The sequence below is a fragment of the Dama dama genome, chromosome 20 (assembly GCF_033118175.1).
Source record: "Dama dama isolate Ldn47 chromosome 20, ASM3311817v1, whole genome shotgun sequence".
NCBI classification, from domain to species: domain Eukaryota; kingdom Metazoa; phylum Chordata; class Mammalia; order Artiodactyla; family Cervidae; genus Dama; species Dama dama.
Window position 1 is genome coordinate 34,320,949 of NC_083700.1, and position 70,371 is coordinate 34,391,319.

Consider the following 70,371-nt stretch of genomic DNA (forward strand, 5'->3'; position numbering starts at 1 on the left):
CAAAGCTGTAACCGCCCCTGGTTGGCACAGGGCCTATGGACCACAACTGATTAAGTGATTTAACAGCCGTTTGCTGCCACCTCCACTATTGCTGTGTTGCTGGGGCAACAGGAACCAGTCTACTAACAGAAGCCCACGTTAGTGCAGGACAAGAGATTCCATCCACAGGGTAGTCAGCAAACAGGGCACTTGTAAGGGACTGGTGATTGTCATCTGGTGCCTAGACCAGTGCTACGCATGGGATTTTCCTGGGAAGATGCAGCCATTCCATTGCAGGTCCTCACCTCCAGGAGATCTCTGTAAGGTAGAAGGATTAGTGCAAAACAGGTGTTATCTGTTAAGAAAGTAACTCCTGATCTCTGCCCATCTCTCTCCTGACCAGGGAGCTGAGCAGTGTGATGCCAGCCCCGCCCACCTCCCCACCTCCCCTCCTCCCCGCCCCCCCCCCGACCTGCTGGACCCCAAAGGAACCCCTCTGCTTGCTGTCTGGCTGGTTACTCTGGCTGCAATGTCCTAACAGTCTACATTTCATCTCACCGGGCAGATTAATGGCAAATTGTGTTCTTCTTTCTCACTTTACAGGTGTGAGAGCCAGGGTCACAGAGGGACAGAGTAAAGTGTCAAAGCCACAGAGCTAGTAAGTCAAGGGCAGACCCATGTCGTCTAGCCCCAAATCCCAGGATCCTCACTGCTTGCCAGACCCCAAGACCCATGATGCTTTGCGCAGGAAACCGCCGAGTGTTGCAACCGTACCCGGAAAGGGGTCAGTGTTTCCACGGGTCAACCCTGGTGACCCTCTGTCACTATGTGCACCCAGGGGAGGGGGCAGAGCCGCCAGCACTCTGACTTCCTCTTTCCCCCCAGGGGGCAGAAGAAGGGGGTCACGAACCAAGCAAATCATTAACATCCCAGCCTCAGAAGTTTATCCTGCCACTCAGTACCTGGGTGACCTCAGGCAAGTTAATCTTCTGCAAAGCTGTTTGCTTTCTTAAAATTAGGAGCTCAGTATATATCCACTTTGCATGGAATTTATGAGGAATGCATGAGATTAAACAGGTAAAGATGGTTAGCAGTATGTGCGGGAAACACTTGATAAATGCTAACAGAAGCAGCATCTGGGGCTATAACAATACCCTCATTTTCACCGCCACCATCATCAACTTCTGCTCGGGACTTGGGGTGCAAGTGGGTAGAAGGATGGCACTAATTAGAGTCCCATTACAGTCCCCAGTAGTGACTGGCCTGTGCTGTGAAGGCCTCTGCTGACAAAGGGAGACATTTCTCAGGGTTCCTGGTGATAGATGCTTCATTTTTCATAAGCTAGACTCAAGGAACAGAGAAGTAGCTTTGTGAGTTTCCAAGGCTGTCTAAACACATGTGCTTCCAATTGCCTCTCTCGGGCTGGAATTCCCCGGTGCCCAGCCCAGGCCAGCTCTCTCCACTGCCCAGTGCCCCCCACCCTGAATCGTGCTGGGCATCTTCCCACGACCAGACCTAGGGGCCTCAATGGCAGATTGCATCCTAATCATCATTTCTCAATTCTATCCCTTGGAGTGGGAAGAGCTGGGGTACCCAACCCCATGTCTTTCTGAAGGTTTTTACTCTGAGAGTCTTAAAATTCCAGCCCAGAAAAGGGCATCTGAAGGCGGGCTGGATGGAGGGTGGAGATGCAGGCTGAAGTGGTGGGATCATGAATTCACCAGCACTGCCACTTGGCACCCACCCCCAACGCAGCGGCTCCAGTTATCCTGTGGGGTCAGGATGCTATTTCTGCTGAGTCATCCTTTCTTGCCCAGAGGGATCCTGGCCCAAAGCCACATTCCTGGTGGGGTCTGAGTGCCACAGAGTACAGAAACTTCCTTTCTCACCAGCCCCTTGGCTCTCCAGCCCCGCACACAGGCTGGTCTCTCAGCAGCCTCTGCCGGCAACAAACACCCTCCGCCAAGTCTGTGTGTGTCCCCCCAGGGCTCCAGCCCACCCTGGACCCTGAGCTCCAGGAGCAAAGACCATCCCACAGGGAGGGAGGCAGCAAGTGTGCCTGTGCAGGAGGGGAGGGAGGAGAGGCAAGGCCCAAGGGAAGGAGCCCAGAGAGGGACTGAGGAGCTACTTAAGCTAAAATTCCTGCCTGTCCCCTTGGTGGGCCCTCCTGTCAATGTGGGTCCAGCAGCCCCATTGAGGAGCCTATGCCCCAGGACAGGCCTGGGCAGGAACAACATTTCAAGCCAAAGAAGCCATGAGACAGTCTAGGCTTCAGCCCTGGACCCATACTGCTCCCCGCCCCCAGCAAGTCCAGCATCCCCTGATCGTGCAAAACTTCAGGGTCCCCAGATAAGCACCTTCTGCGGAGCCCAGGTTTCAGGAACATCTTTGAGTACCCACTGTGTGCCAGGCTCCATACCAAGCGCTGGCCCTACCAGAGAGGACAAGGTAGATGTGGCCCAATCCGTGATGTCCCTCCCATCTTTTCCAGGCCCACGGCCCTTACCTCCACTCATGTTCTCATTGCAGACTGCTTGGATTAAAATCTGGGTTCCCCACTTTCAGCTGTGTGATCTTGAGCAAGTTACTTTACTTCTCTGGGCCTCCATTGCCTTGTCTGTAAAATGGAGGCAAACTAGTACCTACTTTATAGGGATATTACAAGAGATAAATGAGTTTACATATGTAAAATATTTAAGCCAGTGTCTGGCACAAAGAGCTCAGTATGTGTATGTGTGTGTGTGTGCGCGCGCGCGTGTGAGTGTGTCTGCGTTCCTGACCTTGAGCGTTTGCTCAGGCTGTCCACTATCTGGAATGCTTCCTCCCTTTTCTGTGGAAACCTGGGGATTCAGACTTGGCAGAGTTTCCACAAGGGAGGACCATTAGATCCTGAGGTCAGGCCACAGCCAGGTGAGAGCCCTTAAAACTCGCAGGGCATTTTCATGTTTGACAAGGGTTTTACACCCTGTGAGGCAGATGAGGGAAGGGGGCTCAGGGATGTTCACACCTGCCCGAGGTCACAGCCCTAGTCAGCACTGGAGCTGAGGGTGGAGGCTGAGACTGCTGACTGCATGTAATACAGTGCTTGCCCCAACCAGGAAGCTTCAGACACCCTGAGGCCAGCGCCAGGATAGCAAAGCTCCCCCAAGGCTCAGCATCCAGAGGACAGGACCTTCTTGGTCCTTCAGGGACTCTGGCGTCAGTGGGCTTTGTCTCTCAGAGCCAGACAGGGCCACGGAGGGCCGCGGGACAGGGGGCACTTGCTGGCAGAGCCCTGAAGAGGGCCCCGCAGGAAGGGCTCAGCCCAGGAAACTCTGAGCCATGCTGGCAGACCACAGGGCCCCCAGGCTTCCTGCTCCCTGCTCACAGGCTGCCCCGTCAACGTCAACGGGTTTGTGAAACCCTGCCGGGCAGGCAGTGGGAACTCAAGGGGCCCCAGGGTTCACTGGCTGTGGTCGCCCTGTTCCTTCGCGGCCCAGGAGAAGGTGGCTTTCTAAAGATGGCCCTCCACACTGTAATGGGATCCAGCTGCTGTGGGAGACAGCACCTGACTGTGGCCGCATCACGTTAGGTCCCGAGGTCTCCAGATGCCAGGGTTCTTCCCTGCAGGCCCAGATCTCCTGGGCCTCCACACATGCAGGGAACCCTTAGACGCAGATGTAGGGGGGAATCTGTGATTGAAAGACTTTGGAGTGAGAGATAATATGGATTATGAGCCAGCTCATAGCTTTGCTAGCTGTGTGACTTTGGGCAAGTTGATTAACCTCTCTGTGCCTCTGTTTCCTCTTGTGTAAAATGGTGATTAAAAAAAAGCACCTATCTTGTTTTGAGAATTAACTAGAATAATGTATATGGAAGGTTTAGCACAGTATCTGGCATACTGTAAGCTTTTGGATCACAGAAGCTGCTACGTTAGTAACCACTATGTGTGGCAACAGAATGCAAATACTATTGCATTTCTTTGATTTTGGAATTTTACTTAAAACCATCTAGACCCAATCTGCTATAATTGAAGGAAGTCTGTGCCTTCCTCTGGTAGCTTCCTCTCCCTTTGAGTTGTCCAAGAACCCCAAGTCTTATGTGCTCCAAAGGGAGAGGTGGAAGGCCCAGCCCCCCAAAGGGGCCAGGAGCACTGGGATCCTGACCAGTCCGGTACCTGGTGATACTGTTCCCCCATGGTCAGAAGGAGAAGCTCGTCCTGTACCCTCAGGCCACATGGATCTCTCGGGGGGGTGACTCCAGGTACGGCCCCAGGTGCCCCCAGCCCCGCTAGCTGAGGTGCTCCCCACACTCATGCTGCCTACACTTACGTGGTCATTCCGTTCTGCATCTGCAGGGCTTCTGGGAGTTCAGCCCCTTTTCCTTCCCCGGGATCCCTGCTGGGGTTGGCACTGCTTCTCCTTTTCAGACCCTAAAACACAAGCAATCTTGCTACTCCTCTGTGTCTGAGGGTCCCCAAAAGCCGCACACCTCGGCCACCTTCCATGGTCAGCCTCAAAGCTGATGCACCTGCCCACAGACCACCAAGGTAACTCTCACATGGAACAGAAAAAAATTTGCCTCCGTGGGGCATCCTGCCAGATCAATGTTCTCCTCAGTAACTGGGCAGCAGGGAGAAGCCAACCTTGAGGCCAGGGCAGCAGGGGAGCATTTTCTCTTCATGCCCCGGAAGCCCCAGATATGAGCTCCTGGAACCAGGGACGAGAGAGAGCTGCGTTACAGTATCCCTGGCAGCTGGCTCCAGCTCCTAAACTCTTGCCAATGTGTCCATACGGTTCAGTGAATGCTTGTTGACTGACAGACTGACCAATGGAGAGCAAAAAGACCTACCTGAAGGAGGGGGTCAGGCAGAGGTGCTGGCTTCGACAAAAGAGGGTGAAATGGACCAGGGACACCAGGGTAATGGGGGAGCAGATGGGTCTGTGGGGGCAGGGGGTAGGCTTCTTGTGGGGGCCAAGGAAAGAGGGTGCACTCACTTCTAGGGCTGCCTAAGAGCGTGCAGCAGTCAGGGTGGCACTGGGTTTGCTGAGAGACCTAGGAGGCGTCTCTGGAGATCCCAGACTCCTCCAGGCACACAACAGGGGCTGGGGAATGTGGTAGCAGGACCTGGGGAGGCAGCAGCCTCAGAAGGGGAGGTGAGCAGGCCCTGCTCCTGGGCAGGGGGGATTCAGGGGCAACCATCAAATCGTAATTCCTCTCTCAAAGGGACATCTGGGCTCCTGGGGGGGTGGACATTCAGGGGCAACCATCAAATCATAATTCCTCTCTCAGAAGGGATGGCTGGGCATGGTTCAAACCGTGAATCAGGCACACTGCCCTTGACAATGTCCAGAGCTCAGGTTGCTCAAGAGAGGGGCTCCCACTGCCCAGAGGTAGCTCCAGCATTCTCTGGGTCCCTCTCAGCGCCCTGTGCTAGGATCGTCAGGGGCCTCTGGGCCTTGAGCAGCCTGGACCTGAGCTGGGCTCCCTCAGGAGCAGCAGACACAGGGAATGTCTGTGGACAGGAAGAGCCAGGCCCATTGGCCCACTGGAGTCACGGCCTTTAGAACCCAGTACCTGGGCTTCCCTGCTGGCTCAGCTGGTAAGGAATCTGCCTGCAATGCAGGGGACCTGGGTTCAATCCCTGGGTTGGGAAGATCGCCTAGAGAAGGGAAAGGCTACCCACTCCAGTATTCTGGCCTAGAGAATTCCATAGACTGTATAATTCATGGGTCACAAAGAGTCAGGGCAACTTGCACTTCACTTCACTTCACCTGGGTCCAAACCCCGGTTCTGCCACCTACCAGCTATGTGACAAGTACCCTCTGTGAGCCTGCCACACACCCCATGGAGCTGCATGTGAGGATTTAGTGAGGATGTAAAGCATTTAGCCCAGGGCACAGAGAATAATGGTGCCCCCACTGGGCATGACTCTGGGACAGGTATGCCAAGGAAGCGGGTAAGGGTGATAGGGACCTCTCCCAGGCTCGTGCCTTTCTAAGAACCTTCTTGGCATCTCTTCCTCCTCCAGCCAGGGCTCCAGGCCCAATTAGAGGAGGCTGGGCCTTGGCCCAGGAGCACAGGAGGTTTCTCACCGTGGCAGAGAAATTGCCGGGTTGGGGGTGTGGGCAGCCACAGTGACCGTCTCCAGGCAGGACGGATGCGGCTTTGCTGACAGAGAGTCTGCGGCCAGGACATGCCAGCGGTGCAGGTCTGAGGTCAGCAGTGGGGAGCCGGCTTCGCCGCTCCCGCCAGGGCCCCACCAGGGCAAGGCGTCTGCTTTCAGTCAGCTGCCCCTCGGCTCAGCGAGGGGGGTAGGGGCCTGAGACCTCTTCCTCAAGCCCACTTTCTCATCACTTGGAGTGGAGATACTCCGGGCAAAGAAGGCAGGGAGAAGCTCCAGGGACCCAGGACAAGGAGGTGGGGGCTGGAGATAAGGCTGATTGTTATTAGGTCACTTAAACTCCATCACCTGATTCCTCGCAAGGCCATGCCTAATCAGCGGTCAGGCCACCTTCCCCTCCCCCAAGTCCTGTCACAAGCCTCTGGCTTACTCCCCACTCCAGGACTTTGCACTTGTGCCCTGAACCTAGAGGCCCTTACCTGCCCTGTACAAGGCTGGCCACTCCCTTCCCTCAGCTTAAATCTTATTTCCTCAGGAAAAACTCCCTGATCCCACATTTGATCCCGTTAAATAATCTTGTAGGGCACAATTCATTTGGTACTTACGTATTTGTCTGTGCCGCTATTTCATGCCTGTCTCCCCTCTAGATGCTAAGCCCCATGCAGGTAAGAATTTTCTTCTTTGGGACTGTATCCCTAAAATCTAATGTATGGCCTGGCACAGGTTATGTGCTCAATAAATACCTGGAGAATGAATGAATGACTCATGCCATGAAATTTTTCTAGCAGTTTCCTTCTGTAACCTTCAATTTTTTGATCCCTACCAAGTCCCTGCAGGATAGTCAGTGCTTATGCCTATTTTACAGAACTGAAGTCAAGGTCACAGGTGAATTTCTGGCCCCTGGCTCCTAATCCAGTGCTCATCCTTTGTCTAGAAGGAGATGGTAGAGGCATGAGCCATGGACTCAGAGATCAGAGAGAGGGCTGGGTGAGGGCCTGAGGAGGGTGGGGGCGCTGCCAGACCCCTCCAGCAGTCAGGCCTGCCCACAAATAATACATAAGTCAGCTTGAGGTGCTCCCCATTTCCAGAGAAAGTCCAACAGAAGCCACTAGGGATATGCCTTGGCAGCCCCCCAGCTCTCACACCCCCATCCCTGAAATAGCCTCCACCACCACCTCAGGCTGGCCCTCAGCCGACCCCCAAGACTGAGAGGCATGCCTCAACCCCATGAAGGAAGTGGGCTTGGCAGTCAACCCCCCCTGGTCAAAAAAAAAACCAAACAGTTATGCCATGTCAGGCTGGTTATTTATTTCTCAGAGCCTCAGTCTCCTCACCTGTAAAATGGTACAATAACAAGGCTTAATAGGTTGTGGTGAGATTCCATGAGCCCATGAAGATCAAGTGCCTTGCACTAAGAATTGGGTCTCTGCTGTCCCATAGCCCTCACTGGCTTCTGGGGACCATCTTAAAGGCATTAAGTGATTTTTCTGTGGGTGGTGGCCAGGCCTTACTCTCCTCTCCTGGAAGTGACTAGAGGACAGATACTACGTCCCATGTGGACATTCCTAGACTAGCACAGGCCCAGGCTGGCTGAGAGTGTCTGCTCGGGGCCAGAGTAGAAGTTCTGCTATTGTCCTGCTGATGAGAGGACCACGGACTGGGAGGAGGTTCCTCTCCCACCGGGATCTAGCGGCTGGAGGATGTGTGTGGAGGGCAGAGCTATAGCACAAAAAGAGCTTTCAGAGAACCTGCAATTTCCAAAAGAGGCAGCAGTAAACTCCAGAAGGGAAGGGGGGATTACCCACTGGAGTGGGGGCACAATCCAGGAAAGAGGTTGTGATGGAGGTGGTTTCAGTCTGGGACCCAAAGTATAAACCCCAGGGCCCCCAAAGACAGGAGAGGATGCCTGGGAGGGAACAGGAGACAGCCTAGACCTCAGCCAGCAGGTGGGGAAATCCGGCTGAAGGAGGCAGAGGAACCCGGAAAGCAGACATCAGCATGCAAGCTTGAATGCTGGAGCCCCCGCCCGGGTGAGTGCCCATAATATACATACATATATATATACACATATACATACATACATATATATACATATACACATATATATATATTAAAGTGAAAGTAGCTCAGTCGTGTCTGACTCTCTGCAACCCCATGAACTGTACAGCCCATGGAATTCTCCAGGCCAGAATACTGGAGTAGGTAGTCTTTCCCTTCTCCAGGGGATCTTCCCAACCCAGGGATCGAACCCAGGTCCCCTGTATTGCAGGCAGATTCTTTACCAGCTGAGTCACAAGGGAAGCCCATAAATGTGTGTGTGTGTGTGTGTGTGTGTGTGTGTGTATATACACACATACACATACTGGACACGTGTTCCAGGCAGGCACTGTTCTGGGCAGTGCTGCTAAGGGGACACCCATAAAAATATATATTTAACAAAGATGGAGTTCCACCTCTGGGTGTCCCCTTAGCAGCACTGCCCAGAACAGTGTCTGCCTGGAATACGTGCCCAATCAACAGTCAGTAAATGAATGAATAAAGAGGAAGATTTTTTTTTCCTCAGCTTCTCAGTTGGTCTCTTGACCTCCTGCAGCCTGCCCTTCTTACAGCGGTTCCAAGATGTCCCCATGGGGAGCAGACCCTGGCCCCTCACTCCCAGCCTGAACCTCTGGTACCTCCCCTCCCACCCTAGCCTGAGGTCACACTTGTGGCCTCTGAGCCAAATCCAGCTGGCAGACCTTTCCTGTTAGGCCTGCCTGTGTGTTACTGTTTTGCTTATGTGTTAAATTTGGATTAATTACTAACATCTAAAAATAAAAGAAACCACATAAAAATCTCGGTTTCCAGCTTCTCTGAAGACTGAGTTCGGCGACACATCGACTGTGCCTGTTGGCTCACCTTGGGGAAAAGACCTGCCCACCTCAGAGCAACATCTTGCGCAAGCATCTTCACACCCCCACCCCCTATCCAGGCCCTGCAGGCAGCTGAGTGGGTGTCCCCTGTCACGGACTAAAGTCCCAACCCCTCGGCCGGGCCCTGGAAAAACTGAGAAATGACCCTCAAGACAAGCATCTCTGTCTCCAGGGTCTTTGTTCCCAAGGTCTGGCCAGCACGCTTCCTCTAGTTCTCTGACAGCCCAGGCTCTTTCACACCTGTGGTACAAGTGGGATCTCCGGCCATGGTTCCGGTCCCCTTCATGGGGACCTTGCTGATGTCCATCCCCGCTGCAGTGTAGGAGGTGGCGCCTCCTGCTGCCCATCCCAGGCAGGGCAAGCACCCCCTGCACCCTCTGCAGCCTGAGGGAGGCTCCCTCAAAGCGCCTCCCTGCTCTGCACCGAACCGCCGGTCGTGGACTTGGGGCTATGGGAGTTATGTCTTATTCCCCCTCTATCTCTGGGACCCACAGGCCCAGTCTCTGACCTAGACAAGTCAGGGCCTCACTCAATGCATTCCTTGAGGAAATGAATTAAATAGAAGTCCTTAATTTCATGGGTGGCAGAGGCATACAAATTCCCCAAACAACACCAAAGAAATTGAGAAGGCTTTGCTGTGACTTTATCAAGAGCCACAGTGATGACATCTACCCCAACACACACACACACACACACACACACACACACACACACACTGCCCTGGCAGTTCCAGGACAGACTGCCCCAAGCAGGCCTGCTCTAGAAAAACAGGAAAATGGGACAGATGTTATTTTTAAAGATGTACACACACAAAGCCACATAAAAACACACACGCAGATGCATGCACGCACACCACTACACATATGCACACACATGTCCCGTGTCAATGACCCTCAAGTATCTCCTCTCACACCTCCAGCTGGGGGCCCCGTGTCTCCTTCAGGTTCTAGGCCTTTGCTGAAACCCTGAAGGACCCACCTTCTCCCCCCCACAGCAGCTATGTCCTAGGCCTGCTCTTTGAACCCAGACTGCTAAGTTGACAGTAGAGTTGGACAGCCCAGACCCAGATCTAGTGGCAGATTCAGGTATCAGACTGGAGAACTGAAAGGAATTTCAAGACCCACCCATGTTCTGGGTGAGAACAACCAGCCTACAGTCAGACTTCTTCTCCCAGCCCTTCTCAGGTGGGCAGAGCCTGGCTGGGAGAAGCAGGGCCCCTCAGCCCTCTGCTGAGCCTACACACCAGGGTCACTCAGTCCTCACAGGAGCAGGGCATCCCGCCAGGCCCTGTTCACAGATGCAGAACCAACCCACAAAGTCAGCTCCGGTGAGGCAGGCCCTCTCCTCATCTCTCTGGTTCTGGCTCTAGTGCCCTGTTCTTCACCACCATATTCTGAGTGCCACTGTTACCTGAAAACTGGGTTCACCTCTTGGTAGGTGTCAAACCAAAGGATACAACCAAGCCAAAGACTTGGAGAAGGAAGGGTTTATTACTTGCTGTAACCAAGGAGAAGGGGCTGACAGAGGATGAGATGGGTGGATGGCATCTCTGACTCAATAGACATGAATTTGAACAAACTCAGGGAGATAGTGAAGGACAGGGAAGCCTGGCATGCTGCAGTCCACGGGTGAAGGGTCAGACACAACTTAGCTACTGAACAACAACAAGAACACCGGATATCTTTCCCAAAGCAGTGTCTCCCTGAACAGCAAATTGGGGAAGTTTTTTAAGCTAAGGGTACATGCATGCTGACGAAGGGTCTTGAGAAGAGGACAATCCAGTGTAGAATTAGGGCAAAGGTGCACAGAGTCCAAGCTTTAGTTGATTGAAGTCAGGAGAGTCAGCATCCTCACTCTGCCCTCTACATGCGCGGGGGCCTTATTTCCTGCAGAACTCAAAGAAGGGCATCAGACAGTGATGTATATACTTGAGGAAGATCCAGGACTCTGCTTTATAGCTGAACTATTATTTCTTGACTGCTTTCCCTTTGTTCCTGCATTTCCTCACTTCCTTTAAGATCATTAATTACTGAGACCTGTTCAAGGGCAAGCATTGTGGTCAGACTTAGATCAACCAAAATAGCTCAGGACAAAAATGGCTTCTCCTATGTCAAGAAAGCCATGCCTGGTTCTCTTTCTCCAGGGCCCCTACCCTATCTGCTTACATTTTCACTGGCTGTTGATAGGCATGAAAGGGAAACAAGCTGATACACCTACTGACTTTTATTGTACACCAGAGCAGCATTCAAATTTGTCATGGTAGATCTGTATATTTACTCAGTGAATAATCTTCTGCAGGCCAACATAAAGCATGTCAAACAAAGGGTGGCGCTTTCTCACTGTCCCCCCAGAGACTCTGTTTGCGTCCAGGCCTCATCGGTTGAGGGGACTCACGAGATAAGGAGGGTTAAGGAGAGCGGAGCCAGGCACTATCTATAAGCTAGCTACCTCTTGGCCCTGTTTTCAGAGGAAGCTCAGGCTCTGTGGGATGAGTCACATGCCTCAGGCGCTTTCCCAGGATAGAACCCGGGTAGACCTGCCCCTGGCCCTGCCCTGGCTCTGTCCCCTCCCAACCTCGGGTCAGCTCGCCAGGCGGAGAACAGGGCCCAGCCTCGTGCCCTGGAAGAGAAGGGACATCTCTCCTTCTCCAGCCCTAGAAGGAGGCGATGGGATGCTGGGTTCCACCACTACCCTCCGGGGTGCCCACCACAGCGCTGGGAACCTGGGGCTTCAGGGTGTCCACTCAGGTTTTTCTTGGCTGCCTCCTGCTGCTCCTGCTACCATAGCCAGCCTAATTAATCACCTTCGCTCTCGCCAGTCCCCAGGAATGTGGCGGTCTCACAAGAGTCAGCCCTGGGTTAAACAAACAAACCGACCTGGAGGCTTCTAAGTCAGCTGTGAGGCTCTACCAGGCTTCTCCTTCCCTGCTCTGCCTGCCACCCCTGCCCAACCCCAGCCCCTGCTCCCACTGGGATCTCAGAGCCACCTCCAGGCCTAGGAGGGAACAGCACAACCCAGTGAAACCACCTTTAGCCTGAGCAGGGAGGGGCTGCCCAGAAGCCTGAAACCCACCCCCACCCCTGCCCAGGGCCTCCCCCCACCCCCTGCTTCACCCCCACAGTCTCTGCCCCTTACTCCTTCATATTTGGTGTCTAGCAACCCCACTTCCCAATCTCAGGCCCTGCAAACCAGCTCCCTACATCACACCTCAAAGGAATGGAACATGTCCCTGGGAAGGTTCCGCCAAGGACGTGGAGAAGCCAGAGAGGTTGGGACCAGCTGGGAGCCTCTTCCTGCCCCCCTTCCTGCTTTCCACACCCCCTCCCCCACCCCCAGGACTCAGCACCAGTAATGTCCCACTGAGCCTGGCCTGGGAGCAGGCTCAGGGACTCTCTGCTAAGGGGAGAGGGACCCACACCCCTAAGTGCCTGTAAACAAAGAGGAAAATATGCAAACACTCAGCCCACTCGCAAGAACACAAGAATTCACAGCTGGACCGAGGGATGCGCGCAGGTGCAGACCACACTGCTGATCAAATGAGCTGCCCTGACCAGGCCAGAGCTGCGGCTGCAGCTCCCACGCTAGGGCCCCCAGCCCTACGGTGCCTCAAGCCACTTAAAATATTTCAGAAAGCCAACAGACAGCCTACACTTAGCCACAGTGAGGCTTCTGGGATTAACAGTGAGGCTTCTGGGACTCTGGCTTTGCTTTTAGCCAGAGTCACATCAACTCAGTGCAGACCATTTCATGCTGATAAACATTCTGAGGGTCCATGTACCAGAATTAGATAGAGAAAACAGAGAAAGAAGTCATAAATTAGCAATCATTATTTAACAATTTTTTTCCAAACATGGAGTATATAGTAGATAATAAAATGGATCTTACATGCTTAATTCCTTAATATACAAAGAGCTCCTATGAATCAATGAGAAAATGATGCATAGACCTCCCTTGAAATGGTCAAACATCAATAACATGGGATTCACAAAAAGAGAAGAAAGAAATTAAAATAGTCAACAAATATAGGAAAAGCTGCTCAAACTCACTCTAAAAGGTACTTAATTTTTAATGAGATATTATTTTTCACCTATCAAATCAACAAAGACTTAAAGGTTGATAATACTCATATTGGTAAAGAGGCAAGAAAATGGGATTCTCATACACTACTGATGGTACTGTAGGTTGTTACAGTGTTTTGGGAAGTCAATTTGTTAACAAATATCCAAATTTTAATCAGCAGGCAGTTAATCTACAAATATAGCTGTTCATCTCAGCACTATCTATTATAGTAAAAACTCAAAGCATCTTAAATGTCCAGCAAAAAAGGAACTGGTTACTTGAGTCTTTACAATGACTTTGCAGTCAGTACAAAGAATGGGTGGATATACAGACATTGACATAAAAAGGATGCCCAAAATATGACATTACATGAGAAAAAAAGCTGGCCATAAAATAATATAGTTATGATTCAACTGTGTTTAAAAAAAATACAGTGATGTGTATCTATATATGCTTGTTTATAAGGAACATGCCTTAGGGATAAACAAGAAATTCTTAAGAGTGGTTCCCTGGGGAATAGGATGGGAGAAGGAGCAAGGGTGGACAGAATGCTCTTAATTTTTATATGCCTTCCCTTGACCTTATAGTATTTATAACTTTTAATGATTTTTATTGAGTATAATTGACATATGACACAGTTTCAGATGTACAACATAATGATTTAATATATGTATGTAAATTGATTCTTGAGGAATGGCTACCCACTCCAGTATTCTTGCCTAGAGAATTCAACGGACAGAGGAGCCTGGCAGGCTACAGGCCATGGAGTCGCAAAGAATCGGACACAACTGAGTGACTTTCTCTTTCACTTGGCAAGGAAAAGATGTGAGCTCTCAGTTTAGAAGCACTGGGTGATTCCTAAGAAGGGGCCTTCAGAGGACGTGAGGATGGCTGTCCCAAGGTCCAGAGCGGAGGCTTGGAGGGTCCCCTGCAGAGGAGGGGAGCCCCGTAGGAGCAGGCGTGTCTCTCATCTGGAAGAAGATGTCAGTGGAGGGAGCTCTGCGCTCTCAGCGCCTCACCCCACTCAGGCAGGGAGACAAGCCTTGGAGGGCAAGCTGACTTGCCCTGGGGTATGGTCCAGCCCCTTCTCCTCTCCCTCCACCCCAGAGCTCCTCCTTCTCTTTCTGACCCAGGCCTGGACAAAATCTCCAACCCACAAGAATACAGTTAGAACAACTTTTCTAAAAGGAAAAGCAAAAGTGACAAGACCATCAGAAAGATAGCTGTTTGGGAGCAGAGTGTTTGACCAGAAGGCCTCACAGCCTGGCCAGGGATGCTAAGACCAAGGGTGGGGTCCTCTGGAGGAGGAAGACTTTTCTGGTCTTTGTGATACTCCTGCAACCCACTCACCCCCATCTTAACTCCAGTCCCATGGAGGCAGAGTAGGGTCACATGGTTCTTGACTGGCAGGTCAGCTCCTAAGTTTCTTATCAGGGCTGGCATTTCGCTTCCCTGGCCGTCAGTCTCTTCATCCATAAAGTGGGCATCATGGCACCCTGAGGGTTGATGTGAGGATTAGAAACATAAATAAATATTATAGCAGGAGGAGTGCCACATAAAAAGCATACGGTTAACTACCTTTATGTGATAGTAATTTTGCAATAATAATTATTAATTGCATTTGCCACTGTAATCATTTTACGATATATACCTATATCAATTCATTGTGTTGTGCATCTTAAATTTATACAATGTTACATGTCAATTACATCTCAATAAACCTGGGGGTGAGGAGCATATATAACTCTGTTCATCCATGTTCTTTTATCACAGCCTTACCTCTGTGTCTTTGCTCTGCTGGTTCCCCTGTTCCAGATGCCCTTGCTTTTTCTCCGTCTGGTAAAATCTTACTATTTTAAGGCTTACCTCCAGTATCACCCCCTTTGAATCCACCCACCAAGACAGGAGGCGCAGGAGACGCAAGTGTGATCCCTGGGTTGGGAAGATCCCCTGGAGAAGGAAATGGCAACCCACGCCAGTATTTCTTGCCTAGAAAATTCCATCGGCAGAGGAGCCTGGCAGGCTATAGTCCAGGGCAATAGTCGGACACAACAGCGATCGAGCATACACACCAGTATCACCTCCTTTGTCAAAACTTCTGCAGCCCTAGATGAGCAGAAGCATCCTCTCCTCCTCAGGACTTCTGGGCACTGTACTCCTAGCCCCTCAGCCCTCACAAGCTAGGTCGTGGAAGTCACTGACCCCATGCACCGGGAACTGTGGGCCGGGATGCTGCCTTTTGTGTCCTGTCTAACATAGAAGCCACTGGGCAAATCTTGGTCAGACCCACAGAATGACTTCTGCTTGTCTCTTGACAACCCTCCCCCCTCCTTTTTCGGGAGGGGACTGAGCAGTGGAATGGCGTTCCTTTTCCCTAGCTGCTTTCCTGGATTTGGTTTGATTCCAAAGAAGTTGGGGTGGCCTCAGTGGGGGCCCAATTCAGATACTCTTGAGGTTGGGGCTCCCTCATTACAGGGAGGGGCTGGGGATACCAAAAGCAAGGGGCACAGCTGGAGAGCTGGACTCGGATGGGACGTGTGCCCTAGAAGGGTGGATGCCCAACGCAGGGCTGTCCCATTAGGTCACCTGAACTCGGTGGCTTCAGCGGCCACACATTGGCCTTTGGAGGGAAGGAGCCGGCCTGCCCTGACCCCCACCACAACATACACACACACACACACACACACACACACACACACACAGCTGTGCACAGCTGGATTGTTCCCTCTGAACCTGGTGTTCCTCCCCACTCCCAGAAGGGCCACCCCACCCCAGACCTCAGGAAACATCATGGGTCTGTCCTGCCCCCTGCTGGCCTTGGAGAAAATAGCCCTGAGGAAAGTGCAGGAGCTGCCTGGCCCCTCTGCTAGGCATTCGTCCTGAAGACGATGACCACCCCAGCCCCAACCTTCCCACTGTCCTGTGGGTCTCACCACTGGACCTTGGTTACTGTTCAAGTCAAAACTCTTTGGCTGGACAAAGTCCTTCAGGACCTGGTTCCAAAGTCCCTTTCCCATCTGACTTCCCACCACTCTCTCCCCAAACCCTGGCGCCAGCAAAGCATCTGTTTTTTTGCCCCTGGAATACACTCACCAGTGTGTCTTGACTGCTGGCCTTGATGCAAGCTATCCTCTTCCAGCAATGCCCTGGCTCTTTTCTCTCAGCTTCAAGATCCGGTCAAGTCTCACCTCCTGGCTGACCGCCCCAGCTCCAGACATCCTCCAGCACTCGGCCAGAGTTCATCCCTGTCCCCTGTGGCTTGCGCCCACCCTGGTCCCATCTGCAGCTAGACAAAGGATAGTCACATCGAATGTGCACAAACTCAGGGCCCAGCACACAGTTGCCTATATTCAGTGCTGGATGGGATAGGTGATCAGTCCCAGCACCTCATGTTTCCATTTCTCCCACCAACCCCAAGGGCTGCGGGGAGGCTGGCAGGGTCCCTCGGGAGCGGAAGGGTACTCTCAGTTTAAAGTGTAGGTCCCTGATCATCCTCGAGGCCCCTTGCCCTCACAGAACTAGTATCTGGACGACACCAGCTGTCAAGGAGAGGCGGGAAAGGGGAGGCCCCCTACGTGCAGCTGGACCTGGGAGAAATGTGTGTCCAGGGGATGCTGACACCCTCCTCCAGGTCACTGCCTCCTCTCCCAGCCACTTCAGCTCTCCTGACTTCTGGTTCCTGTCTATCTTCATTCACTCACCCACTCAGTGATCCTTTGTTAGGTGGCAGACACTGGTTTGCTTGTGAGTATTACACAGAAAAGAAAGACACAAAACCCTGTCCTCAAGTGTTTCCTTGTCTAGTAGAAGAGAAAATGAAGGTCTTCACCAGTATCTCGTGTTAAGGGTTCTGACAGAGAAGAAGCTGTGTGTCCTCTCAGACCACAGCTGAACCAGCTGAGAGGCGAGGGGAATCCAGGGACCCTTCCAGGATGTGGGCGTGTTGGAGGTGAGATAGGAAGGAAGCACCCAGGCATTAACCAGGCAGGAAAGATGGGGAGGCAGAAAGTGAAGACAGGTCTGGATTTCTGGGCACTTCTTTGCACATGGATCCAGGGTAGGAAGAGGAGATTTGCAGAAAGCAAATCTCAAGTGCCATGGGCAAAGATAAGGACTTTGATTTTTTTTTTTTTTTTTTTTGCTTATAGCAAAGGGAGCAACTGAAGGATTTTTAAGCAGGGAAGTGAGGCGTGTACATCTGAATTTTAGGCATATCTGTCAGGCAGAGGTTGGCAAGCAGCAGAAAGGAGCATCCGTAGGGAGGTCTGGGAGGCTGTGGTGGAATAAAGGGGGTGGGGGTGGGTCTGAATTAAGGCAGTAACAGCAGGGATGGAAGATCATAGCAGATTCTGGAGTTTCAAACAAGAAAAACATATGACTCAGTGCCTAGATGTGGGGAGTGGATGGTGGGACTGAGATGAGGACACCAGAGAAGGAGCAGGCTCAGTTTGGAGCCCAATCTCTGGGGCCTCTGTCCTCTCCAAGGACAGTGTTCTCTGCATGGATGCTGCAACCCACATGACCCCGGCCTTGCCCTTCAAGACCTTCCCTGGAATTGCACCTTGCTGGTGGAAGGACATAGCAGGAACCTCGGCCTCTGCCCCATGTCCTCCCCATCACACAGGATCCTGCCCTTCCTCTTTGCAGCCCCAAAGGAGTGGGGTGGATGGGATTTAAAAAAAAATGGAGGTGAAGGAGCCAGGGAACCCATTAGGACTGAACCGTTCAGCTCCCCCTGCAGGAGAGGTCGGAGGTGGGAGGCTCCCCAGGCCAGGAGCCATGAGGACAAATTCTATCCAATGAGGTGGCAGCCCTGGCTTCAGTTTCCTCAACTGTAAAATGCCCAGCTCAATGGCAGGGCTACAGGCTGTATGGTGGGGCTAATGGCGACCTCCTCCAAGAGGACTTATGCCAACACGCTGTGCCTCCCAAGACTGCTGCTGCCAATGCCCCTGTCCCTACAGCAGGCCACTGCTAACTCACACCTCCACAGGAGACCCTCAAACACTCACAGGCAAGACTCATGGGAAAAGGCCCCGATGCTGGGAAAGACTGAAGGCAGGAGAAGCGGACGACAGAGGCTGAGATGGTTGAATGGCATCACCAACTCAATGGATGAGTTTGAGCAAACTCCGGAAGATGGTGAAGGACAGGGAAGTCCATGGGATCACAAAGAGTCAGACGCGACTTAGTGACTGAACAACAACAAAAATGCTCAGCGGGGTCAGGCCACCTTCGAGGTCCCACCCACCATAACCGCCTGTGATTCCACCGTGTCCTGGCCTTTCCTGTCTGCAATTCACCTACTGGCCAGCAGAGGGGGCCCACACCTCTTCCCAGCCAACCTGGATCCCAGCCAGGGAGGCTGGCGAAGAGACGGGAAACCTGACTAAATCACCACTGTGTTGAGCATGTGACTTGCTTAGCGCAGCACTAGGCCCCGGGCTCGCATTCAATAAGTAGGAGCCATAGTCTACATTTTGCAGATGAGGAAACTGGGGTTCCAAGAGTTACATTTGAACCCAAGGGTTCAGGCACCAGTGACTATTTAGGCAGCTCCAGGAAAGCATGATATACTGTCTCTTAACATGTGAAGAACTTGCCTTAAAAAGAGGGAGCATGCTGGGTGAATGTTCCAGGAATGCAGGCCTGACAGCGGCTTAGGAAAGAATGCTCTAATAGTCAGGGTTGGCTGGCTGGAACAGGGATTGCCTTGACGGTGAGCACGGTCTCTGAGGGAATGTTTTAGGCAGCCAGGAATTAAGGGGTGGTGGGTCTCTCTAAAGCCCCCTCCAGCCCAGAGGACCACATTCTGAGAAGACTGAAGGGCCTAGTGCAGTGGGTTCCTGCCCCGCGTCACGGAAGCCACTGCCCCGCATCACGGAGGCCACTGCCCCTCTGGGGCTCAGCTGTCTCCGGTGCCTTGCAGCTGTCCACACTCTCCCCAGGACACGGTTAGCCTCAGGGCCGGAGAAGCCCAGGACCTTCTCTGCGGGCTCTGGATCCCAGTCACGAGCCCAGTGGCAGGCCCACGCCCACCCCACCCAACCCCCACCCCTGGCTGCCCCACAGCCAGCCCCTCCCTCTGAGGCTTGTTCTGGAATCCAGGGCAGGCCTCTCTGGGCAGGGTCTCTGGTGGCCTGAGTTCTGTGCTCTTTTCACAGGGCTGTGGCCCTGCCCGTCTGCTGGGGCGGACAGCCTGCCACAGTCAGCAGGCTTATCCTGGGAGCCCCGCGAGGCTATGGCTCAGGCCTCTCTTTGGACAAGTACTCTGGGTCCGAGTTGGGGAGGCCAGGGTTCCTGGCCTGAGCCACTGTCCAGCCCTATCCAGCTTCAGAGCAGAGCACAGTGGGTCATTTCTCTGAAAGGATGCTCCCTGTCTGTGGCACAAACACACTCCACGGGGCACACCCAGGGGACTGAGGGGGAGCGGGGAGGCAGACAGGACAGCCTCTCAGGTCCACGCCAGTCAGCAGCAGCCCAGCACGGGCCTCTTCCGGGTAACACACTTAAGGAAGGGCCTCGCCAAGTGGTTCCCATGAGAACCACTGGGGAGACTGTGAAACTGTGGGTTCTGGGACTTGTTCCTGGACTCTCCATGGGTGGAGTCTAGGACTTTGTATGCCCAGGGATTCCCACGGAGCCAGGTATTTGAGACACTGCTCCAGAGAGACCAAGGTGGCAGCCTGCTTGGCGCTGTACCGTGCTTTTCTGGGGTGGCCGAGGGAGCTTGGGAAGGCCTGCCATGGAAGACACACCTTGGAGGTGTGGAGTCTGCTCTGCATGACTCCACAGGGAGAGTTTGGGAGCAACAGGACTTACAGGGAGGCCAGTGTTGGGAGGCAGATTTACAGAGCCCCTTCCCTGCTCCAGACATGTGACCTATGATATCTTGTGTAATCCTTAGTCATCACTACCCCTTCTGACAAACGATGAACCTGAAGCTCAGAGAACTCAGGATCCAAGGCCACACAGCTAAGAGCCAGAACTAGGGTCAAACCGAGTGCTTCTGGCTCTGAGTCCCTTGCTCTGGACTGTGTAGGGGCCCACACGGCCTACATTGCTGGTGAGGTAATGAGGGACTGGTCACTCAGAGGGTCCCAACAGCAGCTGGGTGCTGCAGAAGGGAGCCTTGCTCCCTGTGGAGGAACCACGTGGGGTGGGAATATGTAGTGGGGGTTGGAGGGCTGGGAAACCACAGAGAGGCTTCCAGACTCTCTCACCAGTCCCCCACCCTACCCCCACACATTCAGCCCTCCCCAGGGCTCAGGAAGGACAGCATGGCCTGCCCAGTGCCTCTCAAGGGCAGCCAGGGTGTGGCCTGGACCCAGCCCACGCTCTGGGTGGCCTCCATGAAGGGACCTGAGATTCCTCAGGGGGCACAGCCCAAGGCCTTTGGGACCCTCACGGACCACGTGGCCCAGAGGGGAGGGTTGACCCACCCACTGGCCTTCCCAGGTGATCTCACCCTCCAACAGCCAGCTCTGGACAGGATTGAGTCCCAGGGCTGCAGGAGCAGCACTTTCCTGGGACATTTTTGTCTTATTTTGTTACTTTTAAGACTCCTATTTATTTTGTGTGGGGTGGAGAGGGAAAGGAGAGGCACTGATTACAAAAGTAACATGCTTTTTGGGAAAAAGTTGAAAAATATAGAAAAGCACAGAGAAGAAATCATGTAGAAGCCGCCCCCCCCTGCCTCCCCAAAAACCTGAAAGAGAACTGACATTGTTTCTTTTAGTACCTTTTCTTCAAGCCAAGCTGCAGAGGTTCAAATGGCTGTCCTGCCATCTCTGGGGTGTGACCCGGGATAAATGACCTCTCGCCTCTTTGTACCTCAGTTTCTTCATATCTAACCTGGAGATGAAAATAACAGAACCTACTTCAAAATGTTGTTGTGAGCATAAGCACATAGGTGCCTGTCACAGAATGGATGCCAAGAAAGTGTTTAGATTCAAACGCTGGTGTTTATTTTTATGTTTAGATTTTCATGATTACAATTGTTTATAAAATTGAATATGACCTTTTTATAACAAGCTTTTTTCACCTAATACAACATCATGAACATTTGCTATATTTAAGATTTACACGATTGCAATGCTTTGTTTCGATTTATAAGGTTACGTGTGTTTTTAGATTTTTTTCTATGTTTTTATTTATATGATCTCAATTTATGTATTGTTTATTCCACTAAACTAGTATCTACACAGTACCTACCACTGTGTGGCCTGCCTTTCTATCTTGTGCTGCAGCATGAACTTTCCCCCGCATCACTGAATAGACTTTGAATGGCTGCATTGTGCTTGCTTGGGCAGCGGATTGAAACGCAGACAGGAACAGAAGTGCGTGATGGAGGCGCTGGTTGAGTCCCCTCCCCTGCACACCCGTACCAGGCCCAGGGAGGGTGACTCAGGGCACTGCCCCTCGTGGGACCGTGAGCCAGGCATATATCCGTCCCCTCCCTTAAGATCACTGAGGACAGGCCCTTCTTTGAGGCTCCGCTTCCTAAGCAGCCCTCCCCAGCCTGGCCTGGGGTTCCTCTCCACCCCAGTCTCCCTGGATGCCTGCTCTGAATCACTGTCCAAGGGTCAGGCCTCTAGTGAAGAGGTTTCCAGGTGTCCCTGTTGGCCCTTCTGCCAGGGCTGTCTGGGTGAGAGGAGGCTGGAGGAATCTCATCCCTGGGGACCACGGATCTCCCTGGATGAGGGGTGGGATGCAAAACAGAGGGGTGGGATGAGGAGGTATGTGTGGGAGTCACCCACCCCATCTAAGGCTGGACAAAGGCAGAACCAATTGCCCAGAAGTGGGGGAGGGACACTGAGAATGTCATCTAGAGGGCCATCCTGTTGCCAGGGACAGTTAGGAGAAGGATGGAGAAACAAGGCCCAAAAACTGGCTTGGGGTGTGGGGGCTTAGGAGACCGAGGAACTCAGGGCGAGCAGGGCAGATGAGGGTGGGCCCTGGGATTCCGACCCCAGCCTCCCAGCCCCTGAACAGAGCTGTTTCCAGGAACACCTAAAGCCCAGCCTTCTTTCCTGAAAATTTAATCCTCCAACACCAGCCTGGCTGCACAGTGCTTGCCCCCAAGTCACCCGCTCCCAGCCTCCCCCAGCTGCAGACCCCTTTCCTCCACGTCTGTGCAGCAGGAAGGTGGAGGTGGAGGTGGCGAGCACAGCAGAACTGCTCTTGGGAACCAGGCCAGAGGCCGTGTGTGTGCAGGAATCCTGGGCCAGCTCAGACCCCTCATCTCCCAGTGAGGCCAGCCCCTCCCTCTATACTCTGGACCCCATGCTGAACATGTTTGTTTCTTCTGACCCCCGGAAGGCAAGCTCCAAGTGCAGGGACATCATGGCTCTTGCTGACTCCTCTGTCTGGCTCATGGAAGCAACTCGCCCTGCGTGCCAGTACTGGGGGCAGCAGAGAGAAATGCACTGTTTCTGTGACTGCCTGGCAGCCCCTAGACTATGCATCAGCCCCAGCCAGGACCACCGTGACTCGGGCCCCACCCCTGACCTGATGTGGAGGCCGTGCCTTGTCTGTGCAGGGCGCCAGCCAGACCTCCGGCTGGACTCTGCTTCTGGCATCCATTCCGTGAGCCTGAGACGCTCCTAGCTGGTATCCCACCCCTGGAGCCTTTCAGCCCCCAGATTCCAGAGCCCTGGCCTGTCTCCCTCACTGCCCTTCAGGAAACCAGAGCCCTCGTTCCCTAGAGTCCTCCAGAGTTGCCCCCTATTGACCAGGGTCTGCTCTGGAGTTGTCAAGAAGCCCAGGCCTGCTTCCACGACCAGGCCAAGATAGCCTGGAGGGGCTCCTTGGCCCCTGCAGCCTAAAACCTGTGCAGTTGGGTTCATTTCTTCCTTGATTCCTCAATAGCCTCTCTCTAGGCCCTGAGAACCAGCAAGTGGCAAGGCTCTCCCAGGGGTTGGGGGCATTGGGTAGGGGGGGGATTTGGGCAAGGACCAGCGACATCCTTGTCACATCTTTGTGACCCTCAGTAACTCAAAGCACTCAGTGACTCCACTTACCACCAAGTGATAAAGACACAGATATTCCCTGTCCCCTGCCATCACCATCTTCACACACACACACACACACACACACACACACACACACACACACCACTCCCAATGTTTACCACTCCATCCCACTCATGCATCCAACAGGGCTTTTACCCCCTCCACCTGGCACTCCCTTCCCGCTTCATCTCCGGGCCCGACTCGTATGTGATTTTTAAGCTCTGGCCCCAGCATCCCCTGCTCTGGGAAATTTTCCCTGATGCCCCCAAAATAGTATATGGTCTTTTGTGCCCAGGGTGCCACAGTTCATGTATTTGTCCACAGGTCCTTCTCTCCCCTGAGGTCTCTGATGTGGACTTTCCCTCAACGCGACACATGCAGTAGTGGAGGGACGTGTGAACAAGGGCCTGGTCCCCACCAGTCCCGGGCAGTGGGAAGGCTTCTAGAGAAGGTAGAGCTTACAGGTAGACACAAAGGACAGTGGGCATTTCCCATGGGCAGAGAGAATGGCAGGTAGGCAGGTACCAAGTCATGACGCATCTAGAAATCAATCATGAATCAGTCTCTAAGCTGAGTGTAAAGTACAAGCAGCAGGAAGAGAGGGGAGATAAGGGCCGAACTCAGAGGCTGGAGCCTCAAGTTCACAAAGCTCCCGCTTCATTAAGTAGGAACTATGGCGCTGTTCGCTATATCTGGGTGAGAGAGAATACCAGTCTCTCATCTAGCCACCATTCCATGCGCTGCTGCTGACTAGTTTATCAAAGCAATGGTTCAGAGACAAAAGGATGCCCAAAGTGGTCCAAGTCCCAGTTTAATGAAGAATACAGTATTGAAAGTTTTTAGCAGGAATTCTTTTGAAATCTTTTGAAATCCAATCCCTCAGATTCTAGATTTCCTAAAGATAATAAGAATTTATCCAATAAATTGTTAGATATCTCCAAAGTTTTAATAAATTTATGCACCTTTTTTAAGTGCCGTGATAAGGATTTGGATCTTGTCCTGAGATCAGTGGGGAGTTAGTGATGGTTTTTATACAGAGGAGTGAATGATCAAATTTCTAGCTAAGGAAGATCCCCTGCCTGCAAGGACGAGGGGGACTAATAAGAACAAGATTGGAGGCAGGGGGTATAGGAGACTACAGTGCCCTCACAGGTAGACAATCTGACAATGGGCAGGACTCAGGCGGTGGAGGCGGGATGGGAGGAAGGTGGACCTGTTGTTGTTGTTGTTTTAGTTGCTTAGGAAGTTGCTAAGGAGATGGGACTCACAGGATGGGTGATGGACCAGGTGCAGAGGTTGTGCCCCGCGTGGACACTTGACCAGTGATAACGCCTTTGCTGAGCTGGGAGGAGAGGCTGGGTGGTTTGGAGGGAGATACTGAACTCAAGCTGAGTTCCACGGTGTCCCCTAGCATGTAACACAGTGTCTGGCAGACAGGAAGTCCTCAGTATATAGCTGTAGAGTGAATATATAAGTGAATAAATGAATGAATGAATAAAGTCACAGCCTTGTAATTCAAGGAGATGCCTCTGAGTCCCCAATCCCTTCCCCTCACACCTGCATCCTGGCTCCTGGTGTCCCAGTCAGGATTACTTTGCAAAGAATTTCTTTGACACCTGGAGCTTTCTTTGTGGAAGCATCAGTTATGTCCCCCTGATCCCCAGGGATGAGGGGCTTGGGCTCTCCATCGCTCCAAATGCCCCCTTCCCTGGAGTGGTTCCACAATGCCTGGCACTGAAGAAGCCCCAGACCCAGCCCCACCTAAGCTTACAAGGACTCCTATCTGAGGAGACCTGCCCTGCTCCCAAGGGCACTCCTACAGGGCCCTGAAGGTGCAAGATGCTGAGGATGCAAGAGGAGCTCCTTGTTTCTCCACCTGAAGATTTCACAGGGATCTCTGCAGCAGGCCAGGCCCCTCTCCCAGCCTCCGCTCCCAGGCTCCATGAGAGTACCTGCAGTGCTTGACCCCCAAACTCAGGAAGAGGCCTGTGGGAAGGACAGGGCCCAGCCTGAGCTGGACAGGAACACAGTCTTGGCAGGGCACTCGGAACAGGGCTGGGGCTGGGGCTGGGGGAGGCAATGAAGGGACAGGCTGTCCTGTCCTGAGAGAAGTTAAAGGACCAAGAGGCTCAGACCCAGGAAACAGAGCAGCCGGGGAGGTCAGGAGAGCTGGATCCATGAGGCCACGGCTGGGGCTGGCTCAGCAGCCACGTGACCCCCTGGCTTCTAACGCTGGCTGCCTAATGGTCTCTCTCTGCTGGAAGGCCCGTGGACGAGATCCCATCCCTGGACCCAGGGCTCTGTTGGCTGGGGTGGGGGCAGGGAAATAGGCTGAGATATCCTGGGATGGCCCCAAGGAAGCCAAGGGTGGGGGGGCTGGACCCAGGCTCTGCTCCCAGATCACAGGACTCTCCAGCACAGATCCTAACCCTACAGGGCCGAGTCTCTGACCACAAGACCCACCACCACACAAACATGGGGATTTCCCTCCTTTCTCTCCCCTCCTACTTTTGCATTCCAGTCCCCTATAATGAAGAGGACATCTTTTGGGGGTGTTAGTTCTAGAAGGTCTTGTAGGTCTTCATAGAAACGTTCAATTTCAGCTTCCTCAGCATTACTGGTAGGGGCATAGACTTGGATTATAGTGATATTGAATGGTTTGCCTTGGAAATGAACAGAGATCATTCTGTCGTTTTTGAGATTGCACTCAAGTACTGCATTTTGCACTCTTTTGTTGACTATGATGGCTACTCCATTTCTTCTAAGGGAGTCTTGCCCACAGTAGTAGATATAATGGTCATCTGAGTTAAATTCACCCATTCCAGTCCATTTTATTTCACTGATTTATAAAATGTCAATGTTCACTCTTGCCGTCTCCTGTTTGACCACTTCCAATTTGCCTTGATTCATGGACCTAACATTCCAGGTTCCTATACAATATTGCCCTTTACAGCATCAGACTTTACTTCCATCACCAGTCACATCCACAACTGGGTGTTGTTTTTGCTTTGGCTCCATCTCTTCATTCTTCCTGGAATTATTTCTCCATTCTTCTCCAGTAGCATACTGGGTACCTACTGACCTGGGGAGTTCATCTTTCAGAGGCCTATCTTTTTGCCTTTTCATATGGTTCATGGGGTTCTCAAGGCAAGAATACTGAAGTGGTTTGCTATTCCCTTCTCTAGTGGACCACGTTTTGTCAGAACTCTCCGCCAGGACCCGTCCATCTTAGGTGGCCCTTCATGGCATGGCTCATAGTTTCATTGAGCTAGACAAGGCAGTGGTCCATGTGATCAGTTTGGTTAGTTTTCTGTGATTGTGCTTTTCATTCTGTCTGTCCTCTGGTGGATAAGAGGCTTATAGAAGCTTCCTGATGGTAGAGACTGACTGAGGGGGAAACTGGGTCTTATTCTGATGGGCAGGGCAATTTTCAGTCAATCTTTAATCCAATTTTCTGTTGATGAGCAGGGCTGTGTTCCCTCCCTGTTGCTTGACCTGAGGCCAAACTATGGTGGAGGTAGTGAAGATAATAGTGACCTCCTTCAAAAGGTCCCACGCACACACTGTTGCTCTCGGTGCCCCCGACTCTGCAGCAGGCCACTGCTGACCCATGCTTCTGCTGGAGACTCCTGTACACTCGGGGGCATGTCTGGGTCAGTTTGTGGGGTTACTACTGCTCCTTTCTCCTGGGTCCTGGTGTACACAAGGTTCTGTTTGTGCCCTCCAAGAGTCTGTTTCCCCAGTCCTGTGTAAGTTCTGGTGGCTCTATGGTGGGATTAATAGAGACCTCCTCCAAGAGGGCTTATGCCATACCCAGGTCTGCTGCACCCAGAGCCCCTGCCCCTGCAGCAGGCCTCTGATGACCCGTACCACCACAGGAGACACTCAGACACAGTTATGGCTCAGTCTCTGTGGGTTGGGCATGCTTTTTGTCCCTTTTCAGGTTGCGCAGCTCAGGCGATCGGGTGCTTGGTGAGAGCACTGTCCCAGGTGGGCTGTGTGTCTTAATCACCTCTCTCGTCCCGGTTGCTCAGTTTCCTGGGTGCGCTGCAAGAACACCATCTCAGGTATGCTGTATGTCTCCTCTGGAGAGCTAATCTCAGGCTGTGACCCTCCCGGCGGATGTCAGTCATCCAGGATCTCAGGAAGATGTGGTTAGCAGCTGGGAGCCTGCTCACAGCCTTCTCTGGGGATGAAATTGCAGCAGCCCCTCGCCTTCTGGCTCTGGCTGTCAAGAGCCTGCCTCTCTGCCTCCAGGTGGGGAGGGGCCGGTATGCAGCTAGCTCTCCTTTGGTATTTGCTCAATTCTTTGTTCTCTGAGCGGGCCAGGCTGTGCGTTATGCTGTTAGGTTAGAGCCTTTCCCAGGAAAGTTCTCTTTTCCCCAGTTGCAGTTAGGTGTGTATTCTGTGGGGTTTTTTTGTTTTCCCCCTCCCGGTTATGTTGCCTTCTGAGATTCCAAAACTCCCCACAGAACCCGCTGTGAGACAGTTTCCTACTGTGTGTGGAAACTTCTCCTTCACGCTCCCTCCCCAGAGCCAAACATCCTGGAATGCAAAGTCAAGTGGGCGTTAGGAAGCATCACTACAAACAAAGCTAGCGAGGGTGATGGAATTCCAGTTGAGCTATTTCAAATCCTAAAAGATGATGCTGTGAAAGTGCTGCACTCAATATGCCAGCAAATTTAGAAAACTCAGCAGTGGCTACAGGACTGGAAAAGGTCAGTTTTCATTCCAATCCCAAAGAAAGGCAATGCCAGAGAATGCTCAAACTACCGCACAGTTGCACTCATCTCACATGCCAGCAAAGTAATGCTCAAAATTCTCCAAGTCAGGCTTCAACAATATGTGAACCGTGAACCTCCAGATGTTCAAGCTGGATTTAGGAAAGGTAGAGGAACCAGAGATCAAATTGCCAACATCTGCTGGATCATTGAAAAAGCAAGAGAGTTCCAGAAAAACACCTACTGTTGCTTTATTGACTACGCCAAAGACTTTGACTGTGTGGAACACAACAAACTGTGGAAAATTCTTCAAGAGATGGTAATAAGAGACCACCTGACCTGCTTCCTGAGAAATCTGTATGCAGGTCAAGAAGCAACAGTTAGAACTGGACATGGAACAACAGACTGGTTCCAAATTGGGAAAGGAGTACATCAAGGTTGCATATTGTTGTCCTGCTTATTTAACTTCTTTGCAGAGTACATCATGTGAAATGCCAGGCTGGATGAAGCACAAGCTGGACTCAAGATTGCCAGAAGAAATATCAATAACCTCAGATATGCAAATGACACTACCCTTATGGCAGAAAGCAAAGATGAACAAAGAGCCTCTTGATGAAAGTGAAAGAGGAGAGTGAAAAAAAAGTTGGCTTAAAACTCAACGTTCAGAAAACAAAGATCATGGCATCCTGACCCATCACTTCATGGCAAATACATGGGGAAACAATGAAAACAGTGAGAGACTATTTTCTTGGGCTCCAAAATCACTGCAGATGGTGACTGCAGTCATGAAATTAAAAGACGCTTTCTCCTTGGAAGAAAAGCCATGACCAATCTAGATAGCATATTAAAAAGCAGAGACATTACTTTGCTGACAAAGGTCTGTCCAGTCAAAGCTATGGTTTTTCCAGGAGTCATGTATGGATGTGAGAGTTGGACTATAAAGAAAGCTGAGCACCAAAGAATTGATGCTTTTGAACCATGGTGGGAGAAGACTCTTGAGAGTCCCTTGGACTGCAAGGAGATCCAACCAGTCCATCCTAAGGACATCAGTCCTGAAAATTCACTGGAAGGACTGATGCTGAAGCTCCAAAACTTTGGCCACTTGATGTGAAGAACTGACTCATTGGAAAAGACCCTGATACTGGGAAAGATTGAAGGCAGGAGGAGAAGGAGATGACAGAGGATGAGATGGTTGGATGGCATCACCGACTCAATGGACATGAGTTTGAGTAAGCTCCGGGAGTTGGTGAGGACAGGGAAGCCTGGCGTGCTGCAGTCCATGTGGTCACAAAGAGTCAGATATGACTGAGTGACTGAACTGACTGACTGACTCTCCCCTCCTGCTTCACTTCCTGTTTCTGTCCTACCTCCCTTGTTAGACTGTGAGCCCCCAGAGGGCAGGCAGCCTGGATGCCAAGGAAGGCTTTTAAATATCATGAAGCACGAGGACTGGATCACAACCAGGGACGGAGGGGCGTCTTAGTTTCCCATCTCTGTTGAAGCTGCCCAGGCTCAACCAGAAGTCTGAGGGCATGGGGTCGGGTGGGGAGGAAAGCGTGGAAGAGCAAGAACGATGAGGGAAGGGCTCCCTGCTGGGCCAGAGGGGAAAGAAGAGGCAGGATGAGGTGGGACCTCCTGGGAAGAAATCTCAGTCCTCCACCTAATGCCCATAGGATCCCAGCTCCCAGCCCCCATTGACTCTTATGAGCCCCACATCCTGCTCACAGGCACCACCTGGGCACCCAAGACCACACACCCCCATGGGCAGCACACCCAGGCACACATGCCAGCCCACACAGCCCCCAAGCCTGGGTCCACCTCCGCCACCTGTGCCTGGGGTGCCTGCTCCTGCTCCCTGCCCCAGTGCCTGAGGCTGACCTGGGGCCTCAGGGGAGGCACCCGCAGGCAGGGGGAAGAGGGGGCTGCACGCTAACGGCAGAGGCAAGTCAAGCAGGAAGCCCGGTAACAAGGGGCTCTGTCTAAGCTAGGGACACCTGTCGGCGCAGGCGTGGCCACAGGCCTGGGCTCTGGCACTGGGCAGTTGGTAGCCTTGGAGGCCGCCCCACCCACCAAGAGTCCAAAGAGCACAGGTGTGGCTGCCTCCTGGCCTCCGCACCATAAGACCGGCCTGCTTCAGGGCTCACCTGACCACAGGGCCTCTGCCCGGGACTGCGCCACTAGCAGAGAAGCCACCGTCTTCCCACCGCCAGCACCAGGCCACCAGCTCAGACACCTGCCCCTTCGGGGGCACCAGCCTCCAGGCCTCACTGGAGCCCAGGTAAGGGCCTGGCCCTCTGGAAGATCAGGGCCCAGCCAAGCCTCAGGAGGTCCCGACATAGTGGGGACAGCTCAGTGGCTTCCCAGGCCAGGGTCTCCAGCCCATTCTCGATGTGGCAGCCCTAAGGAGGGCTTGGGACTCGGCTGAAGGCTAGCAGGCCAGGGAGCAGAGAGGGAGGTAGACAGGGCTCCAGCAGCATCTCTGGGCTGCTTCTCTCCAGGGCTCACGATGCAGACATGAACTTCTTCCCTGCTCCATTCCCTAAACTTGGGGGATAAATGGGGAAACTGGGCTGCCACAGATCCACCCCCCTCCCAGAAGGCAAGACAGACCAAAATCAGACCCCATTCCTCCACCCCCTACCTTTCATCCCCATCCCTACTCCACCTCATTGTTGCGATGTGGAGCAGTAGATGTTGCTTGGACCTGCCAAGAGAGATTGTTGCCAAAATCCTGGCTCCCTGTCTACCGATGTCAAATAGAAATAAGGAGACAGAGTTTGGAGGAAGTAGAAAAGAATAGCTTTATTATTTTTGCCAGGCAAAGGGGAAACACAGCAGGCTAGCGTCTCAAGAACTATGCCCCCCTTTCTCGGGAATAGGGAGAGGTTTTATATCCTCTTGAAGGTCTTGCGTTTTCTTTTTCTTTTGCAACATTTCAAAACGGCCACAGTTGTCATCAGGCAACTCAGCAACTGGGTCTTGTGTTCCTGAAGTTATCAGCCTGTGACCTTCTTTCTGAAATGCAGAATGCTACAAGAGAGTGGAAGGGGAGAAGAATGCCAGGTGCTGAGTATAATCTATATGGAGTCAGAGAGTAATCAGCTTTGTGAAGTCCAAGTCCAGCTACAAGTGTTTGTTACTAGTAACAGCTAAAGAATAACCAAGATTGTTTAACTCTTGTAGGGCTGTTTGGCTGGTATGTGCCACAGGCTGTTCTCTCATTTCTGTTTTGCTGCAATAAAACCCACAGGGACCATCCTCTGTGAAGGGGCTGGCAGGTATGGAGGGGTGCTAACAGAAACGAAGTTCATTTTCTCTTCTTTATCTTCTAGATCTAGAAGCAGGAAGTGTTGCAGCCTGTGGGGTGCAGCTGGGGAGAGGGGGAGCAGGCTTTTAGAACCCTTTACCCTTGGAGAGGAAAGGGATCCTCCCAAACGTGGAAAACACAAACCCATACACAATCCCTTGTTTACTAGAAACTCACTTCCCCAACACTGAGTCATCTTATCAGATCTTCTGCTATTTTCATAGCAGTCCTAGTTACAGGGGCGTGGGCTGCTCTCTGATACTTTGCCCAGGATATTCCAGGGTTTCTGTACAACTCAGATGCATCACGGAAATGCAAGGACACCCGCAGAACTGACACCTATCCATGATGCATACGCACATCATTAAACTAACACATACCCTTGACCCACACACTCAGCTAACTCCCGCCACACCCCCACGCATCTCAATTACCTCCATTCCATTTCAATGTATGTGTGTATTCTAGACTCCCTCCATGCTAGGAAGGCACTGGGGGAACAGCAGGGGCAACATAAGTCCACTCTCAGGAGGGCACAGCCCAGTGACAGAGGCACATACATAAACAGTTAAAGCATGGAGCTTGTAGTCAGGCCCAGCTGAGTTCATTCTCTATAAAATATTTACTTGTGATCTCAGACCTGTTATCCTCTTTGAATCACCATATCATCCTCATCTGGTCAACGGGGTAATAACAGTACCCACCCAGCAAGGTTGTTTTGAGGATTAAATGAGTTGTTGGATGTAACATCTGTAGAACAGCACTCAGCACATAGGATCAAGGAAGTATAAGTGATGGTGCTGTGTGGTGCTATACTTAGTTGCTCAGTCACGTCTGACTCTTTGCAACCCCATGGACTGTAGCCAGTCAGGCTCCTCTGTCCATGGGGATTCTCCAGGCAAGAATACTAGAGTGGGTTATGGCCATGCCCTCCTCCAGAAGATCTTCCCAACCCAGGGATCAAACCCAGGTCTCCCACATTGCAGGCAGATTCTTTACCTAAGCCACCAGGGAAACATAAATGATGGTAGCGAAAATTAAATGACATAAAGTTCATAAGGCACTTGACTCTAGGCTCACAGCCCTAACCGGGGTGGTACTGTTGTTAGAGAGGAACTTATAAGACTAGGTGTGGCATTAGGAAGATGGGCAAGGTTGAGTGGGGTGGTCAAGGAGGGCTTCAATGAGGAGGTGATCCTTAAACTGTAATATATTTAAACTTATTTTTTTATTGCATTAACCTTGGTTTATAACACTATATAAATTTCATGTGTACAACATTATATTTCTAATTCTGTACACACTGTAACATGCTCACCATCAAAATTTACTTTATCCGTCATCACACAGTTGATCCCCTTAACCCATTTCACCTTCCCTCCTGCCCCTTCCCCTGTGGTAACCTCTACCCTGTTCTCTGTATCTGTTACCTCTATTTTCATTTGGTTTGGTCTATTCATTTATTTTGTTTTGTTTGTTTCTTATATTCTACCTAAGTGTGGAGTCATACAATATTTGTCTGTCTTCTTCTGTCTTATTTCATTTAGCATAACACCCTCAAGGTCCATGCATGCTATTGCAAATGACAAGATTTCACCTTTTATGGCTGACTAATATTCCTTTGTATGTACTACATCTTCCTTATCCATTTGCGTGTGAATGGGCACATAAGTTGTTTCCATATTTTGGCTTTTGTAAAGGCCAGAATGAACATGCCTGCGAGTGTGCTTGGTCACAACCAGCTCTTTGGGACCCCACAGATTGTAGCCCCCCAGGCTCCTCTGTCCATGGGATTCTCCAGGCAAGAATGCTGGACTGGGTTGCCATTTCCTTCTCCAGGGGATCTTCCCCACCCAGAGATCCACCCTCATCCCTTGGGACTCCTGCACCGACCGGTAGATTCTTTACCAATGCGCCCCCTGGGAAGCCCCCATGATGACTATAGGGGTGTGGATATCTTTTTCAGTGAATGTTTTCATATTCTTTAGATAAATAACCAGAAGTGGGATTGCTAGATCATATGATTATTCTATTCTTAATCCCCTTAGTTTCTTGAGGGGTCTCCATACTATTTTACACAGAGGCTGCACCATTTTATATTACATTTTACTTATCAACAGTGCACAAAGACTCCCTTTTCTTTTTCACCAACATTTTTTATTTCTTGCCTTTTTGATAATAGCCATTCTGACAGGTGTGAGATGATAGCTTCTTGTGATTTTTGACTTGCATTTCTCTAAGAATTAGTGATGTTAAACATCTTTTTATGTGCCTGTTGGGCATCTGTATGTCTTCTTTGGAAAAAAGATCTATTTCCTTGAGCTGGAATTTACAAGGTTGGGTGGGGAGGGGCTCTGGACAGAGGGTTCAGAGCATGGAAAGGCAAAGAGAGCAGTTTTTAGTAAGACATTTAGGGAAGTGCAAGTCACTAACACATCCTACAGAGCTCCATCATAAACGTGTAAACATATGTGTGTGCATACACACACACGTACACCCCTCCTGAGTGGCTCCCCAGCATAAGAGCCAACACAGGCCTCCTCCCAATTTGCAGAGTTGAAACAGGCTTGGACAAGAGGCTTGCTGTGACAGGGAAGGCTGCTGGCCCTCATGCCTCCCGTCCAGAAGCCAGGCACACCCATCCAGCACCTTTCACACTCGGGCCCAGGATGGGATCTGGTCCCAGGTGCCTGTCCACACAGCTTCCCTGGGGCTATCAGGATAAGCATTATTGGTCAAATAATGGGAAGTTGAGAGCCTGCCTGGGGGCCTCCGAGGCCCAGCCAGGATGGAGAGCTCCTTCAGAGGAAACAACTGGAGACAGATCCAGAAAGACTCGTGGTCTGAGCCCCAGACCCAGGTCAGGGATGGACTGCGACAGCGTCTCCCACCCAGCTCTGCCTGCTCATCCCTCTCCCCAGCCCTGATCGCTGCCTCTTCTGCTCAGTTTGGGTTTTAGGGAGTCATCTCAGCAGCGTCAGCATGTCCCGGCCAAGCAGCAGAGCCATTTACTGTAAGTGGTCCCCTTCTCTCCCTCTGGGTTCCCTGAACCCCCTGCCTCCAGTCTCTCCCTCCCCACACTGACCGCCTCCGATAGTTGTACCTGTCTCAACTCCTTCTTCTGCCCTCACCCCCTTGCTTCCTGCCGCGGCAGTGCACCGGAAGGAGTACCTGCAGAATATCGCCTTAGAGCCCACCCACCTGCAGCACAGGGTGGAGGTGAGTAACCCTAGGGCCCCATACAATTTCCTGATTGAAGCCAAGTTCTTCTATGTGCCCCCCACCCTGACAAAAAGCAGATATCTGAGATAAGTCTGCCACAGAAGCCAACGGCCTGACCCAGCCAGAGCAGGTGGGCTCGGGTCCAGCAAGCCTACCTGAGCATTTGCTAAGCGCAGAGGAGGACGGGGCAGCTGGGCGTGGTCAGGGGAAGCTAAGCCAGTGGGCATCCCATCCCCAAGTAGCAAAGGGATGGGCCGGGACTCACCTGCCACCACTCGATCCCACCCCTTCCTGTCTCTCGGCTTATCCCCTGCCCCAAGAAACTGCTCTTTGCCCAGGATCTGGTAGAGCTGGAGGACAGAATGTGTGAGGTCAGCCAGCGGTTCCTTGTGCAGGGACTTGAAAGGGCTACTATCTGAGAGGGGAGCCATCTGGGCTTGAGCTCCCTGTGCGGGGCTTGGAGCCTGGAAATGGAGGCTCAGGCACTGCCTGGGAGAATGACACTGGTACTGCCAGATCTAGTTGCCAGGACAGCTGTTGACACCACGTGACAGCTCAGGCTGGAAGGGCGTGGCAGGGAAGAGCAGACACTGCATCAGGCTGAAGGTCTGGGTAGAAACCACCCCCGGGCAGCAGTAGATTTAGCACTCACCCCGAAAAAAAGGCAGGGAGGGATGCTGGAGCAACCGTCTGGAAGAAGTCAGGCTTCCCCAAGTCAGATGAGTTGGGACTAAGATCCCTGGGCTTCATGGAGTGAATGAGGATTGGGAACTAGCTTTGTTTAGGTCTAGGAGGCAAGAGCAGGGGAGGCGTGCCCAGGGTGCCAGGGCATTTGCTCATGATATCAGGGCTCCTGAGTATGCTGGCCGAGTGAACTTGAAGAAGAGCTGCGAGCTATGCAGAGGACAGGGCAGGGCAGTGGGGTCAAGGGGCAGGAGGCAGATGGCATCCTCCCAGCGAGGACCTGGAGGGGAGCACAAGGGGCAGGACTGTGACTTTTGAACAAGGATGGTAGAAGCGAAGGGTATCCTTGAGGAGGGAGAATAACAGCAAAACCCCGCCTTTGTGATCAGACTAGCAGGGGACAAGGGCCTAAGTGGAGACTGAGGTCAGTGTGGACCTAGAGTGATATTTCTCCCTGGAGAAATAATCAGGGAGAAGGGTGGTGGGCTTGACTTATTCCTGAGAGACTGGGAGGTAATGGATTATCAGAAGTGGAACATGCATTCTGGGCGTGGGGAGCAGCATGAGCAAAGGCACGGAGACAGGAAGGCTAGGTCAGGGAAGAGATGGACCAGGCTGGGTGGGTGATTCTCAAAGAGAGCAAAGAAAAGTAGGGGACAGAATTTGAGCATCCTATATCCTACCTGGAGAAGTTGAGACTTATTTGTTGGATAGCTGAAGCCCACGCCCCCTCCCTATATTTACCACCATCTAGACTGTTACAGATGGAGAAGGAAATGGCAAGTCACTCCAGTGTTCTTGCCTGGAGGATCGCAAGGATGGGGGAGCCTGGTGGGCTGATCAGAGTCGGACACGACTGAAGTGACTTAGCAGCAGCAGACTGTTACAGGCGATGACTGTTCTTCCTCCAGAGTTCTAAACCCCCTCCTACAGCCCATCAGTCCCCACCTTGGGAGCCCCATCCTAGCCTGACTGCCTCCAGCCCTCATATTGTCTCTTGAAGACTGCTTTATGGGGATTGCCTGGGGCCTCGCCAGTGAGGAGGCCAGGGACATGTCTTCCCCCTCTGCTGCCCTTCCCCCACCCCCAGCCCTTTCCATCCCCACCTGTGAGCCCCCTCTCCAAACCTTCTCCCAGCCCATCTCCTCCTGTCCCCTCAGCACCTGATGACATGTAAGCTGGGGACACAGAGAGTCCAAGAGCCCAAGGATGTTCTGCAGAAGCTGCAGGAGATGGACGCTCAGGGCCGGGTGTGGAGCCAGGACTTGCTCCTGCAGGTCAGGGATGGCTGGCTCCAACTGCTGGACATCGAGACTAAGGTCAGCCTCCCACCATTCCCTGCCAGGGGTCATAGCTAACCTGGGCTGTGGGAAAGCAAGCCCCGGGGCATGAACACCATCCACCATGCACCACACGGCAGCCACCCCTCCCCTCCCCCCCAATACATGCCCAGGACTAGGAAGAAACAGGAGATAGAGGCACAGGGGTCAGGGAAAAGGACACCCCATCCCAGGCCATTGGAAGGGTGGAGCAACCCAGGTCAGGAGCTGCTAGGGGCCTGTCGGGCTCTCAGCGACCTCACAGCCAGCCTCTCTGCTCGGCCCAGGAGGAGCTAGAGTCCTACCGCCTGGACAGCATCAAGATCATGGACGTGGCACTCAACACTGGCTCCTACAACTCTGTCCTGTCCATCACCGTGCAGGATTCGGGCCTGCGAGGCACTAGCACTCTGCTTTTCCAGTGCCAGGAAGTGGGGGTGAGATCTAATAACCATCACCACCCCCTACCTTACCCCTCCCCTCCCCCATCCCCCAAGCCTGTCTGACTGCTGGTTCCTCCAGGCAGAGCGACTGAAGACCAGCCTGGAGAAGGCTCTGGAGGAGGAGCTAGAGCAAAGGTAGGCAGCCTCTGCCCCAGCCCACCTGCAGAACCCTGGAGCTCAGGTCTGGGTGGGCTAGACTCTGCCGCACACCTGGGGGAGCTCAGGGGCCTGTGACCCAATAACACAGACATTGACCTGGGGAGTGGTGAGGCTGGAAGCAGGGTGCAAAAGGGCCTGGGGAAGGGACTGGTGCTGGGCCCAGGGGCCACTGGAGACTATCCTCAGAGACTGACGTGGGACCAACTGGTCCCGGAGGGCAGGCCGATGACGCAGGGGAGAGTCAGGGAAGGGTTTGGATGGAGATCAGGGGGCAGCGCTGGTGGGGCTCCTGGAGAGGGGCAGTGGTACCCCTGGGTCCTGGGGCAGAAGTGTGGGCAGAGCCTCTGCCCCAAGAACCCAGTCAAAGCTGTGGCCCTGTCATGCCCTTCACAGGCCCCAGTTTGGAGCCCTTCGCTCAGACCAGGACCGGTGGAGGGGGCCTCCTCTGGAAAGGCCACTCCCTAAGGAGCCGGCACCTCCTCTGGAGTGGGGACCCCCTCCCAAACAGCACTACTTGATGGGCCCACAGCATGGTAAGTTTGGGCGTGGGGGCCAGTGGGAGGAAAGGTCCCCATCAAAGAAGTTCTGGGCCATGGTCCTCTTCCTCTGCAGACACCCCACCACCATCTCCGAGGCCCCTGCCATTCCACACCAGCGGCCAAGAGTCAAGCACCTTCTTGCTGTCTCCTTCAAGGAGGTCCCCATCCCCTGAGGACCCAAAATGGGATAAGGTAACTGCAGACTGTCTTGGGCTTGTTGAGGCTTTTGCTGCCTAGCCAAAGGGAGGACACCAGTTGTCTCTGTCACCTCAAGGAGCCAGGTCCCAGGTCGACCAAGGCAGGGCCTGGCCTGAGAGGGGACACAGAGGCTTGGTCAGGCCCTGGGCTGGGCCTGAGGCTCAGGCTTGTGGTGGAGGGGGGCAGGGTTGGGAGTTCCAGGGCGGGTCTAACTGCCCACTCAGCCAGGGGTTGTTTGGGGTCCAGGAGGTGCTGGACCATGTCCTAAGGGACATCGAGATGTTTGTGGGGAAGCTGGACGAGGCCCAGTCAAAGACTAGTCGTAAGAAGAAGAATCGCAGGAAGAAAAATAAAAAGAATAAGGGAGGTGAGTGCGAAGGGCCAGGGGAGAGGAGTTGGGGTTTGGGGGAGGGGGGGAAGTCTTGGCATGATATATGACTCGCCATCTACCCCCTTCTTGCTATAGAGATAACAGAGGAACATTACATCGACTGCTTCCAGAAGATCAAGTACAGCTTCAACCTCCTGGTACGTGACTCCCCACAAGTTTCCCAGCTCTTCTTGCCCCCTCCCTCCCCTCCCCCACCTCAACAATCCCCCCCTCTCCCTCCCCTCTCCCCCCCCAGCAATCCTGTTCCCTCTGCTCTCCATGGACATCCTATGCTGCTCCAGCTTCTCCTCCTGGAACCGTCCCTCCCCACTCTTGGTTACTTTGGGAGAATGCCAGGCTCCCCACCAAGGCCCAGAACAGTTATGGGGCCCTGGAGTCCTGGTGAAGGTGGGGTGGGAGGAAGGCTGGTGACAGGCTTCACCCTGTGTCCTCAGGGAAGGCTGGCCACCAGGTTGCAGGATACAAGTGCCCCTGAGTTTGTACACATCATCTTCAAAATTCTGGAGTCCGTGAGTCAGGGCAGGGGTGGTGGGGGTAGGGGGGAAGAGGGTGGTGGTACAGAGGGACGTGCTGAAGTTAAGATAAGACTGGTCAGGGTGGGAGGGAGGGGGCAGAGGGAGGTACGGGTCTGCTCCTTGCTCACCCCCAGCACACCCTCTTCCTTGACCCCAAGACACTACCCTACTCTGCCCAGCAAGTACCTCTCAGCAGACTAGGTGTGCTGGGGTTGGAGCCAAGGACACCAGTGAGGGCAGAAAAGAGCAGGCCTGGGGCAAAGTAGGAAGCCAGGGACCCCAAGCCCTTTCCCACTCCTGCCCCCGAAGAAGCCCAGGCTTCCTGACACTTTTCATCCTTCCCCAGATCCAGACCCAGTGCCCTGAATCTGGCCTAGCAGCCCGAGTGATCTCACCCCTCCTCACCACCAAGGCCATCGAGCTGCTGCAGTCCTGTCTAAGCCCATCAGAGAATAGCCTCTGGAAAGGGCTGGGGACAGCCTGGACCACCAGCCAGTAAGTGACAATAAGGCCTGAATGAATCAGAGGCAAGCAACATGGGGGTGTAGGGCAGGAAGTGACAAGCTCTATGTTGTATCTTAAAATGAATTGTATACCCCTTAAAACTATACCCATTCCTCCACTCCCCAGCTCCTGGTAATTATATTTCATAATATCTTAAAACAAATCAGGGAAATCTACCTGGAGTTCCCAACTTTTAATTAGGCTAAACACAATGGAAAAAAAAAAAAAAAACACCAAGACACTTACCATCACCCACCATTGCAGAAAAGCATTATCTCAGAAAATAGAACAATTCTTCCCAAGAAAAGAGCACTGGCAACCTTCTTCTAAAGTTTTTCTCATTTTTGTCAAGGACGAAGTGAAAACTTTGTCTCAGTGCAGCCCAGATTTTAACAATTACTGACGTAAGAGATGCTGCAAATGTAACATCAATAAAATTTGCAACCAACTGGCAGAGGAGCTAAGAGAAGAGATATTTCATGTGGGTGGAACGGTGACACAGGCAGTTGGGCAGCAAGGCCAAGCTGATGGGAGCAGGTGGGATGGGGGTGGGATGTGAAATCTGTTTGGATACCCTGAACTGAGGTGTCTGCAGAGACTGGGTGGGCTGGCCCTGCAAGGAGAAGTCTGACCTGGCTACGAGGGTTTGAGAACAGTCAGTACAGAAGGGATAGTTGGGACCCCCTGGAGGTAAGCACTGCAGTAAAGTGAGCAGAGCTCCCTTTAACAAGCATGGCCTGCTCTCCCCACCAGAGACGGGCCTGGGAAAACTTTGAGATGGCAGAAAGAAACAGGGATAAGGAGCTAAAGGAGGCAAAGAGAAATTCCAGAGAGTTAAACGGAGAAACAAAAAAGCAGAAGCATGAAAACCAAGACAGAACACGGTTTTAGAAAGAGAAATCAACTGGGGGAAAAGCCAATGGTTCTAGGAATCTTTTTGCCTAACGAGCAGTTTTGTTTCGTTTTTCAGTTCAGCCCCATTAAAGGACTTCTGTGTCCATTTCATCTAAAGACATAAAATATAACATAATATAACCTATTTATTTTATTGTGGTAGAATATACATAGGATAAAATTTATTTTAACTATTTTTAAGTGTATAAGTCAATGCCATAAAGTACATTAACAATATTGAGCAACCATCACCCTTATTCATTTCCAGAACTTTTTCAACATCCCAAATGGGAACTCTATACCCATTAAACAACCAAACAAAACTCTTTACCCATTCCTTTCTTTCCCCAGCCCCTGGTAACCTCTATTCTACTTTCTGTTTCTGCTTATCATTTTAAATATAAGATTAAAGTCAGGTGTACCCTGAAATGTTTTCTCTTTTCTTAAAACAACCAAAAATGAATGAATGAATGAAATGAAAGACAGAAACACAGAGAACAGAATTAACAAAAGAGATGTAAAAACCTTCAAAAGAGTTAAATTTCAGGCAATTTTATTCAAACTATTTCTCTTGAAGCAAACTGGCCCAAAACTACAAATGACACTAAATTCTGTGGTAATAGAATAGAAGGATACAGATCACACAGGGCCATTTGGATTTGGCAATCAGAAATAATCAGGGCTTTAGAACTAGTTTCAACAGAGTAATGGCAGAGGTAAAAGTCATGAGGTAAGGAATAAAGAAAGATCCAGAGGTAAGAAAATGTAGGCAGGGCATATGGACACATCCTCAAAAAATTTGATAAAGATGAACTGTGAACTTCCAGATGGTCAAGCTGGTTTTAGAAAATGCAGAGGAACCAGAGAGCAAATTGCCAACATCCGCTGGATCATTGAAAAAGGAAGAGAGTTCCAGAAAAACATCTATTTCTGCTTTATTGACTATGCGAAAGCCTTTGACTGTGTGGATCACAATAAACTGTAGAAAATTCTGAAAGAGATGGGAATACCAGACCACCTGACCTGCCTCTTGAGAAACCTGTATGCAGGTCAGGAAGCAACAGTTAGAACTGGACATGGAACAACAGACTGGTTCCAAATAGGAAAAGGAGTACGTCAAGGCTGTATATTGTCACCCTGCTTATTTAGCTTATATGCAGAGTACATCATGAGAAACGCTGGGCTGAATGAAGCACAAGCTGGAATCAAGATTGCCAGGAGAAATATCAATAACCTCAGATATGCAGACAACACCACCATTATGGCAGAAAGTGAAGAGGAACTAAAAAGCCCCTTGATGAAAGTGAAGGAGGAAAGTGAAAAAGTTGACTTAAAGCTCAACATTTAGAAAACTAAGATCATGGCATCTGGTCCCATCACTTCATGGGAAATAGATGGGGAGTCAGTGGGAACAGTGTCAGGCTTTATTTTTTTGTGCTCCAAAATCACTGCAGATGGTGATTGCAGCCATGAAATTAAAAGATGCTTACTCCTTGGAAGGAAAGTTATGACCAACCTGGATAGCATATTTAAAAGCAGAGACATTACTTTGCCAACAAAGCTCCGTCTAGTCAAGGCTATGGTTTTTCCAGTGGTCATGTATGGATGTGAGAGTTGGACTGTGAAAAAAGCTGAGTGCCAAATAATTGATACTTTTGAACTGTGGTGTTGGAGAAGACTCTTGAGAGTCCCTTGGACTGCAAGAAGATCCAACCAATCCATCCTAAAGGAGATCAGTCCTGGGTGTTCATTGGAAGGACTGATGCTGAAGCTGAAACTCCAATACTTTGGCCACCTCATGCAAAGAGTTGACTCATTGGAAAAGACCCTAATGCTGGGAAGGATTGGGGGCAGGAGGAGAAGGGGATGACAGAGGATGAGACGGCTGGATGGCATCACCGACTTGATGGACATAGGTTTGGGTAGACTCCAGGAGTTGGTGATGGACAGGGAGGCCTGGTGTGCTGCGATTCATGGAGTCGCAAAGAGTCGGACACAACTGAGCGACTGAATTAAACTGAAGGTAATAGGATGGCATCTTAAAAAGCATAGTAACAGAGTCAAGGGAAGACTTGAGCATGTTTTTAAGGCAAAGAAAAGGAGCTAATGGGGACTTCCCTTGCGGTCTAGTGGTTAAGACTTCACCTTCTGATGCACTGAGGAGAGAGTTCTATCCCTGGTCCAGAAGCTAAGATCCCACTTGCCTCCCGGTCAAAAAATCAAAATACAAAACAGAAGCAATATTATAACAAATTCAATAAAGGTTTTTTAAAGGGTCCATTGAAAAAAGGAAAGAAAGAAAGGAAAGGAGCCAATAAAAAAGATTCAAAAGAGGGAATAATTTGTCCCCATTGAATAAATATTTATTAGGGGTTCCCTTTTGGCTCAGCTGGTAAAGAATCCACCTGCAATTTGGGAGACCTGGGTTCAATCCCTGGGTTGGGAAGATCCCCTGGGGAAGGGAAAGGCTACCCACTCCAGTATTCTGGCCTGGAGAATTCCATGGACTACATAGTCAGTCTATAGGGTCTCAAAGAGTTGGGAATGACTGAGCGACTCACTTTACTGCCTCTTCTGTCCCTTGTGCACTATACTCTGGAGACAGCTATCAAGGAGATCAACATAGTAAGAAATACAGATAAGTGAGAATCATGTGCAATTCAGAATGTGTGTGCACAGCGCAAAGAAGCAGCATTCACATCTGTCTCTGGGAGGCAGGGAGAGACTTCCTCCAGGAGGGGACTCCACGTTCCCCAGGCAGGCAAGCAGAGCCAGCCTGGAGGCCACAGGCAGTGCTGCTCCTCTGGCGTCCTAGGCAATGGGTGAGGATGCAGGCTGAGAGGCGGGTACCAGCCCCCACCCTAGAGCCAGCCAGAGCGCTCTGTGGTGATTACAAGGGGGAGGTCCACACATGAACCAGCTAGAAAGAAAGATCTGGTGCTGGGTAACTGAAATAGGTTAGACCCCAAGAATGTCTTCCACCCCTAACACTGCAGTTCTGCCACTTTCATTCAAACCCCCCAACAGTGAGTTAAAGTATTCATCTCTTAGGGTGTCTGCACTTTCACAGGCAGAGGTGAGGCTGACCCACAGATACCCGCACCGTGGGATTTGTACATGCTTAGCTGTTCGCTCCTATGTGGGTGTCCTGGGGCCTTTCATCTGTGCACATGGGCCACTTTCTCTATTACCTAGAAGATCCCCCAGGCCAGGTGCTGTCATCTCCACCTTCTCCACATCCCACAGTCTGGCACAGAGTGGACTCAGCCTTGTTCTTTCCCTAGGGCCAACTGGACAGGCAGCGAGCCCCCGCCCTACCAACCCACATTCTATGATGGTTGGCAGCTTCCAGAAACTTCCTACCAGGTAAGGGGAGCTTAGCACAGAGCCCAAATCAAAGCCCTAGACTCTAGCTAGTTTCCACCATCTCAGTCCAGCCATGGTCACAAGACACCTAAGTGATAGGTGGGTTCTGTGTGGAAAGCAGACAGGTGAGGGGGTATGAGGCAGTTGTGTGCAGATGGGTCTGTGGTCTCGCACCCCTGCTCTCTACCACCATGCAGCTGACGTCCTGTTCTCACTTTGTTCTGCCCCTACAGGCGCTCTCAAGATACCAAGACCCTACTTCCATCCGGTATGCCCTGGGCTTTGTCAGGACCGTGTGGTTCTGGGGAGGGAAGGACTGGGCTGATCCTGTGGATCTGCAGATTCTACACCTCACTGACCTCTAGGCTCTCTTTTAGTCAGACATGTACAAGCACATCTCTCCCCTACTTTGGGTGAAAAAGCAGTTTTTTACCTTCCTAAGTTCCAATCCCTCTTCTTTCAGTACTCCCCACACATAGCTGATTTCTCAGAGATTGAGTATAAAGTGCTCAAAGGAGTGCTCAGATACAGAAGACTCCACTGCCGGAAGAGTCTTGAGAAATCAGCAACATCTAGATCTCTTTTGCCTATAGAAACCCATACCCCAAGCCCATCTAACAGTGACCTGCCCTCAAGCTCTGTGGAAACCCCAAAAGCCATTGCTAGACTCCAAACAGGACAGATCTGGGGATGAGACAGGGGCCGGATCTCTGAGGCCCCACTCTCCAGCCATCCTGACTCTGTCTCTGGGGGGCTAGGGGGGAAAGCCCTAGGTTAAGGAGCACCTCGCAGTTTGCTCAAGAGGAGACACACAACCATGGCCCCAGCCCTGTACCCTCCAGACCAGGATCTGTCAAGCCAGCCCTGAAAATGCAAGTCCTCTATGAGTTTGAAGCTAGGAACCCACAGGAACTGACAGTGGTCCAGGGAGAGGTACTGGAGGTGAGGCATGGACTTGAGCTGAGAAAAGGAGGTGGTGGTTGGTGGTTGATGGGAGCTACTGGGAGCATGGGGGGTGGAGGGATTGGCCTGGAGAAGGTGAAGGAAGGTTGGGCAGGGCCCCGAGAGAGAAAGTCCGGTGGGGGAGGGGAAGGCTGACTGGAGAGAGGCTCGCACTGACCTGGTGACTCCCTGGCAGGTTCTGGACCAGAGCAAGCGGTGGTGGCTGGTGAAGAATGCAACGGGACAGAGTGGCTATATCCCCAGCAACATCCTGGAGCCCCTAGAGTCGGGAGCCAGCAGGAGTCAGAGCGAGTCACCCACTCGGGTACTAGCATGCCTAGACTTCAGAAGCTATAAAGCCTGAATCGGAGGTGGGGGCAGGGAGGATTCTTTGACAAGTGGAGGAGATGGCCCTGGTTCAACTGAATCAGTATTATCACGTGCTTACTGTCTGCCGAGTTTATTGTGGGGCCAGAGCAGAGAACAAGCCTTATGCTTGTTGGACAAGCAAACCATGGCGTGAGACACATGGTTTGATGAAAGCCCAGGGAAGGGACCCTGATGAGAGGGGCTGTGGGTGGCTCTGAGATGAGATGGCTTCTGACTCCCACTTCCCCTGGTTCTAGGCTCCGATGCTTCGACTTAGCTCAAGGCCTGAGGAGGTCACAGCCTGGCTACAGGCAGAGAACTTCTCCACTGTGTGAGTGCCAAGTCCCACAGCTTTACCTCTGTAAAGGGGGCCAATAACTTGTGGACCCCCTCCTCCACAAGTGTCTCTTCCAGGGCACTTGTCCCTTCAACCCCAGGAGTTTATGGAGTTGGTTTAAGCCAGTATGTTTGTCTTACTCCCTGATCTCCAGACACTCTTTCTGTGAATTCTCCTGTCACCCCAGCCCTCCAAGTCCAAACAGCCACTTCTCCACCCAGATACCCAGGGCTGGATCCTTCCACCCCACACTGACGGTTTCTGCTATTTTTGTTTCTAGCACCGTGAAGACCCTTGGGTCCATGACAGGGAGCCAGCTGCTTCACATGAGACCTGGAGAGCTACAGATGCTGTGTCCACAGGACGCCCCCCGGGTCCTGGCACGGCTGGAGGCTGTCAGAAGGATGCTGGGGGTGAGGACACGCAAGGGTCCCAAGCCCTGCTGGAAATATGGGTTGCTCCTTGAGTGAGCATGAGAGTGCCAGGTGGGCAAGCCAGCGCGCCCGACCCTGGGGCGGCACTCACTGTGGCAGGTCTGGTACAGGACGATCCCCCAGGGGCTTGACTTCATGTGACAGGCACACCTTGCAGCTCCTAACTGACTGCTGGCATGAGCTCTGGGGTCCCTTATCTGGCACTGGCCTCACCTCCACCTTTTCTTTCCTCAGATAAGCCCTTAGGCAGCAATTCAGACACCTCCAAGACCAAGACTTTCTCACAAGCAAGATGGCGGATCTGATACTCTTTAGAGCCCTGAGAACTCCTCTTCCAAGCCCCCAGGTTGCAGCAAACCCACACCCCAGCTCACACAGCAAAGAGGATGAACAAGACCAGAGGCTGAGACAAACCGTGCCCCTTCTCGCTGTGTGGAGAGGTCTCCCCAGTTGCCACCTATTTATTGCATCTCTCTCCTGAGCTTAGAGCATTTATGCTTAGATTTGTCAGGACTCTGTTTAAATCCTCTCCTCCCCAATAAAGGTATCCTCAAGCTTGTTGTGTGCCTCTCTTGCAGCTTCCTCTGGCCCTGGTGGAGGCCAAAGGCAGAGAATCAGGAAGAGCTGGGACACAGGGCATGAAACAGCAGCAGCCCTACATCCATCACTGGGCCAGACTATGAGTGGGAATTCACTGGAGCAGAGTCAGAATTCGATGATTATGGCCCAACTGTCCTTAATTTCTAAATAAACTTGAAAATAAGGCTATACTCGACATCTTTATCCATCTGTGTACATTTCTCCTGGTATATTCCAAGACACCCAGTACAGGTGAGGGCAGAACATCAGAGCAAGGAGTACTGAGGCTGACAATTGCAGGTTTTGATCAGCCACACTGGCTGATGATGCAAAGTCACACTAAAAAGCATGTCCAGGCTCTACTTGGCAACTTCCTCTTTTAGTACTTCTGTCACTTCCTGTTGCAGTGAGCTAATTTTGAGCCTCCCTCCCCAGCTTGTCTCTTTAGTGGTGGAACATAGGGAACATTGGACTGGCTATGTGAACTCAGCGCAAGTCATTTCACTCTCTGGCTCTCTTTTTTCTCTCAAATGTTAGGTGAAGAGTCTAAACTATCTGTGGCTTCTAATATTTAGGATACATAGCCTTCTTTAATCTCAGAACAGTCACAAGACTCCCCTCCTTATTTAACAGAGGTTCTACTATCATTCAGTTAGCCTGCAGATAAGGTTTGATATACATACGGATTAAGGGCCCCTTAAGAGTCCTTAAGACGTTCCCTTATTACAATAGCCAGAACATGGAAGCAACCTAGATGTCCATCAACAGGTGAATGGATAAAGAAGTTGTGGTACATAGATACAAAGGACTATAACTCAGTCATAAAAAGGAACAAAACTGAGACAGTTGTAGTGAGGTAGATGCACCTAGAGTCTGTCATACAAAGGAAAACAAATATCATACATTAATGTATATATATATATGGAATCTAGAAAAATGGTACTGATGAGCCTATTTACAGGGCACAGATAGAGACACAGATGTAGAGAATGGACCTGCGGACACAGTGGGGGAGGAGGGGGTAGGACGAACTGAGAGAGTAGCATTGACATATATACACTCTCATGTGTAAAACAGACAGTAGTGGGAAGCTGCTGCGTAACACAGGGAGCTCAGCTCGGTGCTCAGGGATGACCTAGAGGGGTGGGATGGGGGTGGGATGGGAGGGAGGCCCAAGACAGAGGGGATCTATGTACACAGAGTTGACTCACCTTGTTTTACAGCAGAAACTAACACAACATTGTAAAGCAGTTATGCTGCGATAAAAAAAGAAGAAAAGATCTTATAGTCACTCAGTTGAATCTGTCCATGACCCTAACACTGCCAAAATATCCTATTTTTTGACTGCCTATCTCATTCCCTCAACTTCCTGGCCTCAGAAAATCATCTTTCCTAGCTGGTAACACTGAATAAGAAAGCAAATACTTTCCCTCACAAAATAGAACAAAGGTGAGACCCTTAAGGTTTGACTGTCCAGAGCAAAAGTTAACCTGAAAAGTTAATTTGGGGGAATGAGGAGAAGCGATATTGACACATTGTCTTCTGGGGCTTCATGGAGCTGAAGAAGTCCTAGAAACAGGGAAAACTTCCAGAACCAGGTAAAAAAGTATTTTAACCCAGGGCTCCCCAGATTTCCCAGCAAAGACTGAGATGAGGTGAGACTGTTTGGATATCCAAGTGCAGAGGATCTAGCACAAGTCGGGCTATTACACAGACCTAGTTTTGAATTCTAGGCCACCCATGGACACTTGAAATTAGAAAGGAAACTCACCCTACCTCTCCACGCCACGCTAATCTTCTATAAAACTGGTGTAACAGCTACTTCACAAAGTTGTTGGGAAGCTTAAATTGGAATAAATTAGCTAGCATACATGAAATACCTAGGCTATTGACTAGCATATCATAGGTTTTCAATAAGCGTTAGTCTTACATCCCAAGTTAATTTGTGACTGGTCTGTTGTTTTAGGAGGAGAAATCCAAACATTATAAATTCATCTGTCCCAATGCATTTGTACTTTTTTCCTTTCTTCTTTTAGTGAACTGTCTTTTTTAAAAGTTTCATCTTTGCTACACCCAAACTAGGGGGAAATGTGTTTTCCCACGCCTGGCCTAAGGGGTTTAGGGGCTCTGTGTTCTAAGTGTTTGTGCTGCAGAGGCCAGGCCAGGCACCTACCCAGTAGCTCAGAACTCCTCGCCATCCACATTCTATGCACACGCCAAAGAGAGCGATTCCCTGATGGTCAGCCTCTGTCGACTCCTGGTGCCTGGTGCTTGCCCACTTTCCCCCAAACCTCCCATCTCCACTAGATAAATATTTATGGCAACTAGGGTAACAGGGTCCTCATGGCCTGGACTGATAGGGCTCAGCCCCATCCCACTCTAACTGAACTATTAAACAGAGTGCGGCTTTACGCGCGGAAAGAACAGAGACTCAATCACAGGGCCCGGCCGTTCTCCTCACAGGTCTAGCCTCGGGAGTATCCTCCCCCAACGCCAGGAACTGCAGAAGTCGCGCGGGCACGCGGCCAAGCGGGCAGTCGGAGGGTGGGGAGGGGGCGGGGGGAGGGGCGGGGGAGACGGCGGTGGGGGCGGAGTCAGGGCGCGCACGTTGGCACCCCCTACCTACTCGGCTATAAAGCCCCTCCCGGTAGCCATCTACCACCAGTGCGCGAAGGCACAGGGGCGATTTCGACATGGCTTCGTCAAAGTCAATGGTTCTAGGTTACTGGGATATTCGCGGGGTGAGTGCGGTCTCAGCGGCTGAGCCGGTCGGTCTGGGAGACTGACGCGGAGGTAGTGGGGGGGTCCTCTTGGCGGTCTCCGAGGCCAAACTTACGCCTCGCTGCGCAACGGCGTGCGGCCGGCCTCCTGCGAGCTCCGGGGCCGCGGAGACCGGCCCCCTGCCCCGCCGTTGGAGACGCTGGCCTGGGGGAGAGGGGCTGAGGGCAGCAAGCCAGCCTGGGGTAGGTCTCGGGAGCTGCTTAGCCACCCCATCCCGGCGGGACGCGGCGTCTCGGCAGCCCTAGCAGGGACGTTGGCGGGTGAGGGGCTTGGGGGCTGGGAACTGCGCAATTGCTGACCGAAAGCCTTCCCCCACCCCCACCCTTCTCCCCCGACCCATCAGCTGGCGCACGCCATCCGCATGCTCCTGGAGTTCACGGATACATCCTATGAAGAGAAGAGATACACGTGCGGGGAAGGTAATGTTTAAGTAGGTGCCAGTGCGACGCCGCGCTGAGCCGAGCAGGTCTTCCAACTGTTCCTGCCTTCTTGAGCCCAGAGGGTGGCATCACGCCAAGGTCGGGTGGGACTTCTGCCACCAGTCACCTGGGAGCTCTCTGCTGTGTTTAGTGTGGGGAGAGAGCTGGGAATTCTCCTCGTGCCATAGCCCAACTCTGCCTTAACACTGATGGTAATGGCTAAGCTTTTGGGGTCTGGGTATGTGAGGTATTGGGCTTCCCAGGTGGCGCTAAAGAACCCGCCTGACGATGCAGGAGACATGAGATGGGGGTTTGATCCCTGGGTCAGGAAGATCCCCTGGACGAGGGCATGGCAACCCACTCCAGTTCTTGCCTGGAGATTCTTGCCTGGAGAATCCCATGAACAGAGGAGCCTGGCAGGCTAGAGTCCACAGGATCACAAAAAGTCGGCCACACTGAGGCGACTTAGCAGGCTTGTGAGGAATTGGAATTAGGGTGTGTCCCTAAATCTTTCCACGCTCCTCAGGGGGATTTTAAGCTGGTTGGATCCCACTTCATTCTTTCTCTTACAGCTCCTGACTATGATAAGAGCCAGTGGCTGGATGTGAAATTCAAACTAGACCTGGACTTTCCTAACGTAGGTGGTTTTAGGAGAAGAGGGGGCAGAAGGGAAGGCCTTCAGCTATATCCTTGCTCCTTTCCTCTCTACTCTAGTGGTTTGTAAAATAAGGGCTCTTCCTTTCGATAGAATGCAGGGGGTCCTTATACTTGGATGAAGAAAAAATTACATTTGCATTTCTACTAACCACTAGCTGAGAGTTAACAGTTCCTTCTGTTGTGAATGTAGGCAATGTGACTTTGATTATTAGCCAAGCCTGTGACTGGGTATTTTTGTATTACATGTGCTGCAAATATTATAAATAAATATTATTTACACTTACCATACTTTGAAAGTATGATAGAAATTACATCTTGTTATTTAATGCATTCATAGGCACATATTACTCTTACAATTTTGTTCTTTTAATGTTATATAAATTATGTAATATGTGTAATTTCCTTTATGCATTTAAAAGCCTTATTCGGAGAAAAAGTGCATAGCATGCACATGCCCATACACAAAAACACACACAGTAAAGCACCCCTGTCTAGAATCAAGTGTAGACTCAGTTGCTACCTTTTACTTTCTTTCTTCTTTCTCCTAATACAGCATTTTTTCTCTACTGTTCTCTTCCCTGCAAGTCTTCTTTCCCAGGAGAGAGAGGCAGGGAGGCAAGAGAGAGTCAGGTTGCTCATTTGGCCTCTCCTTTTCTTTCCAGCTGCCCTATCTCTTGGATGGTAAGAACAGGCTCACCCAGAGCAATGCCATCTTGCGCTACATCGCCCGCAAGCACAATATGTGTGAGTGGGGTAGGGCTGGTGATGTGAGGGTTGCTCCCCTGGGAATGGATAAGGCCAAGGGTGATTTCCTGTCATCTGGCCTACAGGCGGTGACACTGAAGAGGAAAGGATTCGAGTGGACATCATGGAGAACCAGATAATGGATTTTCGCATGCAGCTGGTACAAATCTGCTACAACCCTGACCACGTGAGTTTCCTGAACAGGAAGGCATCAAGAAAAGGAGCCTTTAGGAACTCAAGGGTTAAATGTGCCCCATTCTCCTGCTGCTGCCTTCCCACCAAGTCTGTCAGAATAAGAAACAGAACTCTTATTTCTGGAGGGGTTATTTGTCATGTAAGTCGTGTTGGCCCTTCTTTCCACATCCCTCCTTTCCATCTACCACCTCACCCTGAAAGCATGGAGAGGAAAGCACCTGGAGAAAGGGCTGCTAAGTGTCCATCACTGGCCCATGCCCTGATCCATGGAGATGATGGCAGCTGTTCTCACTTTTGCTTTTACTTCTCCCCCAGGAAAAGCTGAAGCCTCGGTACTTGGAACAGCTACCTGGACAACTGAAACAGTTCTCCTTGTTCCTGGGGAAATACTCATGGTTTGCGGGGGAAAAGGTAGAAGACAGGAAAGGAAAGGGAGGGGATCCTTTTCTGTCTCTGCAGGTATAATGAGCTCCCCAGACCTGATGATCTTATTGTCCCTGTAGCTCACCTTTGTGGATTTCCTCACCTATGATGTCTTAGATCAGAACCGTATGTTTGAGCCCAAGTGCCTGGATGAATTTCCGAATCTGAAGGCTTTCATGTGCCGTTTTGAGGTAATGCCCCTTGCACCTGTCTCTTAAAAAACACAGGCTGCCCTGGGCCCTCGAGGGACCCCGTTGTTGTATATTCTTGCCTAACAACAACTTTTGCCTAAAGGGATCAGTGGTTGGACACCTCTAAACCTTTAGGTCTTGGGAAGGCCATGACTTCTATACCTTGAAGTCACTGTCTATAAGAAGTGGTGGGGATGAGGGACATGGGGGTGGAGTCAGGCAGCATGCGAGTGCTACTGTTTTGAAATGGGTCTTTTGGCCTAGGTTAGAGTCTTTATAAGATTTGGTGTGCTTTCCCTTCAGGCTTTGGAGAAAATAGCTACCTACATGCAGTCTGACCGTTTCCTTAAGATGCCTATCAACAACAAGATGGCCCAGTGGGGCAACAGGAGAATCTGCTGAGCGGAAGGCAGACTTGTACTGCTTCTTTTGTTCCATTCCATCCCTGGGGTACCTGTACTCCCTCTTCCCTGCTCTTTTCAATAAATAGCATTCAGGCTACTGATGTCCAGCTTGATTTCTGTTGGGAATAAAGGCTGAAGGGGAATAAGGACATGTGAATTCAATCACTGCAAATTGGCATTTGCCTGCCCCACACCTGAGTCCAAGGGCTAGAGGCTCTTGCCCAGACCTTGAGAATACTAGAGGGAAGGCTGAGATTTCACAGCTGTAGATAACAGGTTGTTAAATGAGACTGTACCCCCTGTGAAGTCTTGGTGAAGTCTTCAAGTAAAACTGTGTGGTAGATTTGGAAAGATTTCAAGTAAAATTGTGGGGGATAGTTGTGGAAGATTTCAAGTAAAATTGTGTGGTACTATGGACTCAAAGGAACTGGAGATCAGAAAACAGACCCTTATGTATGTAATAAAGATACTTCAAACTGGTGGACTAACCCTTTTATAGGAATAGGACAGTTACTTAGCAATTAAAAATAATAGACTCCTACCTTATGCCATTCACTAAAATTAATTCGTCTGGAGTTTAAGGCCCAATGTTAAACACAAAGCTCTAGAAGTATTAATGAAAATTTATGAAAATTTGTGATCATAGAGTAGAAAACATTTCTCTAAATACAACATTTTAAAAGCTGTAAAGGGAAAGATTTTACAGATTTACCTTTTTTCCAGATTGTAAACAGATTTTTTATGACAAGGAATAACTAAGAAAAATTAAATGGCAATGAGATAAAAGACCAGTATAGAGACTATTATATAAAGAACTCTAGTCAAGGCTATGGTTTTTCCAGTAGTCATGTATGGATGTGAGAGTTGGACTATAAAGAAAACAGCGCCAAAGAATTGATGCTTTTGAACTGGGTGTTGGAGAAGACTCTTGAGAGTCCCTTGGGCTGCAAGGAGATCCAACTCCATCCTAAAGGAGATCAGTCCTGGGTGTTCATTGGAAGGACTGATGTTGAAGCTGAAACTCCATTATTTTGGCCACCTGATGCGAACAGCTGACTCGTTTGAAAAGACCCTGATTTTAGGAAAGATTGAAGGCAGGAGGAGAAGGGGGCGACAGAGGATAAGATGGTTAGATGGCATCACCGACTCAATGGGCATGAGTTTGGGTAAACTCCAGGAGTTGGTGACAGACAAGGAGGCCTGACGTGCTGCGGTTCATGGGGTTGCCAAGAGTCGGACGCGACTGAGCGACTTGAACTGAAATCATTAAGGCATTCCAGGTATTTTTTTAAATTGAAATAATTCCTTGTGCCATACAGTAGGTCCTTATTATTTATTTTATACATAGTAATGTGTGTCAGAGAAGGCAATGGCACCCCACTCCAGTACTCTTGCCTGGAAAATCCCATGGACGGAGGAGCCTGGTAGGCTGCAGGCCGTGGGGTCGCTAAGAGTCGGACGCGACTGAGCGACTTCACTTTCACTTTTCACTTTCATGCACTAGAGAAGGAAATGGCAACCCACTCCAGTATTCTTGCCTGGAGAATCCCAGGGACGGGGGAGCCTGGTGGGCTGTCTATGGGGTCGCAGAGTCAGACACGACTTAAGTGACTTAGCAGCAGCAGTGTGTGTCAGTTAATCCCAAACTCCTAATCTATTCCCTCACATTGCCCCCCCCCTCTTTCCCTTTGGTAACCATAAATTTATTTTCTATGTTCATTTGTATCAATTTTTTAGGTGTATATACAGCAGCATCAGCAGCATCGCATATAAATGATATCATATGATATTGGTCTTTCTCTGACTTAGTATGATAATCTCTAGGTACATCCATGTTGCTTCAAATAATGTTTTATTCTTTTGTTATGTCTGAGTAATATTCCATTGTGTATATGTACTACATCTTTTTCATCCATTCATCTGTCAGTGGAATTTAGTTTGTGTCCATGTCTTGGCTGTTGTAAATAGTGCTGCTAGGAACATTGCAGTGCGTGCATCATTACAAGTTAGAAATTTCATCTTTTCTGGGTGTGTGCCCAGGAGTGATATTGCTGGATCATATTGCAGCTCTATTTTTGGTTTTTTAAGGAACCTCCATACTGTTCTCTGGGCTTCCCTGGTGGCTCAGGCAGTAAAGAATCTGCGATGCAGGAGATGGAGTTTGATCCCTGTTTTGGGAAGATCCCCTGGAGAAGGGAACGGCTACCCACTCCAGTATTCTTGACTGGAGAATTGCATGGACAGAGGAGTCTGGTGGACTGCAGTCCATGGGGTTACAGAGACTTGGAGACAACTGAACTACTAACACTTTCACTTTCATGCTGTTCTTCATATTGGCTGCACCAATTTATATTCCCACCAATAGTGCAGGATGGTTCCCATTTCTCTACACCCTCTTCAGCATTTATTATATATAGACTTTTAATGATGTGTGTGAGGTGATATCTCATTATGGAGGTAACTCAGTTTTTTAAAAGTGAACAAAAGCTATGGACAAATGATTTATGGAAATAGAAATATTGATGGCCCAAAAGTTAAAAAGATGTTTATAATTCAAGAAATTGAAAATTATACCAGTAAGAGGACCATTTTTCAGATGAACAAATCTAAAGTTTATAAAGTATTGGAAAAGCTTGGGAAATTGACAAGGATTTCTTGCTGGTGGACACTCTTTCCCAGGACTCATTTCTCCGGAAACTGAAGGGTCAGTTTCCCGTTTCTTTGCCTCTTCCCTGTGGTGAACAGACTTTAAAATGGCCCTCATAATCCCACCTTCTTGTACTCAGGCTCTTGTGAAATCCTCTCCCTTTGCGTGTGGGCAGGACCTATGACTTCATCTAATAAACTACAGCAAAAGTAATACGATGGGGAGATGTGGCTCCCAGGTCCCAACTGCCCCTGACTCTAGTTCTAAGACAGGCAAGAAGAGAATTCTCTCACAATGGCTGCCTTCAAGCAAAGAAGGAAAGTGGACACCCTGTCACCCCAGAGGCACAGAGATCGCACAAGTGTGAAACTAGTCGACTAGTGATTCGTTTGTGCAAGTAGCATCAGTAAGAATTTTTTAAAACAAAAAACTTGTGATAGCTGAATGTGGTGAAGAAGTTCCCCCAAAAGTAGAGAACTTCATTTGTATTCATTATTGAGCAACTAGATAAAGGCATTTCCAGTTCAGATGGAAATAGCTTATGTGATTCAAGAAAAATTTGTAGAGTTATTTCATGGATGGGATAGGTGATGTGTACAGAAATGGATCTGCCTTTAAAAGTAGTTGAAGCTGGGAGGGATTGGGGGCAGGAGGAGAAGGGGACGACAGAGGATGAGATAGCTGGATCGCATCACCGACTCGATGGACATGAGTTTTACTAAACTCCGGGAGTTTGTGATAGACAGGGAGGTCTGGCATGCTGGGGTTGCAAAGAGTCACGACTGAGCGACTGAACTGAACTGAACTGATCATGAAGTATACCAAAGGAAGGATATGAGATAAAGTATGGACAATTAAACAGCAAAAACAAGGAAAAGGGAAAAAAAATAAGAGCTTATTAAAACATCTGGACTTGGTACAGAAATTGCATTTTCCTTATCCCTCAGCTGCAAGACTAGGTGGTACAGTGAGCCATGTGGATCAAAGGGATTTAAGGAGTCCAGGTGGATGGTAGAGAAGGGAGGAAGTAACATTTAGCCTGTGATTTTCCTAATGTGTAAGTTTGCTCACATCACTGCTGCTTGAATATGGATATGGCTAATGGCTTCTTAGGCCTTGGGGAAAAGACAGTTTGCAAAACCCGTCATAGTCTGACCTCTGCTTCCTCTCCAGCTCCATCTCTTGGCAGATGTCCGTCCCTTTCCCTGGAGCATTGGGTTCTAGCTTTTCTGAATACCCTAGACTTCAGAGTCAGGCTGCCTGGGTTGGGATCCTGGCCTTGCTACAATAAACTCTGGCCCCCTGTGCCTTCTCTGACAAATGAACACCCCCCACCCCGCCCTGCCCAGCCCTCACTGGACCTTGTCAGGAATAAACCAGTATTTCTAAAGCATTTAGAATGGATGAATGTTACATAAACTTACAAATTATCTAGAAGCACCATGTTCTTTGATCTTCATGCTTTTGCACTTGCTGTTCTCTCTGCCTGGAATGCTTTTGTTCTGGCCAGCTAAGCCTGCCTAATGCCTATTAACCATCTAATGTAAGCTGAGAAGCCCTTACCTGGGGGGAGCCACAACTGATAATCCCTCTGGGAAGTATTAGTGATGGTCACCAATGATTTATGATTGTTTCCCTTTTAGAGAAGTTCCCTCTTGAACTTACATGTAACATTCTGACTTGCTTTGGCCAATTAAACACAGTGGAAATTACACATTTTCCGAGCAAAAGCTTTAAAAGCCAGTGTGGGAGTGACCATATCTACTTCAGACTGCTATGGAAGCCTCCACCAGTCTGGGTTTCTGACAGACCAGGAAATCCAGGGGCTGTTGACCGTAAGTGGACAGGAAGGGTGAGCAAGAAATAAACATGCATTAAGCCACTGAGATTTGGTTTCTCCTGAGTGGCATTCCCCCACCTTCCACCCAACTAATTTCAATGCACTGACTTTAAATCCCTGTTCCTATAGGATTCAATGTTTTCCTCTGTCAGCTCTTATTGAACTCCAGTTGCTGGCTTAAATGTCTGTCTCTGCCATTGAATAATATGTTGCCTGAGAGCAGGGACTGTGACTTAAGTAGATTTTATTTGGAGCTTGTGTAGAGCCTGACACAAAGTAGACACAACAATGCATTGATTTTCTTTTAATGAAAATGGAAAGAATAAAGAAGAGTTTGCTTCAGAAAAGTACTTAATGGTCTCAAGGAACCTTAAGAATTTCACTCTGTTCTGGCCCTGTTCTTGAAGTAGGTGGCAGAAGTCCTTGGAGGGAGCACAGAAGATCAGGTTCAGGGAGGTCCCAGAGATCAGCAAAGAACTCTGAGGCTGGAGAGTGGGCGATGAGATTTCATGGTCTGGTCTGCTGCTTGCTTAGGCCAGATTGTAAGGAAACATCACTGAGGACCAGCAGATATGAGCTCTTTGTGTTTTGGGAGGATTTTCAATAGAAATAATTATAGGTGTGTCACACGTGAGATTTAAATGCAGAAGAAAAGATTAAATAGACATATGTATTTTTGAATTTCAAACGAATAGGTGCTGCTGTGCAGAAGACACATAGAGACAGAGGGCCAGCCTGAGGTTATTGTCACTAGAAGGAGTGTTTACAGTGGTGGGGAGAGGTGGGACTAGAACCAACAGGATAATTTGCATGCTGGGTGAGACGTTTGAGGGAAAATGAGGCTAGATCTGTATTTTATCTTCTGTGGTGTAATGTTTCCAATAGTACTAACAGATTTTTGTAAACCATGACTGAAACACTATCTGCTTCTTTCCAGAATTATGTTTAAAATGGGAAGAAAAATAGAATGCAGGAAATGCAGAATGGCTGCTGGTTCTTTTAGACAGGACTGTGCTTTGTCGGGGGATTGTGTTGGGAAGAGTTGGGGAAAGCCAGATCTGGTTAACAGGAACAGAATAATGGGCATATTCTGAAAGACTTGTTCTGGAATCCACCAGGACTGGACCTTCTTCTCTGCTTCCAAGTCTTGAGTTGCTATATAGAGCAGGCTGGTCTCTGTGTGTCTGTCATCAGTCAGGTGGTAGACTAATAAAGTGGGGTAACAGTGAACCTGAAAGTGAGGTCACTGGAGGAATGGACACAAGAGCTGATCCAGGGAATAGCTTTAGTTTGCAGATATCGATGTTTAGTGTAAAAGCTTTATTATGCAGTATCTCTTTGGAATCTCTTACCATAGAAGGGTATACGCGTGGTAAAAAAAAAAAAAAAAAAAACCAAGTGCTCAATCATGTCCAACTCTTTGCAACCCCATGGGATGTGGCCTGCCAGTCTCCTCTGTCTATGGGATTTTTCCAGGGAAGAATACTGGAATGGGTTGCCATTTCCTCCTCCAGGGGATCTCCCCAACCCACAGATTGAACCCACATCTCCTGCATTGGCAGACAGATTCTTTACCACTGAGCTGCCTGGAAAACCCCTATTTGTGTGGTCGATAAAGGCAAAAGAGTTTATTTGCAAATGTGAGTGTGGGCTGTTTTCTATTAAATTACAGAGCTCACTAATTTTGCCTTTTTTTCCACCTCCCATTCCCTTACTACTTCATGTGGACTTAATTGGGAGTCATTGACATTATGCTTAATCTGGCAGTTTCAGAATATCAATATGAATGTTATCCTAAGATGCCAGATTTGGAGCTGGATGCAGGAATGGATGACATTGGGTTGTCCCTGTTTTGGTGAAAGAGGGTGGATGTATTTTTGTTTGTACAGGGATGGTTGTAGTATGGTAGGCGTGAGTATCCTGTTGTGGTGATGGTAGTGATGATTGGAAATGCACATGTGCAAAAGGATACTTCTGTTAGGCGTCTGTCCTCTGCATCTTTTAAACATCCTTCTCACAAGTGGGGAATTTCTCACATTACAGGTCCCACCTCCCCCAGGTAGAAGACTGCTAGTTGACTCTCGATATCCGTGTCCCCATCTTCTGTTGTCACATAATCTCCACTCCTGCTGGGCATGTTACTTCCCAGGCAGAAGATGTCATTTCCAAAATGATGAAGTTCTAGCCAATGAGATATAAATAGAAGTGTTATATGCTACTTCCAGGAAGTTTTTCTGTAAGAGGGAAAGAGCAAGACCCACTCCTCTTTCTCCCTCCTGCTGTTTGCAAAGCAGATGTGACAGGGCTTTAGCAGCTGTTTTGTGTCTATGAGGTGACATAGAGAATGGAAAACACCCATTCAGGATGATGAAGCATAAAGTTAAAAAGCTAAGTCATTAAGACTGCTATGAAGCCAGCATTCCCAGTGCTTAACTATCTACCTCCAGACCTATTTTCACGTGAGAAATAAACTTCTGTCCTATTTAAGCCACAGTTATATATATATATAATTTTTGGCTGTGCAGAGTCTTTGTTGCTGTGCGTGGGCTTTCTCTAGTTGTGGTGATTGGGGGCTACCCTATAGTTGCACTGCGCAGGCTTCTCCCCTTGCGGTGGCTTCTCTTGATGCAGCTTGTGAACCCTCGAGCGCAGGCTCAGTAGTTGAGCACACGGACTCAGTTGCCCTGCAGCATGTGACATCTTCCCAGACCAGGGGTCACACCCACGTCCCCTGTACTGGTAGGTGGACTCCGAGTCACTGGACCGCCAGGGAAGTCTATAAGCCACTGTTACTATTTAGTTATACACAGCAGAACTTAATCCTAATGAATTCACCTGCTTTTGCAGCCTCCCTTGTGGCTGAGGTACAGGCCTGTGACCCAGGTTCTATTAACCGCACACAGTAGAACAGGACCTCAGTTCTGAAGAAGCAGACCCTGAGCATCTATCTGGCACAGGTAGTGGTGGAGGGATCAGGATGCTGGAGGCAGCAGTGATGAGACATTCACATCCGGTACCACATGCCACAGGTAGGAGCTCCAGCATCTGTGCCCCACAGTGGCCGTGGGGTCGTCTCTAGGACAGCCCCCCATGTGGTTAGGCACGCTTCTTAGTTACCCAGCTTCCAGTGCCAACTCCCTGGCCTCCCCAGAGATTTAGTGAGCTACCAATACCTTCAAAAAATTATTTTCCTGTTTCAACAAGGAACACTAAAGAATACTCCACTCCCCTTTGGTCTATCTGAAGATAAAGATCTTATCTTTAATACTTTGGTTTCTATTCTCCCTGCTTGAAACCACTGCCTTAAACCCAAGGTTTCTCCTTGTCTTGGGTTTAACCTTTATCCTCTCTCTCCTGGATGTGGGAGAGACTGAAACTGGCCACCAAATCTATTTTTCTGTTGAAATATGTGTCTACTCTTGTGACTAGGTAAAGCCACACCTCTGATCACAAATGAAATGTGATCAGTTGTGATGTTTGCAACTTCTGCCTCACTTGTATCCTGGGAAGTCGCTTAGTTAGGTTTGCTCTGTTTTCTTTCCCATACTCATGTTACACCTGCTACCAAGGAAATGAGGAAGCAAACTTGCTAATGGCAGAGCCACAGGATGAAACGAGCCTCAGTTCCCGAATAACTTCACGGAGCAGTGCTGCCTCAACAGCCTGGCCTATTCGTCACGGGACATGAAAGAAGAATAAACTTCCATTTTCTGTAGGCTGTTAGCTTGGGATCTCTATCAGCTTCATCTTTCTCTGCTGATACAACAATGATGGAGGAATACTAGGCATGGAACTTGTATTAATAGCAGGTAATTTCAGGTCATTGCGGGCGATAACAATGCACTTGATGGTCAGGATCCAGGGGTAAGCCAGGAACTTCTTATGGTGCAGCTCAGTCTCTTGACTTGACACAGACTACCTCCTAACTGTGCCCCTTGATTCTGCTTTAAGAGTCCTTGGCCATCTGTGATAGTGAGGGTCCAGCCTCTTAATTGGCTAAGGTCAGTGCTTCAGGGGTCCCTCTGGTTCATGTAAGCCCTTTAAGAATGAAATCCCCATTTCCCCCAGGCCTATGGGGCCCCTGCAGTTACTCCCCACTGGCCTTCAAAGCCAGACGCTCTAGGGGCTCATCTTCCCAGTGCTGGACTCCCAGGCTGGGAGCCTGTTGTGGGGCTCAACTCTCACTCACGCTTTACAAGCAGTCTCCTACCCCCAGCTGCAGAGTCATACCACAGTTCTGGGGACCTCACAACTAGGGTGGAGCTCAATATGTCTACCCCATCAGTCTTTAGAATCTTTATTAACTTTTTAATAATGTCATATATTTCTATAAGGTTAGATTTAAAAAAAAAAAAAAACCTGTTTACATTCCATATTTTAATAAAATTATATTGGTAGTGAACAAAAACATTTCCCCTATAGGAGAACCTGGGCTTTCCAGGTGGCGCTAGTGGTAAAGAACCTGCCTGCCAATGCAGGAGATGCAGGTTCAATCCCTGGGTTGGGAAGATCCCTTGGAGGAGGAAATGGCAATCCACCCTAATGTTCTTGCCTAGAGAATCCCATGGACAGAGGAGCCTGGTGGGCTTCAGTTCATGGGGTCACAAAGAATCAGACATGACTGAAGTTACTTAGCCCACACATGGGAGAACCTATGCAGTATGATTCTCAAGTTAGTGGGTCACCCCATGGGAGGTATGGGATTTCATGATAGCAGGAGTCCTCCCTGCCTACCTGTCTTATTGTGGTTCCTTCTTTATGTCTTTTAGTTACAGAAGATCTTTTCTGGTAGGTCCCAGTCTTTTTGATTGATGCATCTTCTGCAGATAGTTGTGACTTGTGGTGTGCTCATGAGAGAAGGTGAGCTCAGAGTCTTAATACTACACCATCTTGGCTGCTCTCTCTTACTGGGCTTTGTTTTTTTTTCCTGTCATACCAGTTTTATCTTTAATCATTTAATTCTTAAAGACTTTACAATTATTCTTACTGTTCTCTGTTTATTTAAACTGCAATAAATGACCATCTGGAGAACTGCTCAACAGGATTCTTCTCTAAAGTTACTCCTTGTTTTGAGCTAAGACTTGAGGCTATGCCTCAGGTATTGAGGCAGTACTTTTGCAGTTTGCAGGTGCAGGTATCCTGATATAAAATGGCACTCCACCTTTTGACCACACAGAGTGGCTACCCTGCTGCTGCTGCTGCTGCTAAGTCACTTCAGTTGTATCCAACTCTGTGTGATCCCATAGAGGGCAGCCCATCGGGCTCCCCTGTCCCTGGGATTCTCCAGGCAAGAACACTGGAGTGGGTTGCCATTTCCTTCTCCAGTGCATGAAAGTGAAAAGTGAAAGTGAAGTCGCCTAGTCGTGTCTGACTCTTAGCGACCCCGTGGACCGAAGCCTACCAGGCTCCTCCACCATGGGATTTTCCAGGCAAGAGTACTGGAGTGGGGTGCCATTGCCTTCTCTGGTGGCTACACTAGACCTGCCCATTTCAGGTCAAGTTATACAAGGGCCAGTTACAGCCTACTAAATGCTTAAGTTAGTGAGACCTAATGGCTTTCCCCCAGACCTATAGATTTTAAATCTTCTGAAATTTATTCTTTACCTCAAGTGGCTGAGATAACTATATCAAGACCTCTAAATCCATATAATGACTGTACACTTTGCAGGGCTTTAACTAGAGATAATTCTTTCAAATTTCCAACTTTCATTAAATATTCATTGTGTGCCAGGCAGCAAAATAGATATAAGAGACATAAAGTCAAATAACATATGGATTCTTTCCTCAGTGACTGCATGGTCAAGCTGGAGAGAAAAACAAGTAAAACACAATTGTAATACAGTAGGGGCAGACTTTACTGAGATAAGTTTTAAGAATGCACATGAAGGATATCTAAAGCAGGGTAAGCTTCCAGGAAAGGGTGACAGAAGCGAATCCTCCAGGATCCCACACCATCAGTAGACTACTCAGACCCCTCTCCCAGCACCTGAGAACCCCCTGAACCATGACACAGAGTACTGCGAGCTGACAGGAGGCATCCCATGAATGCTGAATTAAAGAGGGAACCAGGCACAGAAGGGCTCCCCTTCTGCAGAGACCTGATGCTAAGGAACGGAGGTGCATGAAGTGGAGATAGAAATGAACAAGCAAGCCCCACCCCCTCTACACACACATGCATGCCCATCCATGTGGCCCTGCAGTAGACAGCAGAAGAGAAAATGGACACCCTATACACCCAACACAGTCACTCATGACTCCAGGAAGCCAGGAGGGAATAAGACAAGACACAGCAGGTGTGAATAAGGCTTTCCTGGGGATCAGGCAGGCTGGGTGGAACCACACTGGGAAGCAAGGTCTGCACACCAGGCCAGGTCTGGTCTTCAGGGCAGTGCTGGGAGCTCAGAGCCGAGTGCTATGGGCCAGAGATCTGGCTGGGCTGCTCACAGCAGAAGCAACCATGGAAGGGAAGGATGGCCTGGGTGGCTTCAGTGCAGGAGAAATAATGTGGGGTGGGGGAGGAAACTTGCTCAAATATGATGGGAAACTGAATCTTTAAAGTAGGGATGGAAAGGGGTGTGGGAGAGAGATAGGGGGCCAAGAGAACATCTAGAGTGAACAGAGGAGAAAGAAAAAGACAGAAGGTTCTGTGTGCAGGAAGGTCCCCTGGTCTCCAGGGCACTGGCTCCTCACGTCCGTCTCCTGCCGTCCAGAGCACTACTTGCTGCCCCACACAGCCATCTTCAAATACACAGGGTGTGGGAGGAAGCGGCTGGACTTCATGTAGGCAGAGATCCTCTTCAGGCCCTGAGGGTGGGAAAAAGAAGGTCAGGCCTCAGGTCTGCTGCCCGAGTAGTGTTCATGGAGTTCTCCCTAGGTTTGGAACCTAGATATAGCCCTTCCATGTGGGGTTAAATATTGGGGGAAAATAAAGTCCGCCTGGTATCCCCAGCTCTGCAAATTTAACTTTTCCAATTTCCCGTAATTCAAGTGGTATCTTGATAAGACATCACATATGGAGACTCCACCCACTGCTGGGTGCTAGAGATGATGATACAGGTTTAGAATCTTTATGCCACTATCCTGCAAGATGGGTTCTACTGTCACCATTTATCAGAAGGGAAACTAGCCACACAGAAGTTAAGGACCACTGTCATGATCACACAATTCATAAATAATATGGCTGGAATACAGCCTGCTCCCTCTCTTGCCCCCTTTCTCTCTCTGCATTCTGCTGCACCCACTTCCTCACAGTTGAAAACAAAAAGAACCAGGAGGCTCACTCATTATCCAGTTATACAGAGTTAAGTCACTACTCAAGGAAGTCGCCCACCAACAGTGTGCCAGGAAGGCAATTCAGGATGGGGGGAAGAAAAAAAGATGAAATATTCTGTGTTTTGGATACATAGTTCCTAGACCATTAAGATGCATCTAAGGAAGAACTCTAATCACCCAAGATTTGCACATACATACACTGAAGATCTTTTCATACATAGAAAAGCACTAAAATCACTAACTAGAGATCCCTGGATTTTGGTCATTAGCAGTAATCTTTTACCAAGATACATAGTTGATTACTCCTATTTCCCAGGCCTCCTCCCCTACCTCTTCAGAGCAGTTCCCCCAGAGCTATCTGAGAGGCTGTGTTCTAAGATATAGTACTCAGTAAGGTCCCCAAATAAAAGGGAAACTCACTGCTTTGCATTATGTGGGTTTTACTTTCCAGTGGAGAGTTTTGCTGACCACAGAGGGACCCAGAGAAGACTTCATCCCCTCAACAAAACTTTACAAGGATCTAGAACTTTGCTACCTACCAGCAGGGCCCCTTGTGCCGATCCACCTCTCTACATGTGCATACAAATTTGGATGAATCTCTCATGATCTCAGATTTATCATCTTGGTTGACGATCCTGAATTTTATTCAGTGGTAGATGAAAAGGTACCTCACTTCTCAGTCCAGGGATGCTGAGAAAGTACCCAGTGGAGAGACCCTGGGAAGGTTCAGGCTGGGTGAATAGGTCAGGGGCTGATTGGTGTCTTTCCTTGAACTGACTGCTTTAACACCGTTGTCTGGAATATAGTGTAATACCATATGAGAGCTCTTAAATCCATAGATAAGGAACAGAGCTCCTCGTGGCCAGGTATGGCTTTCTCAGGCAATTGAGAAGCTTGCAGCAGTCCCATAGGGAAACTCACTCTTTAAAGAAACTCGCCAATCTGGGGAATGCACACAAAAAGTTTGGCAATCCTAGGTTCCCAGTGCTCACCATGGTTTTAGACTGTCAAAGAGAAAAACTGAGACATGTAAAAAATCTGAAATGACTACAGGGTGACAACTAGGAGAGTTAAGCTCATAAACAGCAGAAGGGCCCACCATATACAGTTATGAATAGCAATTTATCCTGACAGACTCTGAAATGGGAAAGCTTTCTAGACAAAAGAAAGAGGAATGACAGATTGCTAACCAATGACTAACATCACAGTCAGGTTTACGTACATTACATATGGAGCTTACACTTGAAAATACTTACTTAATTGGGATAAAGGGCTTCCCTGGTAGCTGAGATGGTAAAGAATCTGCCTGCAATGCAGGAGACCTGGGTCTAATCTCTGGTTTGGGAAGATCCCCTGGAGAAGGACATGGCAACCCACTCCAGTATTCTTGCCTGGAGAATTCCATGGACAGAGCAGCCTGGAGGGCTACCATCCATCCATGGAGTCACAAAGAGTCAGACATGACTGACGATTAACACTTTTTACTTAATTTGAGACACTATACCAAAGGAAATCTCAACCTAAAAATCACCAAAATATGGTTCTTTTGCCATTTCAAAATTGAGGGGTTTTGTGTTTTTTTTTTTCCATGAACACCAAGAGAAAGCAGACTATAAGATCAGCTGAATGGAAGACCTCTTTCGATTGGTATTTAGAAGCTTTTAAAAGAGGAAATGAGGAAGTAACTTCTTACGGAAAACTGACAAAAGATTGCTTGAAATTATATCAGAATTTTTAAAAGGCGCCTGAAGTTGGCCCTGCTCCCCACTGCTCCTCCCTGCTCCTCTAAGTATCTCCTTCAATGCTCTCCTACATGGCGTTCGACTCTCTCTGAACTTCCTTTTTATAACACCAAAATTGATTCCCATGGAAGCAACAATAATTCAGAAGGGTTGGTAAAGTAATTATTTTGGCCAAAGAAGTTTTAAAAACCTTTTTTTTCCCCCCAAAATTCTGACAATAAGAAAACCAAAGCCCTTCTAGGAGGAACTTGAATCATTTCCCTGTGCCTATGAGATACAAATGTTCTACCTAATCTTAGGCAGCTGAACTGAACTGAACTGATCCTAAAAATTGAGACTTTAAATTGGAAAAAATTCTAAGTCAGTAAACTTTTAGAGAGCTCATATTGTAAACAGCTGTTTTACTGGTAATAACTATGGAAGTGAGTGGAAGTCGCTCAGTTGTATCCAACTCTTTGTGATCCCATGGACTAGTCCATGGAATTCTCCAGTCCAGAATACTGGAGTGGGTAGCCTCTCCCTTCTCCAGGGGATCTTCCCAACCCAGGGATCGAACCCAGGTCTCCCGCATCACAAGCAGATTCTTTACCAGCTGAGCTACAAGGGAAGTCCACTACAGATGGAAAGACCAATTAAAAGGTGGATACAAAGAAATGTAACAGCTAACCTTAAGGACTCCCTTAGTTTAAAATAAACAAACAGGGTTTGTGGTCTCAGCTTCCTCTCAATGGGTCTTAGAGATGCTAATAAAAACAATATGATAACTAATGGTAATTCGGTTAATTAACAAGAAAATAAATAAAAGCTGAGGGTAAGTCATTTCTTCCTAATAATATGGAAATTTTAAAGGGACTGGTCTCAGCAGCATGGAAATCTTTAGATGATCATTAAGAAATGGGATAAATAAAACAGACTTTGATGGGATTAAAACCAAGGTTTTGATACAACACTACCTAATGTTCTGTGGGCCAAAGGAACCCTGTATTGGTCACCTCAACATTAAAGGACCTCAGACAAGGCCACTCTATTTATCCCAGTTAAGAAAAATCTTTGTCTGGAAGAGAAAAAAATTACACTGACCAAATTGCCAGACAAACAATTGCTTGGGCAAGAGGCCAATTAAGGTCCCTTGGTTCAATCCTTCACTGGGTACCCCAAAGCCTTTTATACAGAAATGAATAAAATGGCTGGGGGATAAAAAGGGAAGTTTCTGGGAACCCTTGTAAGACCAAGACTTGTTAATCGGATCCTAAGGAGGTCTATGGTTAAAAGTCTAAGTAAGAGTTGAAAGGACTGGGATGAAAATTTATAAAAACTTAATGTGGTTGAATGGGCTTTATATAAGATGGTTATATCTATTTTATCCAATTATATTATAGAAATGTACAATATATTTCACTGAGGAATGCTTCCCATGCTTGGACAGGGCATGTAAATCTACCCCTCAGACAATGTTAGTTAAACATCATAAGGAAACCCACAGGATTACATGAATCCACAGAGTATGAGGGTTTCCCTGCCAGCTCAGATGCTAAAGAATCCACCTGCAATGTAGGAGACATGGATTTGATCCCTGGATTGGGAAAATCCCCTGGAGAAGGGAAAAGGGAATGGCTACCCATTCCAGTATTCTTGGACCTCTCTGGTGGCTTAGACAGTAAAGAATTCACCTGCAATGCAGAAGTCCCAGGTTCAATCCTTGGACAAGGAAGATACCCAGAGAAGGGTATGGCAACCTACTCCAGTATTCCTGCCTAGAGAATTCCATGGAAAGAGGAGCCTGGTGGGCTACAGTCCATGGGGTAGAAAAGAGACACGATTGAACAACTAACACTTTCACTTCACTTCTTCACAGAGTATGAGGTAAAAACTGAGGACTAATATTTAATAAAAGAAATAATAGAGTGGGGTTTTTTGCTTGTATTTTGCCTCCAAGGTTACTATATGTCTTGGCATGTTCCTCCTTAGCTTTATCCTGCCTGGGACTCTACATTTTCTGGACTTGTAAGACTGTTTCCTCTCCCATGTTAGGGAATTTTCAGCTGTTATCAGATATTTTCCCCAATCCTTTCTCTCGGAACCCTATAATGCAAACGTTGGTATGTTTAATATTGTCCCAGAGATCACATAGACAGTCCTCACTTCTTTTCTTTCTGTTTTCTTTATTACGTTCCATAAACTCACTTATCCATTCTTCAGCCTCATTTATTCTACTATTGATTCCTCCTGGTGTATTTTTTCATTTCAGTTATCATATTGTTCATCTCTGTCTGCTTTTAGATCTTCTACTCTTCATTAAACATTTCTTGTTTAATATCTTCTTGGTTTGTGTCTCTGTTCTTTTTCCAAGATCTTGGATCATATTTACTGTCATTACTCTGAATTCTTTCTTGAATAGATTGCCTACCTCCACTTCACTTAGTTGTTCTTCTGGGGTTTTATCTTGTTCCTTTGTCTGGGACATACAGGACATACTCCCCTGCCATCTCATTTTGTCTAACTTTCTGTGACAGCAATTTCTATTCCACAAGCTGCAGGCCTGTAGTTATTCTTGTTTCTGCTGTCTGCTCCCTGGTGGATGAGGCCTGTCAAAGAGGCTTGTGTAAGCTTTCTGGTGGCAGGGACTGGTTCCTGCCCAGTGGTGGGTGGAGCTGGGTCTTATCCTTCTGGTGGGCAGGGCCTTGTCAAGGGGTGTTTGTTGGTTTAATTAATACAGACATGTCAACTTTACTGCACCTAGGTTTGGTGGTGGTGGTTTAGTCACTAAGTTGTGTCCAACTCTTGCGACCCCATGGACTGTAGCCCACCAGGCTCCTCTGTCCATGGGATTTTCCAGACAAGAATACTGGAGTGGATTGCCATTTCCTTCTCCAGGAGATCTTTCCATCCCAGGAATCGAACCCAGGTTTCCTTCATTGCAGGCAGATTCTTTACCAACTGAGTTATGAGGGAAGCCGGCACCTAGGTTTACTAAAAGCCAAATAAGGTCATATGATCTTTTTTAAAAATGTCATCAGCAAGAAAAATAGCTTGTGAGGATGGGTGACTTGGTCTAATTTCTCATGAAACTTTTATGGGTAATCTATAACAAGTGAAGTAAAAAAATATAAGTGGGATAAGAGCTTTAAAATGAACTCTTTAAGAATAATTATGTTTTATGGTATGTCTACTTAAAACTAGTTTCTCCAGATCTTTGATAACTTGAAGCTTTGGAGCTTGACTACATTAAGTTAAATGATGGAAATTTATTAAATAGCTAGATCATTCCCAAGCAAAATAAAATACTGAAACATTACAGAGGCTTCCTCTTGGAGGGCACAAACAAAACCTTGTGCACACCAGGAGTCAGGAGAAAGGAGCAGTGTCTCCACAAGAGACTGAGTCAGACTTGCCTGTGAGTGTCCAGGAGTCTCCAGTGGAGGCCTGGGTGGACAGTTTGGCCTCAGGCCAAACAACAGGGAGGAACACAGACCCGCCCATCAACAGAAAATGGGATTAAAGATTTACTGAGCATGGCCCCACCCATCAGAACAAGGCAGTTTCCCCAACAGTCAGTCTGTCCCATCAGGAAGACTTCATAAGCCTCTTTTCCCTATTCATCAGAGGGCAGACAGAATGAAAACCACAATCACAGAAAAATAACCAAATGGATCGCATTGACCACAGCCTTGTCTAATTCTGAGAAAACAGGATTCAAGGGCTCTGAATAGAAGCCCTGACTTTGTCTTGTGGCTTCAGGGCCTGAAGGTTTAAGCTCAAGGGCATCCCACACTGTGCAGTGGAGCAGAGACCTACCCATACCCTCTGAGCTGGTATGAAAAGGCAAAACGGTATGACACTGAAAGATGAACTCCCCGGGAAGGTAGGTGCCCTACATGCTCCTGGAGAAGAGTGGAGAAATAACTCCAGAAAGAATAAAGAGACAGCGCCAAAGCAAAAACAACACTCTGTTGTAGATGTGACTGGTGATGGAAGTAAAGGCTGATGCTATAAAGAACAATATTGCATACAAACCTAGAATGTTAGGTCCATGAATCAAGGCAAATTGGAAGTGGTCAAACAGGAGATGACAAGAGTGAACATCGACATTTTAGGAATCAGTGAACTAAAATGGACTGGAATGGGTGAATTTAATTCAGATGACCATTATATCTACTACCATGGGCAAGAATCCCTTAGAAGAAATGGAGTAGCCCTCACAGTCAACAAAAAAGTCTGAAATGCAGTACTTGAGTGCAGTCTAAAAAATGACAGAATAATATCTGTTCATTTCCAAGGCAAACCATCAGTAACACAGTAATCCAAGTCTATGCCCCAACTGCTAATGTCAAAGAAGCTGAATGGTTCTATGATAACCTACAAGACCTTCTAGAACTAATACCAAAAAAAAAAAGATGTCCTTTTCATAATAGGGGACAGAATGTAAAAGTGGGAATTCAAGAGATACCTAGAGTAACAGGCAAATTTGGCTTTGGAGTACAAAATGAAGCAGGGCAAAGGCTAACAGTGTTTTGCCAAGAGACCACACTGGTCATAGCAAACACCCTCTTCCAACAACACAAGAGACAACTCTACACATGGACATCACCACATGGTCAATACCAAAATAAGATTGATTATATTCTTTGCAGTCAAAGATGAAGAAGCTCTATACAGTCAGCAAAAATAAGACCGGAAGCTGACTGTGGCTCAGATCATGAACTCCTTATTGCAAAATTAAGACAAATTAAAGAAAGTAGGGGAAACCACTAGACCATTCAGGTACCCACACAAAGGCTTTGGTGTAGTCAATAAAGCAGAAGTAGATGTTTTTCTGGAACTCTCTTGCTTTTTCTATGATCCAATGGATGTTGGCAATTTGATCTCTGGTTCCTCTGCCTTTTCTAAATCTAACTTCAACATCTGGAAGTTCTCATTTCATGTACTGGTGAAGCCTCACTTGGAGAATTTTGAGCATTACTTTGATAGCATGTGTCTGTGTGTGTGTGTGTTAGTTGCTCAGTTGTGTCTGACTCTTTGCAATCTCATGGACTGTGGCCCATGAGGTTTCTCTGTCCATGGAATCTT

General features: G+C 49.4%; 3 protein-coding genes across 4 annotated transcripts in view; 2 read left to right on the top strand and 1 right to left on the bottom strand.

Moving 5' to 3' along the window:
- The first annotated feature begins 29,897 nt into the window (after positions 1–29,897).
- EPS8L3 (EPS8 signaling adaptor L3) lies at positions 29,898–46,178 on the top strand. 2 transcript variants are annotated; one of them, XM_061121207.1, is made up of 20 exons: positions 29,898–30,065; positions 30,971–31,065; positions 34,042–34,107; positions 34,249–34,313; positions 36,161–36,319; positions 36,607–36,756; positions 36,842–36,897; positions 37,315–37,454; positions 37,534–37,652; positions 37,905–38,025; positions 38,125–38,186; positions 38,484–38,558; positions 38,911–39,059; positions 43,247–43,328; positions 43,562–43,596; positions 44,087–44,270; positions 44,467–44,595; positions 44,897–44,970; positions 45,257–45,389; positions 45,645–46,178. In XM_061121207.1, exons 3-20 carry the CDS (start codon positions 34,077–34,079, stop codon positions 45,654–45,656), a joined length of 1,776 nt encoding a protein of 591 aa, XP_060977190.1. In that variant the 5' UTR covers positions 29,898–30,065; positions 30,971–31,065; positions 34,042–34,076; the 3' UTR covers positions 45,657–46,178. The 2 variants fall into 2 exon arrangements, with proteins under 2 accessions (XP_060977190.1, XP_060977189.1); XM_061121206.1 differs by lacking the exon at positions 30,971–31,065 and having other exon boundaries at positions 29,899–30,065.
- Positions 46,179–48,572: 2,394 nt separating this feature from the next.
- On the top strand, positions 48,573–51,900 carry GSTM3 (glutathione S-transferase mu 3). Its single transcript, XM_061119962.1, has 8 exons — positions 48,573–48,730; positions 49,114–49,189; positions 49,762–49,826; positions 50,509–50,590; positions 50,677–50,777; positions 51,101–51,196; positions 51,289–51,399; positions 51,703–51,900. Exons 1-8 carry the CDS (start codon positions 48,683–48,685, stop codon positions 51,799–51,801), a joined length of 678 nt encoding a protein of 225 aa, XP_060975945.1. The 5' UTR covers positions 48,573–48,682; the 3' UTR covers positions 51,802–51,900.
- A 10,229-nt stretch (positions 51,901–62,129) lies between these two features.
- Positions 62,130–70,371, bottom strand: part of GSTM1 (glutathione S-transferase mu 1) — a 23,317-nt gene continuing 15,075 nt past the window's right edge. The window contains exon 8 of the mRNA XM_061121209.1: positions 62,130–63,094. Within this exon, the coding sequence (XP_060977192.1) occupies positions 63,005–63,094 (90 nt within the window). The 3' untranslated portion in view covers positions 62,130–63,004. The remainder of the gene's footprint in view (positions 63,095–70,371) is intronic.

Bases quoted from the DNA above. Each gene is read 5' to 3' on its own strand.
- EPS8L3 (XM_061121207.1), top strand. From the start codon at position 34,077: ATGTCCCGGCCAAGCAGCAGAGCCATTTACT. The intron at 38,026-38,124 runs GTGAGTGCGAAG...TTCTTGCTATAG, and splicing joins AAATAAAAAGAATAAGGGAG to AGATAACAGAGGAACATTAC. The intron at 38,187-38,483 runs GTACGTGACTCC...CTGTGTCCTCAG, and splicing joins AGTACAGCTTCAACCTCCTG to GGAAGGCTGGCCACCAGGTT.
- GSTM3 (XM_061119962.1), top strand. From the start codon at position 48,683: ATGGCTTCGTCAAAGTCAATGGTTCTAGGTTACTGGGATATTCGCGGG. The intron at 49,190-49,761 runs GTAATGTTTAAG...TTTCTCTTACAG, and splicing joins GAGATACACGTGCGGGGAAG to CTCCTGACTATGATAAGAGC. The intron at 50,591-50,676 runs GTGAGTGGGGTA...TCTGGCCTACAG, and splicing joins CGCCCGCAAGCACAATATGT to GCGGTGACACTGAAGAGGAA.